The 71,746-nt window shown below is 46.2% G+C and overlaps 4 protein-coding genes and 1 pseudogene across 11 annotated transcripts; 3 read left to right on the plus strand and 2 right to left on the minus strand.

The window, feature by feature from the left end:
- Positions 1-24,146: 24,146 nt before the first annotated feature.
- On the plus strand, positions 24,147-44,662 carry LOC125512468 (Pentatricopeptide repeat (PPR) superfamily protein). Of its 8 annotated transcripts, none has more exons than XM_048677565.2 (7): positions 24,147-27,228; positions 27,300-27,490; positions 41,999-42,513; positions 42,923-42,994; positions 43,110-43,185; positions 43,482-43,586; positions 43,938-44,662. In XM_048677565.2, exon 1 carries the CDS (start codon positions 24,338-24,340, stop codon positions 26,918-26,920), a length of 2,583 nt encoding a protein of 860 aa, XP_048533522.2. In that variant the 5' UTR covers positions 24,147-24,337; the 3' UTR covers positions 26,921-27,228; positions 27,300-27,490; positions 41,999-42,513; positions 42,923-42,994; positions 43,110-43,185; positions 43,482-43,586; positions 43,938-44,662. The 8 variants fall into 8 exon arrangements, with proteins under 8 accessions (XP_048533522.2, XP_048533564.2, XP_087377733.1 ...); XM_048677607.2 differs by lacking the exon at positions 43,482-43,586 and having other exon boundaries at positions 24,147-26,908; positions 26,988-27,228; XM_087521607.1 differs by lacking the exon at positions 43,482-43,586.
- LOC147991281 (uncharacterized) lies at positions 34,300-35,452 on the minus strand. The gene is made up of 2 exons (XM_087538606.1): positions 34,455-35,452; positions 34,300-34,372 (listed from the first exon to the last, which is right to left on the minus strand). The coding sequence occupies exons 1-2, from the start codon at positions 35,450-35,452 to the stop codon at positions 34,300-34,302; spliced, it is 1,071 nt and encodes a 356-aa protein (XP_087394732.1).
- On the minus strand, positions 38,386-39,494 carry LOC147991282 (uncharacterized). The gene has a single exon (XM_087521652.1). It carries the CDS (start codon positions 39,492-39,494, stop codon positions 38,505-38,507), a length of 990 nt encoding a protein of 329 aa, XP_087377778.1. The 3' UTR covers positions 38,386-38,504.
- Positions 40,024-40,921, plus strand: LOC147991283 (uncharacterized; annotated as a pseudogene).
- A 3,035-nt stretch (positions 44,663-47,697) lies between the features above and the next one.
- Positions 47,698-49,005, plus strand: LOC125512525 (expansin-like A2). Its single transcript, XM_048677624.2, has 2 exons — positions 47,698-48,093; positions 48,180-49,005. Exons 1-2 carry the CDS (start codon positions 47,940-47,942, stop codon positions 48,872-48,874), a joined length of 849 nt encoding a protein of 282 aa, XP_048533581.1. The 5' UTR covers positions 47,698-47,939; the 3' UTR covers positions 48,875-49,005.
- Positions 49,006-71,746: the final 22,741 nt, after the last annotated feature.

Raw genomic sequence — 71,746 nt, forward strand, 5'->3', positions numbered from 1 at the left:
AGCGGTAGAGGAGCGGGTCTTGTCTTTGGACATCACGTCTGAAGCGCCCTTGCGGCGAGGGCCACTCCGGACCCCCTTGGCCTTCTTCTCTGGTGCCTTATAGGGTGCTGGCTCCAGCATCTTCACTAAACGCGGGATGACTGGTTCTTCAGGCAGCGGAGCCGGACACTGGATCTGCTTCGCCCTCTACATCTAGTTCTGAAGAAGCAATGACAATAAAAGCTTAGATATCATCCTTGAAACAAGAAAGTAGGGGATGTGTTAAAGATAACATACCTCGTTGGCGAGGTGGTTAATGTCATGCCCGCGGTCTGAATCTGTGGCTGGCGGTGTCTCATTGCCTTTGAAGAGCAACTTCCAGGCGTCTTCGTGAGTGGTTTTGAAGAGCCTCTTCAGGGTATGGTGCTTCTTCGGATTGAAATCCCATAGAGGGCGGCTTCGGCTTTGGCATGGGAGAATCCGGCGAACTAGCATCACCTGGATTACATCGACAAGTTTGATATCTTTATCCACCATGCTTTGAACGCACGTCTGCAGCGCTATCAGCTCATCTGGCGAACACCAGTTCGGGCTCTTCTCGACCCAGGAGGTGAGTCGCATGGGGGCACCGGAGTTGAATTCGGCAGCTGCGGCCCAGGTGGCGCCGCAGGGTTCTATGATGTAGAACCACTGTTTCTGCCATTCCTTTACAGTCTCCACGAAAGTGCCTTTTGGCCAGGAGACATTGGTCAGCTTTCTCACCATAGCGCCTCCGCACTCCGCGTGTTGGCCATCCACCACCTTCGGCTTCATGTTGAAGACCTTGAGCCACAACCCGAAGTGCGGTTGGATGCGGAGGAAGGCCTCACACACGAGATGAATGCCGAGATATTGAGGAAGGAGTTCGGGGATAGATCATGGAAGTCTAGCCCGTAATAGAACATCAGCCCGCGAACGAAGGGGTGGAGTGGAAACCCTAGCCCGCGGAGGAACTGGGGGATGAATACCACCCTCTCGCTGGGCTTCGGTGTGGGGACGACTTGCCCCTGGGCTGGAAGACGGTGGGCGATTTCCTTCGCCAGGTACCCGGCCGCCCGAAGCTCGGCAATGTCCTTCTCCTTGACGGAGGAGGCCATCCACTTGCCTTGACCTCCGGATCCGGACATGGTTGAGTGCTTGCTCGAGTGGGAAAAAGATGAGAACTTGGGCGCTGGAGCTCAAGAATGGAAGGGCATAGGAAGAGAGAAGGTGTTGGAGAAGAAAGGGTATTCTTATCTCCTTATAAGGGCAGTGAATACTGAACGCCTCCCCACTCACCTTAAAACTCGCCTACTCCTAAGGGCTGTGTAAACGGCACGGTTGGGTTACCACGCTCGTATTGATGAGAATCCCGCAATAAGGGGACACGATCTCTGCTTCGACAAGACGTGCCAATGGCAACCACATCTCGAAACATGGAGCGGCAGACGAAAAACGGTTCGAAATTATGACCGGGCAGACGTGATGTCATGTTGTAAAAAGTTGTCAGCGGATTGGACTCGTGGAATATTATATTCTCTCTGCGGTTGTGTGTGGTGCGTGTGTTACAGGTCCGGACACGTTCAATATGTCTGAAGACTATCTTGGAGTTCAGAAGGAGGAACCCGTCTTGCAATGCCGAAGACAGATCTACGCGCTGGATACCTTGTCATTGAAGCCAGGTTCAGGGGCTACAAAGGGAGTCCTGGACTAAGGGGTCCTCGGGCGTCCGGCCTGTTAGCCATGGGCCGGACTGATGGGTTGTGAGGATACGAAGACCGAAGATTGCACCATGTCCGGATGGGACTCTCCTTGGCATGGAGGGCAAGCTTGGTGACCAAATATGTAGATTCCTTTCTTTGTAACCGACCTTGTGTAACCCTAGATCCTCCCGGTGTCTATATAAACCGGAGGACTTAGTCCGGAGGGGAGAGATATTCATTACCATAGCCATACAAGCTAGACCTCTAGGGTTTATCCATTACGATCTTGTGGTAGATCAACTCTTGAAATACTCATATTCATCAAGATCAATCAAGCAGGAAGTAGGGTATTACCTCCGTAGAGAGGGCCCGAACCTGGGTAAACATCGTGTCCCCTGTCTCCTGTTACCATCGACCTTAGACGCACAGTTCGGGACCCCCTACCCGAGATCCGCTGGTTTTGACATCGACAACCACCACTTTTCCACACTCGCTATACTAACTTTATTGCTTCTTTACCTAAAACAGCCCCTAGTTTTTATTTACATGCTGTTTATATTCTTGCAAACCTATCCCGTTACACCTACAAAGTGCTTCTAGTTTCATACTTGTTCTAGGTAAAGCGAACATTAAGCGTGCGTAGAGTTGTATCGGTGGTCGATAGAACTTGAGGGAATATTTGTTCTACCTTTAGATCCTCGTTGGGTTCGACACTCTTACTTATCGAAAGAGGATACAACTGATCCCCTATACTTGTGGGTTATCAAGACCTTTTTCTGGCGCCGTTGCGGGGGAGTTATAGCGTGGGTGAATATTCTCGTGTGTGCTTTTTTGCTTTATCACTAAGTAGTTTTTATTTTGTGCTCTTGTTTTCTATCTTTAGTTATGTGTAGGAAATGCAAAATACAAAAAAATTAGTTGTACCTACTACAGCAATGGTTGAAGAACCACTCAAAATCTATCACACTCCTAAAGCTTTTTACTTGGATCATCTTCGATCCCTATGTGCTCGTGCTGAAACCCCAACTAGCTTAGTTGAGGGCAAATCTTTAGATGAGCATGCTTGTTATGTGCGACACTGCTTATCTCAAAAAGGGAAACTTTTACTGGATCAAATTCATCATTTGAAATGCTATGCTTGGAATTTATGTGAAATATATGATTTTACTTGTTGTTCTGAAGACCCTAAGAAACACCTTCCCTACCAATGTGAGTTTAGTGATAATGGAATCGTATCTTCATATGCTAAGGGTGTTTATACTTACTATGATGTTCAACAAATTGAAGAATTTGTTGCTTTTAAGGGTGCTTATGAAATTGCTTCTTTGATTGGAAAGTATGATGCTACTCTTTATGAATCCGAAAATTTTGCCATACTTAAATATTGTTATGATAATTATGCTTCTAATGCCTATGTTAAACCATATATTATGGACTCCTCCGCGCTGTCCAAGAATAGACTAATATTTTGCAAGAGTCTATGGAGGAAGGAATTGATGAAACTGTGGGCTCATTGGATGAAAAACATGATGAGGAGAGCGAAGAACAAAAGGAGGAAGAGCGGATTAGCTACCCGTGCCCACCTTCTAATGAGAGTAACTCTTCAACTCATACATTGCTTAATTTCCCTTCGTGCTTACTGAAGGATGATTGCTATGATGATTGTTATGATCCCGATGATTCTTTTGAAATATCCCTTTTTGATGATGATTGCTATTCTTGTGGCCAAGATGCCAATATGAATTATGCTTATGGAGATGAACTTGATATGGTTACTTATGTTAAACATGAAATTCTTGCTATTGCACCCACGCATGATAGTCCTATTATCTTTTTGAATTCTCCCGACTACACTATATCGGAGAAGTTTGCCCTTATTAAGGATTATATTGATGGGTTGCGTTTTACTACTACACATGATGATTTTGATAGATATAATACACATGTGCTTGCTTCTCCTACTTGCAATTATTATGAGATAGGAACTACATCTCCGCCTCTCCATGTTTCCAATATGATAAAATTGCAAGAAACTGTTTATACTATGCATTGGCCTTTACTAGGTGTGCATGAATTGTTCTTTTATGACATGCCGATGCATAGGAAGAGAATTAGACTTCGTCATTACATGATATATGTTACCTTGTGCTCACTACTAAATCACAAAACATTGTTAATTAAAATTGGCTTTGATATACCTTGGGATCCGGGTGGATCCATTACTTGAGCACTATATGCCTAGCTTAATGGCTTTAAAGAAAGCGCTGCCAGGGAAATAACCTGGAAGTATTACAGAGTCATTTATTTTTGTTGTGTGCTTTTATGAAGTTAAAAAATAAAGATAATGTGCCAAGATTTGCCTTTAGGATGTTTACATTGCTTGTTGGTTTGTGCGGTGCAAAACAGAAACTTTGGCTGTAGTGCGCGATCTTACATTTTTTACTGGAACATCAAACGGTTCTAAAACTTTTTGCACTGTCTTTCTATACAAATTTTTTATTTTTGCTATTTTTCAGAATTTTTGGAGTAACAGAAGTATGGTGAATGTTCAGATTACTACAAATTGTCCTGTTTAAGACAGATTCTGTTTTTGATGCATAGTTTGCTTGTTTTGATGAAACTATCAATTTCTATCAATGGATTAAGCCATGGAAAAGTTATACTACAGTAGCTACAATGCAAAAAAATATTAATTGGTTTGCAACAGTACTTAGAGTAGTGATTTGCTTTATTATACTAACGAATCTTACCGAGCTTTCTGTTGAGTTTTGTGTGGATGAAGTGTTCGAAGATCGAGGATGTCTCGATGTGAGGAGAAGGAGGAGAGGCAAGAGCTCAAGCTCGGGGATGCCCAAGGCACCCCAAGTAAATATTCAAGGAGACTCAAGCGTTTAAGCTTGGGGATGCCCCGGAAGGCATCACATCTTTCCTCAACAAGTATCGGTATGTTTTTGGATTCGTTTCGTTCATGTGATATGTGCAAATCTTGGAGCGTCTTTTGCATTTAGTTTTCACTTTTCTTTTATGAGATAGTCCATGCTTGATTTATAGAATTCTCTTTGCACTTCACTTATATCTTTTGAGTATGGCTTTATAGAATGCTTCATGTGCTTCACTTATATCATTTGAAGTTTGGATTGCATGTTTCTCTTCACATAGAAAACCGCCATATGTAGAATGCTCTTTTGCTTCACGTATATTTGTTAGAGCATGGGCATATCTTTTGTAGAAATAATTAAACTCTCTTGCTTCACTTATATCTATTTAAAGAGATGACAGGAGTTGGTCATTCACATGGTTAGTCATAAAATCCTACATAAAACTTGTAGATCACTGAATATGATATGTTTGATTCCTTGCAATAGTTTTGCGATATAAAGGTGGTGATATTAGAGTCATGCTAGTTGAGTAATTGTGAAACTGAGAAATCCTTGTGTTGAGGTTTGCAAGTCCCGTAGCATGCACGTATGGTAACTGTTGTGTGACAAATTTGAAGCATGGGGTGTTTCTTTGATTGCCTTCCTTATGAGTGGCGGTCAGGGACGAGCGATGGTCTTTTCCTACCAATCTACCCCCCTAGGAGCATGTGCGTACGTAGTGCTTGGTTTTGATGACTTGTAGATTTTTGCAATAAGTATGTGAGTTCTTTATGACTAATGTTGAGTCCATGGATTATACGCACTCTCACCCTTCCATCATTGCTAGCCTCTTCGGTACCGTGCATTGCCCTTTCTCACCTCGAGAGTTGGTGCAAACTTAGCCGGTGCATCCAAACCCCGCGATATGATACACTCTATCACACATAAGCCTCCTTATATCTTCCTCAAAACAGCCACCATACCTACCTATTATGGCATTTCCATAGCCATTCTGAGATATATTGCCATGCAACTTCCATCATCATCATATACATGACTTGAGCATTCATTGTAATATTGCTTTGCATGATCGTAAGATAGCTAGCATGATGTTTTCATGGCTTGTCCATTTTTTTATGCCATTGCTACGCTAGATCATTGCACATCCCGGTACACCGCCGGAGGCATTCATATAGAGTCATACTTTGTTCTAGACATTGAGTTGTAATATTGAGTTGTAAGTAAATAAAAGTGTGATGATCATCATTATTAGAGCATTGCCCCAGTGAGGAAAGGATGATGGAGACTATGATTCCCCCACAAGCCGGGATGAGACTCCAGACTTTAAAATAAAATAAGAGGCCAAAGAAGCCCAAATAAAAAAAGAGGCCAAAGAAATGAAAGAAATATGCCCTAGAGGCAATAATAAGTTGTTATTTATATTTCCTTATATCATGATAAATGTTTATTATTCATGCTAGAATTGTATTAACCAGAAACTTAGTACATGTGTGAATACATAGACAAACAGAGAGTCACTAGTATGCCTCTACTTGACTAGCTCGTTGAATCAAAGATGGTTAAGTTTCCTAGCCATAGACATGACTTGTCATTTGATTAATGGGATCACATGATTAGAGAATGATGTGATTGACTTGACCCATTCCGTTAGCTTAGCATTTGATTGTTTAGTATATTGCTATTGCTTTCTTCATGACTTATACATGTTCCTATGACTATGAGATTATGCAACTCCCAAATACCGAAGGAACACTTTGTGTGCTACCAAACGTCACAACGTAACTGGGTGATTATAAAGGTGCTCTACAGGTGTCTCCGATGGTACTTGTTGAGTTGGCATAGATCGAGATTAGGATTTGTCACTCTGATTGTCGGAGAGGTATCTCTGGGCCCTCTTGGTAATGCACATCACTATAAGCCTTGCAAGCAATGTAACTAATGAGTTAGTTGCGGGATGATGCATTACGGAACGAGTAAAGAGACTTGCCGGTAACGAGATTGAACTAGGTATTGAGATACCGACGATCGAATCTCGGGTAAGTAACATACCAATGAGAAAGGGAACAACATATATTATTATGCGGTTCGTCCGATAAAGATCTTCGTAGAATATGTAGGAGCCAATATGGGCATCCAGGTTCCGCTGTTGGTTATTGACCAAAGAAGTGTCTCGGTCATGTCTACATAGTTCTCGAACCCATAGGGTCCGCACGCTTAACGTTCGTTGATGATATAGTATTTATGAGTTATGTATGTTGGTAACCGAATGTTGTTCGGAGTTCTAGATAAGATCACGGACATGACGAGGAACTCCGGAATGGTCCGGAGATAAAGTTTGATATATGGGATAATAGTGTTTGGTCTCCGGAAGGGGTTCCAGATGTTTCCCGAAATGTTTGGGTACGAGACTTTATTTGGGCCAAAGGGGAAAGCCCACAAGGTTTTTGGAAAGTGCAAAAGGAAGTTTTGCAGAGTCCAGGGGCCAAACGCCAGGCTCCCTGGCGTATGGGTCCAGACGCCGGGAACCCTGGCGTCTGGCCCTGGAGTCCGAGAAGGACTCTTGCCTTTCGGGTGAAACCGACTTTGTGGAGGCTTTTACTCCAAGCCCCAAGGCTCAACATATAAATAGAGGGGTAGGGCTAGCACCCAAGACAGATCAAGAAATACCAAGCCGTGTGCCGGCAACCCCGTCCCCTCTAGTTTATCCTCCGTAATAGTTTTCGTAGTGCTTAGGGGAAGCCCTGCGGAGATTGTTCTTCACCAACACCGTCACCACGCCGTCGTGCTGCCGAAACTCATCTACTACTTCGGCCCTCTTGCTAGATCAAGAAGGCGAGGACGTCATCGAGCTGAACGTGTGCTGAACGCGGAGGTGTCGTACGTTCGGTACTTGATCGGGACGGATCATGAAGGTGTACGACTACATTAACCGCGTTTATAAACACTTCCGCTTTCGGTCTACAAGGGTACGTAGACATACTATCCCCTCTCCTTGCTATGCATCACCATGATCTTGCGTGTGCGTAGGATTTTTTTTTAAATTACTACGTTCCCCAATAGTGGCATCCGAGCCAGGTTTATGCGTAGATGTCATATGCACGAGTAGAACACAAAGGAGTTGTGGGCGTGGGTATATACATATTGCTTGCCGTCACTAGTTGATTCTTGATTCAGCGGCATTGTTGGATTAAGTAGCCCAGACCGACATTACACGTACGCTTACGCGAGACTGGTTCTACCAACGTGCTTTGCACATAGGTGGCTAGTGGGTGTCTGTTTCTCCAGGTTTAGATGAATCGGGTTCAATGAACAGGGTTCTTTCTAAAGATCAAAAAGCAATCACTATATCGCGTTGTGGTTTTTGATGCGTAGGTAATAAGGGTTCTTGCTCAGCCCGTAGCAGCCACGTAAAACTTGCAACAACAAAGTAGAGGACGTCTAACTTGTTTTTGCAGGGCATGTTGTGATGTGATATGGTCAAGACGTGATGAGGTATAAGTTGTTGTATGAGATGATCATGCTTTTGTTGAAGTTATCGGCAACTGGCAGAAGCCTTATGGTTGTCTCTTTATTGCATAAGATGCACGCACCAAATAATTGCTTTACATTATCGCTATGCGATAGCAATAGTTGCAAGAGCAATAGTTGGCGAGACAACCATGTGATGACACGTTGATAGAGATCAAGATGATGGAGATCATGGTGTCATGCCGGTGACGATAGAGATCATGACGGTACTTTGGAGATGGAGATCAAAGGCGCAAGATGATCATGGCCATATCATGTCACATATTATGATTGCATGTGATATTTATCCTTTATGCATCTTATTTTGCTTAGTTCAGCGGTAGCATTATAAGATGATCTCTCACTAAATTTCAAGGTATAAGTGTTCTCCCTGAGTATGCACCGTTGCGACAGTTCGTCGTGCCGAGACACCACGTGATGATCGGGTGTGATAAGCTCTACATTCACATACAACGGGTGCAAGCCAGTTTTACACATGCGGAATACTCGAGTTAAACTTGACAAGCCTAGCATATGCAGATATGGCCTCGGAACACTGGAGACCGAAAGGTCAAGCGTGAATCATATAGTAGATATGATCAACATAGTGATGTTCACCAATGAAAACTACTCCATCTCACGTGATGATCGGACATGGTTTAGTTGATTTGGATCACGTGATCATTTAGATGACTAGAGGGATGTCTATCTAAGTGGGAGTTCTTAAGTAATATGATTGATTGAACTTTAATTTATCATGAACTTAGTCATGATAGTATTTGCATATCTATGTTGTAGATCAATAGCTTACGATGTAGCTCCCCGTTTATTTTTGATATGTTCCTAGAGAAAAAAAGTTGAAAGATGTTAGTAGCAATGATGCAGACTAGCTCCGTAATCTGAGGGTTATCCTCATTGCTACACAGAAGTATTATGTCCTTGATGCACCGCTAGGTGACGGACCTATTGCAGGAGCAGATACAGACATTATGAACGTTTGACAAAGCTCAGTATGATGACTACTTGATAGTTTAGTGCACCATGCTTTACGGCTTAGAACCGGGACATCAAAAACGTTTTGAATGCCATGGAGCATATAAGATGTTCCAAGAGCTGAAATTGGTATTTCAGACTCATCCCCGAGTCGAGAGGTATGAGACCTCTGACAAGTACTTTGCCTACAAGATGGAGGAGAATAGCTCAACCAGTGAGCATGTGCTCAGATTGTCTGAGTACTACAATCACTTGAATCAAGTGGGAGTTAATCTTCCAGATAAGATAGTGATTGACAGAGTTCTATAGTCACTATCACTAAGTTACTAGAACTTCATGATGAACTATAATATGCAAGGGATAACGGAAACGATTCCCAAGCTCTTCGTGATGCTGAAATCGACGAAGGTAGAAATCAAGAAAAGCATCAACTGTTGATGGTTGAGAAGACCACTAGTTTCAAGTAAAAGGGCAAGGGAAAGAAAGGGAACTTCAAGAATAATGGCAAGCAAGTTGCCACTCCCATGAAGAAGCCCAAAGCTAGACCCAAGCCTAAAACTGAGTGCTTCTACTGCAAAGGAAATGGTCACTGAAAGTGGAACTGTCCTAGATACTTGGCGGATAAGAAGGATGGCAAAGTGAACAAAGGTATATATGATATACATGTTATTGATGTATACTTTACTAGTGTTTATAGAAACCCCCTCGGTATTTGATACTGGTGCAATTGCTAAAAGTAGTAACTTGAAACGGGAGTTGCAAAATAAACAAAGACTAGTTGAGGGCGAGGTGACGATGTGTGTTGGAAGTAATTCCAAGGTTGATAAGATCACCATCGCACACTCCCTTTACCTTCGGGATTAGTGTTGAACTGAAAATAAATGTTATTTGGTGTTTGCGTTGAGCATAATATGATTGGATCGTGTTTATTGCAATACGGTTATTCATTTAAGTCAAAGAATAATTGTTATTCTGTTTACATGAATAAAACCTTCTATGGTCATACACCCAAGGTGAATGGTTTATTGAATCTCGATCGTAGTGATACACATATTTATAATATTGAAGCCAAAAGATGCAAAGTTAATAATGATAGTGCAACTTAATTGTGGCACTGTCGTTTAGGTCATATTGGTGTAGAGCGCATGAAGAAACTCCATGCTGATGGACTTTTGGAATCACTTGATTATGAATCACTTGGTACTTGCGAACCGTGCCTCATGGGCAAGATGACTAAAACGCCGTTCTCCGTAACTATGGAGCGAGCAACAGATTTGTTGGAAATCATACATATTGATGTATGTGGTCCGATGAATATTGAGGCTCGCGGCGGGTATCATTATTTTCTCACCTTCACAGATGATTTGAGCAGATATGGGTATATCTACTTGATGAAACATAAGTCTGAAACATTTGAAAAGTTCAAATAATTTCAGAGTGAAGTGGAAAATCATCGTAATAAGAAAATAAAGTTTCTACGATCTGATCATGGAGGAGAATATTTGAGTTACGAGTTTGGTCTTCATTTGAAACAATGCGGAATAGTTTCGCAACTCACGCCACCCGGAACACCATGGCGTAATGGTGTGTCCGAATGTCGTAATCGTACTTTACTAGATATGGTGCGATCTATGATGTCTCTTACTGATTTACCGCTATCGTTTTGGGGTTACGCTTTAGAGATAGCTGCATTCATGTTAAATAGGGCACCATCTAAATCCGTTGAGACGACGCCTTATGAACTATGGTTTGGCAAGAAACCAAAGTTGTTGTTTCTTAAAGTTTGGGGCTGCGATGCTTATGTGAAAAAACTTCAACCTGATAAGCTCGAACCCAAAACGGAGAAATGTGTCTTCATAGGATACCCAAAGGAGATTGTTGGGTACACCTTCTATCACAGATCTGAAGGCAAGACATTTGTTGCTAAGAATGGATCCTTTCTAGAGAGGGAGTTTCTCTCGAAAGAAGTGAGTGGGAGGAAAGTAGAACTTGATGAGGTAACTATACCTGCTCCCTTATTGGAAAGTAGTCAATCACTGAAATTGGTTCTTGTGACACCTACACCAATTAGTGAGGAAGCCAATGATGATGGTCATGAAACTTCAGATCAAGTTACTACCAAACCTCGTAGGTCAACCAGAGTAAGATCCGCACCAGAGTGGTATGGTAATCCTGTTCTGGAGGTCATGTTACTTGACCATGACAAACCTATGAACTATGAGGAAGCGATAATGAGTCCAGATTCCGCAAAATGGCTTGAGGCATGATATCTGAGATGGGATCCATGTATGAGAACAAAGTATGGACTTTGGTTGACTTGCCCGATGATCGGCAAGCCATCGAGAATAAATGGATCTTCAAGAAGAAGACTGACGCTGATGGTAACATTATTGTCTACAGAGCTCGACTTGTTGCGAAAGGTTTTAGACAAGTTCAAGGAGTTGACTACGATGAGATTTTCTCACTCGTATCGATGCTTAAAAGTCTGTCCGAATCATGTTAGCAGTTGCCGCATTTTATGAAATCTGGCAAATGGATGTCAAAACTGCATTCCTTAATGGATTTCTCAAAGAATAGTTGTATATGATGCAATGCAACCAAAAGGTTTTGCCAATCCTAAAGGTGCTAACAAAGTGAGCAAGCTCCAGCGATCCATCTATGGACTGGTGCAAGCATCTTGGAGTTGGAATATATGCTTTGATAAAGTGATCAAAGCATACGGTTTTATACATACTTGCGGTGAAGCCTGTATTTACAAGAAAGTGAGTGTGAGAACTACAACATTTCTGCTAAGTATATGTGAATGACATATTGTTGATCAGAAATAATGTAGAATTTTCTAGAAAGCATAAATGAGTGTTTGAAAGGAGTTTTTCAAAGAAAGACCTCGGTGAAGCTACTTACATATTGAGCATCAAGATCTATAGAGATAGATCAAGACACTTGATATATTTTCAATGAGTACATACTTTGACAAGATTTTGAAGTAGTTCGAAATGGAACAGTCAAAGAAGGAGTTCATGCCTGTGTTGCAAGGTGTGAAGTAGAGTAAAGACTCAAAACCCGACCACGGCTGAAAATAGAAAGAGAATGGAAAGTCATTCCCTATGCCTCAGTCATAGGTTCTATAAAGTATGCCATGCTGTGTACCAGACCTATTGTGTACCTCACCATAAGTTTGGCAAGAGGGTACAATAGTGATCCAGGAGTGGATCACTGGACAGCGGTCAAAAATATCCTTAGTAGAATAAGGAAATGTTTCTTGATTATAAGGTGACAAAGAGTTCATCGTAAAGAGTTACGTCGATGCAAGCTTTGGCACTGATCTGGATGACTCTAAGTCTCGATCTAGATACATATTGAAAGTGGGAGCAATTAGCTAGAGTAGCTTCGTGCAAAGCATTGTACATGGAAAATTTGCAAAATACATATGGCTCTGAATGTGGCAGACCCGTTGACTAAATTTCTCTCACAAGCAAAACATGATCACTCTTTGGGTGTTAATCACATAGCAATGTGAACTAGATTATTGACTCTAGTAAACCCTTTGGGTGTTAGTCACATGGAGATGTGAACTAATCACATAAAGATGTGAACTATTGGTGTTAAATCACATAACGATGTGAACTAGATTATTGACTCTAGTGCAAGTGCGAGACTGAAGGAAATATGCCCTAGAGGCAATAATAAAGTTGTTATTTATATTTCCTTATATCATGATAAATGTTTATTATTCATGCTAGAATTGTATTAACCGGAAACTTAGTACATGTGTGAATACATAGACAAACAGAGTGTCACTAGTATGCCTCTACTTGACTAGCTCGTTGAATCAAAGATGGTTAAGTTTCCTAGCCATAGACATGAGTTGTCATTTGATTAACGGTTCACATGATTAGAGAATGATGTGATTGACTTGACCCATTACGTTAGCTTAGCATTTGATCGTTTAGTATATTGCTATTGCTTTCTTCATGACTTATACATGTTCCTATGACTATGAGATTATGCAACTCCCGAATACCGGAGGAACACTTTGTGGGCTACCAAACGTCACAACATAACTGGGTGATTCTAAAGGTGCTCTACATGTGTCTCCGATGGTACTTGTTGAGTTGGCATAGATCGAGATTAGGATTTATCACTCCGATTGTCAGAGAGGTATCTCTGGGCCCTCTCAGTAATGCACATCACTATAAGTCTTGCAAGCAATGTAACTAATGAGTTAGTTGCGGGATGATGTATTACAGAACGAGTAAAGAGACTTGCCGGTAACGAGAATGGACTAGGTATTGAGATACCGGCGATTGAATCTCGGGCAAGTAACATACCGATGACAAAGGGAACAACGTATATTATTATGCGGTTTGACCGATAAAGATCTTCGTAGAATATGTAGGAGCCAATATGGGCATCCAGGTTCCACTATTGGCTATTGACCAGAGAAGTGTCTCGGTCATGTCTACATAGTTCTCGAACCCGTAGGGTCCGCACGCTTAACGTTCGTTGACGATATAGTATTTATGAGTTATGTATGTTGGTAACCGAATGTTGTTCGGAGTTCCGGATAAGATTACAGACATGACGAGGAACTCCGGAATAGTCCAGAGATAAAGTTTGATATACGGGATAATAGTGTTTGGTCTCCGAAAGGGTTCCGGAATTCATCGGAAGGGGTTTCGGATGTTTCCCGAAATGTTTGGGTACGAGAACACTTTATTTGGGCCAAAGGGGAAAGCCCACAAGGTTTTTGGAAAGCACAAAGGAAGTTTTGCGGAGTCCAGGGGCCAGACGCCAGGGTCCCTAGCGTCTGGGTCCAGACGCCGGGAACCCTGGCGTCTGGCCGTGGAGTCCGAGAAGGAGTCTTGCCTTTCGGGTGAAACCGACTTTGTGGAGGCTTTTACTCCAATTTCGACCCCAAGGCTCAACATATAAATAGAGGGGTAGGGCTGGCACCCAAGACAGATCAAGAAACACCAAGCTGTGTGCCGGCAACCCCGTACCCTCTAGTTTAGCCTCCATAATAGTTTTCGTAGTGCTTAGGCGAAGCCCTGCGGAGATTGTTCTTCACCAACACCGTCACCACGCCCTCGTGCTGCCGGAACTCATCTATTACTTCGCCCCTCTTGCTGGATCAAGAAGGCGAGGACGTCATCGAGCTGAACGTGTGCTGAATGTGGAGGTGCCGTATGTTCGGTACTTGATCGGGACGGATCTTGAAGGTGTACGACTACATCAACCGCGTTGATAAACGCTTCCGCTTTCGGTCTATAAGGGTACGTAGATATACTCTCCCCTCTCGTTGCTATGCATCACCATGATCTTGCGCAAGGGCGAAGCCAGCATAAGAGTGTTGGGTTCAGCTGAATCCAACGGTTTTTTCTGGCCAAGTATCGCTATACACGTACGTATGTGCATGAACCAAATAAAAAATATGTGTTGAACCCATCTACTTGGTACGCAAGGCTTAGTGAGAAGCCCAAAAGCCCACTAACGAATCACCTCCATGCTAGCCTGCTAGGCCTGTTCGTGTCTTCCTTCCCCTATTCCTCTCATTATCATGTACATCTTCTGTTTCCTACTAGTATATGGTAGCCGGCAGCCGCAACCCACAGATCTTTCCGTTTGCTTCCTTGACTCTGTGATCTACCTTGTCCTGTTCGCATCCAGCGACGAGCCGACAAGGGTAGGTCGGCAGACCAAATTCATGGTATTGAGTCCCATCATCATATCTCCTTTCTATTGTGGATGCCCTAATTTTCTAATTATTTATTTCATGTATTTTGATTGAACTAGCCTATGGATCAGTATTTATGGAAGAGAAATTGATCAGTAGACAGATAATGATGCTAGTGCATCAAGATCACCCCTTCACGGAGAAATTATTTTAGACGAGTTCCCCATGATCCAACCGGTATGGCATGCACACTTCGTTAACAATATAGCACAACATTGGATAAGTGCTATCGTATCGAATATTGTTTAATGAAGCTTAGTATATTCAAAAAATAGTAAATAGATAAAATAAAAATCTGAAATTTCTGGACGTCAAAGATGGTCAAGTGTTCTATGTGGATACAAAATTTCCATCCAAGATGACTTTCCTTGTGCTCTATACACAAAATTTAATCAGTGCTCCATAGTGTATTTTTGAAGCTTTTTCAGGCGCCCTATTTTATTTATTTTGTCCACAGCTCCCGTGGTGTCAACTGCCATGAAATTTTACAAGTACTTAGAATTGTTGAGCATGTTTGATGCATATAATAGCATTTTTTTTCTAATATTGCTTCCTAATTTACTGTTCACACTAGGTAGATGAACTCGAGCTCCAAAACGTTGTCCTCGTGTCACATTTCAATTTGTTAGGTTGTTTTTAGTGTTATACTATTGTTGTAATTAGGTCTAAAATTAGAATTTACACTTAACTAATTCCTACCAAGTCCTTGTAACGAGTAAGTGAGTGAACCCAATGGCAAAGTTTTCTGGCTCCGCCCCTGATCTTACGTGTGCGTAGGATTTTTTAAAAAAAAATTACTACGTTCCCCAACAAAAAGCCCACCAAAAACAAAAAAAAATAAAAAAAATAAGAGAAAATGAGAGAAGGGGCAATGCTACCATCCTTTTACCACACTTGTGCTTTAGAGTAGCACCATGTTCTTCATATAGAGAGTCTCTTGAGTTATCACTTTCATATACTAGTGAGAATTTTCATTATAGAACTTGGCTTGTATATTTCGATGATGGGCTTACTCAAATGCCCGAGGTCTTCATGATCAAGCAAGTTGGATGCACACCCACTTAGTTTCCAGTTTGAGCTTCCATACACTTATAGCTCTTAGTGCATCCGTTGCATGGCAATCCCTACTCCTCGCATTGACATCAATTGATGGGCATCTCCATAGCCCGTTGATTAGCCGCGTCAATGTGAGACTTTCTCCTTTTTTGTGTTCTCCAGACAACCTCCATCATCATATTCTATTCCACCTATAGTGCTATGTCCATGGCTCGCGCTCATATATTGCGTGAAGGTTGAAAAAGTTTGAAAATACTAAAGTATGAAACAATTGCTTGGCTTGTCATCGGGGTTGTGCATGATGGGAGCATTTTGTGTGACGAAGATGAAGCATAGCCAAACTATATTATTTTGTAGGGATGAGCTTTCTTTGGCTATGTTATTTTGAGAAGACATAATTGCTTGGTTGGTATGCTTGAAGTATTATTGTCTTAATGTCAAATGATAGACTATTTCTTTGGATCACTCGTGTCTTAATATTCCTGCCATGATTAGATTATATGATCAAGATTATACTAGGTAGCATTCCACATCAAAAATTATCTTTTTTTATCATTTACCTACTCAAGGACGAACATGAATTAAGCTTAGGAATGCTGATAGGTCTCCGTCGTATCTATAATTTTTGATTGTTCCATGTCAATATTATACAACTTTCATATACTTTTGGCAACTTTTTATACTATTTTGGGACTAACATATTGATCCAGTGCCTAGTGCCAGTTCCTGTTTGTTGCATGTTTTTTGTTTCGCAGAAAATCCATATCAAACGGAGTCCAAACGGGATAAAAACTGACGGAGATTTTTGAAATATATGTGAATTTTGGGAAGTGGAATCAACGTGAGACGATGCCCGAGGGGCCCATGAGGGTAAGGGGCGCGCCCCAGGGGGTCAGGCGCGCCCTGGGCCCTCGTGGCCACTCCGTAAGGCGTTTGGTGCCCTTCTTTCGCCGCAAGAAAGCCAATATCTGGGTACAAATTGTGTTAACATTTCAGCCCAATCGGAGTTACGGATCTCTGAGAATATACGAAACAGTGAAAGGGCAGAATCAGAGAACGCAGAAATAGAGAGAGACAGATCCAATATCAGAGGGGCTCTCGCCCCTCCGCCGCCATGGAAGCCATGGACCAGAGGGGAAACCCTTCTCCCATCTAGGGAGAAGGTCAAGAAGAAGAAGAAGAAGGGGGGCCCTCTCCCCCTCTCTCCCGGTGGCGCCGGAACGCCGCTGGGGCCATCATCGTGTGACGACGATCTACACCAACACCTCCGTCATCTTCACCAACATCTTCATCACCTCCCCCCATCTATCTACAGCAGTCCACTCTCCCGCAACCCGTTGTACCGTCTACTTGAACATGGTGCTTTATGCTTCATATTATCATCCAATGATGTGTTGCCATCCTATGATGTATGAGTAGATTTTTGTTGTCCTATCGGTAATTGGTGAATTGCTATGATTGGTTTAAATTGCTTGTGGTTATGTTGCTGTCCTTTGGTGCCCATCGTATGAGCGCGCGCGTGGATCACACCATAGGGTTAGTTGTATGTTGATAGGACTATGTATTGGAGGGCAAGAGTGATAGAAGTTTCAACCTAGCATAGAAATTGATGCATACGGGATTGAAGGGGGACCAATATATCTTAATGTTATGGTTGGGTTTTACCTTAATGAACGTTAGTAGTTGCGGATGCTTACTAATAGTTCCAATCATAAGTGCATAGAATTCCAAGTCAGGGATGACATGCTAGCAGTGGCCTCTCCCACATAAAACTTGCTATCGATCTAGTAAAGTAGTCAATTGCTTAGGGACAATTTCGCAACTCCTACCACCACTTTTCCACACTCGCTATACTAACTTTATTGATTCTTTACCTGAAACAGGCCCTAGTTTTTATTTACGTGCTCTTTATATTCTTGCAAACCTATCCCGTTACACCTACAATGTGCTTCTAGTTTCATACTTGTTCTAAGTAAAGCGAACGTTAAGAGTGCGTAGAGTTGTATCGGTGGTCGATAGAACTTGAGGGAATATTTGTTCTACCTTTAGCTCCTCGTTGGGTTCGACACTCTTACTTATCGAAAGAGGCTACAACCAATCCCCTATACTTGTGTGTTATCACCCACTCCTGGCGAGGAATGGGGGTACTGACGGGGACGTGTACCCAGCTGCGACGCCATGTCGACAGCAGGCAAGCGCCGATGGATCCGCTGTTGTTGTGCGGTGCGCCGCGCATCTCGCTCTGCAGCGCACCACCGGTCTCGCCGTGCGGCGAGCCACAGCCTATCGGCGCAGACGTGCCTAGCTTGCTCTGCGGCGCGCTGTCGATCATGTTGTGCGGCGAGCTGTAGCCTGTCGGCGCTGACATGCCTATCTTGATCTGCGGTGCTCAAGCGCCATGCGCCAAAGGTCTGCTCAACCCTGGCGATGATGCGCATCACGGCGCCGTCCATCGCGTTGCCGGGGAGCGCCTCGGCCTCGACGGGTCGTGGTGCCCGCTCGTTTTCCTCGTCGACGAGGTTGATGGCAGAGGAGGCGCTTTGGTGGGTTGGCATGCTTGGAAAAGGTGGATGTGCTACAGGCTACGCTTGTCGCCTCCGTGCGCCGCGCGCCCCCTATGCGCAATATAGCAAGTTGGCAGGAAACAGGTGAGGAAATGGCGGGAAACAGTGGCGTGTTCATAAAAAGCCATCAATTAATGGAAACTTAGCATCAAGCTAGCACAAGTCGTAGATGATGATCATATGAACACGGACCACATTAGGGAACCCGTCGGTGATGAATTCATCAATCCCAAACGATTGAATACTAGCAAGCGTTTTCCCACAACACACACGGCCTATTCCATCACAAATAGGTCGGATGGATGAACTGTATGTCACGTATCGCACATTGTCAAAAAGTAATGTGGTAGACCTTCTTTAATTAACATGTGTTAAAAAATTAAAAAACAAGGACCTCCAGCCCGAGCACACTTAACTTGACAGTTTTCTTACATGAGCTACTGGTGGAACAGCTAGTCCTTGCTGATAGGAATGCCTCTTCACATCCTTATGGCGTATCTGGATGACTGCCTGTCCCACAATGGCCAATAGGTGTTGTATTGACAGAGCATATCACATACGTCTTATTAGAAGCAATCATCTGCGTTATTATCGGTCTTCACACATATTTCTGATTACAGACCTCTTTGCCGCGTATCACAGACATCTTGTTATATTGAACCGTTTCTGTTCTCTTGCCTAATCACAAACAGTTCATACGAGTGAATCGTATGTTGTATATCGCACACACCTTCATTTGGCCGCCCGTTTCTTTTGTGTTGCCTAATCACAAACAGTTCATCCGAGTGAACCGTATGTTGTGTATAGCACAGGCCTTCATCTGGTTGCCCGTTTCTTTTGTTGTTCCTCACCGCAAATAGTTAATTGAACTGGACCGTATGCCCTTCATCGCACACGCAACTAAAATCTGAACCATGTTTGATGCGCCCTCCATTGCAAATGTTTTACACATTTCTGACAGTTTTCATACAGCACCGTTTGCGATTATGGCATCACACACAGTTTCTCGAAGGGTCTCTGATTGTAGTGTCGCGTTAGCAGCATCCTACAGTAGTGCTGGTTTGTGAGAAGCTTATACCCGAACCTGCCCCAAATGGGACAAATTTTTTACCACGGCATATTGATGTCACTCCATGATAGCATGCCAAGTTTCATGAATTTTATACGAGTTTTGGATTTACTAGTATTTAAAAACTAGGCATATCAACGTTTTTCCGTCAATCAACAGTGCCCTGGTGTTTGAATTTCATTACCATCTCTTGCATGGGACCTAGAAATTCACCCAAGGACACACATGTGATTTTTCAACCAACTTTAGTGCATTGGAGCATGTGCTTGTAGTTCAAATTTGAATTATACACATAAAATGCCTAGAAAACCCAATTAATGTATAAAAAGGTCAAACGAATCCCGAAAAATTTTAAGATTGAACACACCACTCCTGTTGTTCTACGTTGACACTAGAATTTTTTTTGAAAGCAATAAGAGGCAACAAATATCGTCCCGTCACCAAAGGTAGTACGTTCTCTTTCGAAACCATCATGCTTGTTGTGAGAAGCTCTGGTTTGTGAGAAGCTTATACCCGAACCTACCCCAAATGGGACAAATTTTTTACCACGACATGTTGATGCCGCTCCATGATAGCATGCCAAGTTTCATGAATTTCAGACGAGTTTTGGATTTACTATAATTTAAAAACCAGGCATCTCAACGTTTTGCCGGCAGTCAACAGTACCATGGTGTTTGAATTTAATTCCCATCTCTTGCATGGGACCTAGAAATTCACCCAAGGACACACCTGTGATTTTTCAACCAACTTTGGTGCATTGGAGCATGTGATTGTAGTTCAAATTTGAATTATGCACATAAAATGCCTAGAAAACCCAATTAATGTATAAAAAAGGCCAAACGAACCCCGAAAATTCTAAGATTGAACACACCACTCTTGTTGTTCTATGTTGACACTAGAAAATTTTTGAAAGCAATAAGAGGCAATGGATATCGTCCCGTCCCCAAAGGTGGTACGTTCCCTATCGAAACAATCATGCTTGTTGGGAGAAGCTCTGGTTTGTGAGAAGCTTATATCCAAACCTGCCTTAAATGGGACAAAATTTTCATCACGACATGTTGATGCCGCTCCATGATAGCATGCCAAGTTTCCTGAATTTCAGACGAGTTTTGGATTTACTTTTGGTCACCATAATTTATTTTACCCTTAGCTAACCCTTGTGAATTTCTCACCAAACAACCAAACAAAGAACAACTCTATCATATTTTCATACATTCTTCTTCTTGGATACCAATCAAAGGATTAACTAAAATGATATACCTCAGATCTAACCATTCTACAACCCCCTTCTTGAAATTTTTGTCTCATTTTCCAATAGTTACTAAACTTAATTCCTCGAAACCTGCTCCAAAAACCTAACTCCCAATAAATTCAACTATCAGGAGAAAGATTTCTATTTCTCAAAAAAGGGAGAAAGATATCTAATCATTCCCCAAATTTAACTCCCTAGATTTTTTCCTTTGTGATTGTGTCATCCTATGAAATATGTAAACCTCATTTTGTTTTTTCACAACATGCAACAATATAAAAGCAAAGTCCATCAAGAAGAAACGGAGGCAACATTGAGCATAGACCAAGCACCCAACATTGCAGCTCTCACTTCTTGGATACATCGAGGATCAGGGGTAGCGTCAGAAATGGGTCGGGCCCCGGGCCAGCCTCAGTCCAAACATGATGAACAGTGTCAAGTACTCCCTCCGTCCGAAAAAACTTGTCTCTCAAATGGATGTATCTAGCATCAAGCTTGCTACTCAAATGGATGTATCTAGCATCAAGCTTGCTACTCAAATGGATGTATCTAGCATCAAGTTAGTGTTAGATACATCCGTTTGAGGGCAAACTTTTTTGGACGAAGGAAGTAGTGGGAAGTTGTGCTTCGTGTGGAGCCCGCCGACCCGGGGATGCCGCATGTTAAATCATCTGTGTGTGCATATGTGGAATAGATTTTTATGATATTATTTTGCCATGCCTTTCGATTGTGGTAAGATAAGAGCACGATATACGGACAATCACATTTGGCTCTCGGTGCATATACACCCTATATAAAAAAGAGTAGATACTATTAAAAGGTAATTTTTTTAAATAGACTCACTTTCTGTTGTACTCATATTAAAAGTTTGGCCAAGAAATGACTTTCATGGCATCCTCCATGAAAAAAAATCAACACTATACAAGTTACTATTCACACCTATTGTCCTTGAATATTTGTTCTTTTTTGCCGTGAAGTCGATGGGAGTTTTTTCTTCACGAAACTTTTTATAGAGTACTCCCTCTGTACGAAAAGGCTTGTCCCTCAAATTAATATATCTAACACCAAGTTAGTGCTAAATACATCCATTTCAGAGACAAACTTGGGACAAACTTTTTTAGAGAGAGGGAGTACAACAGAAGGTCAAGTTTATTTTTTTAAAATAGGAACCTTTTGACAGTTTTTTTATCTATTTTTTCATATCACATGTATATACAAGCAAAGGGTATTTTCCCATCCGGCCTTTTTTCCACTGGTTCCTTGTATAGAGAAATCTTCAAATCCTTGACTCCTTGTGACTTATCTGGAATATGGAAGGCAGGGCTTCCGGCCAAAATAAAAATCTTTTTGTGGCAAGTGGCTCATAACAGAATCACAAGTGGGAACCAGGTACATAAAAGGAAGGGCCCGGGCGATGGCAAATGCATTTGGTGTGGTGAATGGGAAGATCGTGATCACATCCTTTTTTGATGCATCATGACCCAATTCATGTGGAGCGTTGTACGATTGGTGACGGGCTCCTCGTGGAATCCGAGTGGGTTCTCGGAGTTTTATTGGTTGGTTTCATCCACCACCGAGAGGGATAGGCGGATTGCATAGTTAGGTTTGGTGCAATTGCTTGGTCACTATGGACCACGAAAAACAAAGCCTTGATAGAGGGACAGTTCATCAAGCATTCGGCTGATATACTATATAAATTGATGTCTTTCTTGCAGCTATGAAAGCTTCCGGCAAAGGCACAAGATAGAGGACGAGTGCAAGAACTCGTCTCAAGGGTGTGAGCAAGGTGCACCGAGATGCGACGGTCAACATAGGGGACATCACCGGCACGGTGCCGCCCCTTGCTACCTCGATAGCCTTTACTGTTTCGCCATAGTATGGCTAGCGTTGCGCCACTATGTATCCGCCTACGGGTATGTATCGCTTCGTTCGTTCGTTTTATGTTGCTGCTTGCTGGACATGTTAGTGTTGTATAAGGGCCTTAGTCTAAAGCGCCTTTGTTCTTAAAAAAAGTATTTCATGTACTTACTCTGATAAAATCCGAATATTTTCATGTTGCAGCATACACTCACATTTTCACTTAAAAAAAGCATATACTCACATTTTTTTTTCATATGCAAAAGAGTGAATTCCGGTTTTCACCCCTTATTTTGACATTTTTGACACTAATTACCCCATTTAGCAAGATTTCATCCATTTTACCCCATTTAGCAAAAATGTTGCCACAGTTTATCCCGTTTAATTTTTTTGAGCATTCTGACTGGTGGGTCACAATTGTCGGGTCCAGCTGGCATGCCACGTCAGTGGTTTTTCCTGGCTATTTTTTTCACTGCTGAACTGGGCAGCGCCGCTTCTTCTGACTGGCTCAGCCGATGGAGGTCGCTCGCGGCACGTCCAACGTCCAAGTCGGTCGCGCGCCACGCTCACCTCCCATGGCTTCTCGTTTGTGTTGCTCTCCCCCAATTAATATTCAAACTGATTTTCTTATAAGCATCAAGTTCCTCTAGCATGTTCACCATGCCTGCATCATCTGTTAACTCAATCATGGAGTTCCCGTTGGCCTCCTTCTTCTGATAATTAGCGCTATCCAAGGGTTGGAACCCAATTCCTTCATCTTCTCCTTTATATCAAAATAAATAATGAAATACCTCTCAATCATCTCTGGCTCTGGATTCTTGTATCCACGAACATGTAAAATATGCCTAACACTCTATATCTCCGTTTCCATCCGCTTTGTGCAAGAAAAAGAAAAATGAATTAGTGGCTGCAATCATAATATACTCTAATACGGTGAACGAACACGTTTCAGCATGCATCATAAGATACAAAGATCCAAACTTCCTTTACAGCTAGCAAGTAACAACACATACTCTTCAGTCAACATATTTGCTACCTAGATATTTAGATATGTAGGTGCATCAGAGTTTGTAAAGTAGTATATTTACACCACTTTAATCTAATCTACAGAACCATCCATACTTAAGGCCATATATGATAACTGAAGAAAAGCATACATGATTTTAGATTATATTGATAACAATTTCTCCTATAATTTATTCAATGGTAATATGACATGCTGATCAAGTACAATCGTCCCATCAGAATACTTCAAACCGGAAATGAGTTTAGTAGGGAGAAAAATAGACAGAAAAAACCCGTTGACGTGGCATGCCAGCTAGACCTGACAAATTGTGACCCGTAGGTCAGAACGCACGCAAAATTTAAAAGAGGGTAAATTGTGGCAGCACTTGTGCTAAATGGGGTAAAACGGATGAAATCTCGCTAAATGAGGTAATTAGTGTCAAAAAAGTCAAAATAGGGGGTAAAAACCGAAATTCACTCTATGCAAAATGTAGAACCTCGAGGTAAGATAAGAGCACGTGCTTAGATAAAAGAGCGTTCCGGGGAGGTTGAGCGGGAGCGGGTAAATCGGACAAGACCAGCCTCTTTCTCCGCGTTCGTGCTAATGGCGCAGCGCGGCAATGGCCGCTTCCACGGTTCCACCACTCCTCCACCCGACGCCTCCCTTCCAGCCATTAGCACATGAGCTCCACCTCTCGCACCGCGCTCTCCCCGAGTCCCGATGTCACGGGCGCCTCCCGCGTTGGCGGCTCCGGCCAACTCTACGTTCTCCCACCTCTTCCAGTTCTGCGCCCGCGGCGGCCGCGCTGCCCTCGACGCCGGGCGCGCCGCGCACGCGCGCATGCTAGTGTCCGGGTTCCTCCCGACATCCTTCGTCTCGAACTGCCTCCTGCAGATGTACGCCCGCTGCGCGGACGCCTCGTACGCTCGCAGGGTGTTCGACGCGATGCCCCACAGGGACACCGTGTCGTGGAACACCATGCTCACCGCGTATTCGCACTCCGGGGACATAGCGACCGCTGTATCACTGTTCGATGCAATGCCGAATCCGGATGTCGTGTCATGGAACACGCTGGTCTCAAGCTATTGCCAGCATGGCATGCATAGCGAGTCGGTGGCCCTGTTTCTGGAGATGGCTCGCTCTGGTGTTGCCTCCGACCGGACAACGTTTGCTGTCCTTCTGAAGTCGTGCGGTGCTCTCGATGACTTGGCACTCGGTGTTCAAATCCACGCGCTGGCGGTGAAGGCAGGATTGGATATTGATGTCCGGACTGGGAGTGCTCTCGTGGACATGTATGGCAAGTGCAGCAGTTTGGATAACGCATTGTTCTTCTTTTATGGAATGCCCGAGAGGAACTGGGTCTCGTGGGGCGCAGCCCTTGCTGGGTGCGTTCACAATGAGCAGTACACTCGTGGGTTGGAGCTGTTCATGGAGATGCAGAGGTCAGGGATGGGGGTGAGCCAGCCGGCTTATGCCAGTGTCTTTAGATCTTGCGCAGCAAAATCATGTCTGAGCACTGGTAAGCAGTTACACGCACATGCCATAAAGCATAACTTCAATACTGACCGTATTGTTGGGACAGCTATTGTGGATGTTTATGCTAAGGCTAATAGCTTGGTGGATGCTAAAAGGGCATTCTTTGGGTTGCCCAGCCATACAGTACAAACATGCAATGCCATGATGGTTGGGCTTGTGCGCGCAGGGCTTGCAAATGAGGCCTTGGAACTGTTTCAGTTCATGACCAGGTCAGGCATTGGTTTTGATGCAGTCAGTTTATCGGGTGTCTTCAGTGCTTGTGCAGAGATTAAGGGGTATTTAAAAGGCCTACAAGTCCACTGCTTAGCAATGAAATCAGGTTTTGAGACGGACATCTGTGTCAGAAATGCAATTCTTGATCTGTATGGGAAGTGCAAAGCATTGGTAGAAGCGTACTTTATCTTCCAGGATATGGAGGAACGAGATTCAATCTCTTGGAATGCTATTATTGCTGCTCTTGAGCAAAATGGGCGCTATGAGGACACCGTAGTTCATTTTAATGAGATGCTGCGCTTTGGTATGGAACCCGATGATTTCACATATGGTAGTGTCCTTAAGGCTTGTGCAACTTTACAATCTTTGGAGTTTGGATTGATGGTACATGACAAGGTTATCAAGTCAGGACTTGGTTCAGATGCTTTTGTAGCTAGCACTGTTGTTGACATGTACTGCAAATGTGGTATGATGACAGATGCTCAGAAACTCCATGACAGAATTGGGAAGCAAGAACTTGTTTCATGGAATGCCATCATGTCAGGATTTTCACTGAACAAACAGAGTGAGGATGCCCAGAAAATCTTCTCACAGATGTTAGATATTGGACTTAAGCCTGATCATTTCACCTATGCTACAGTTCTTGACACTTGTGCTAACCTAGCTACCATTGAGATCGGGAAGCAGATCCATGGTCAGATAATTAAGCAAGAAATGCTGGTAGATGAATATATATCCAGCACCCTTATAGACATGTACGCCAAGTGTGGGTACATGCAAGACTCACTGCTAATGTTTGAGAAGGCACAGAAACGGGATTTTGTGTCATGGAATGCTATGATATGCGGCTATGCGCTGCATGGTCAAGGAGCAGAAGCACTCAAGATGTTTGATAGGATGCAAAGGGAGGATGTGGTTCCGAACCATGCAACTTTCATTGCTGTGCTCCGGGCTTGCAGCCATGTTGGTCTGCTGGATGATGGATGTTGTTACTTCCATCAGATGACCACCCGCTACAAACTGGAACCACAACTGGAGCACTTTGCTTGCATGGTAGATATACTAGGACGGTCAAAGGGACCACAGGAAGCTCTGAAGCTTATTGGCACCATGCCTTTTGAAGCGGATGCAGTCATCTGGAAGACTCTCCTAAGCGTTTGCAAGATCCATCGGGATGTTGAGTTGGCTGAACTTGCTGCCGGCAATGTTCTACTACTGGATCCTGAGGATTCTTCAGTTTATATTCTTCTGTCAAATGTATATGCAGAATCAGGGAAATGGGCTGATGTTTCTAGGACAAGAAGGTTAATGAAGCACGGAAGGCTTAAGAAGGAACCTGGCTGTAGCTGGATTGAGGTGCAAAATGAGATGCATGGATTCCTTGTAGGAGATAACGTCCATCCGAGATCGAGGGAGCTGTATGACATGCTGCATGATTTGATTGATGAGATGAAACTGTCTGGATATGACCCTGATTCATCTTCTTTTGCTGAGGTTGACGAAGAGGGCAGTGCATCCGAGCAAGATGATTTACTTGGAATGGTTGGTGGCTAGTCAGTCCTGTATTGAGGTTCCAATCTACTATTTTATTACAAAGCTCTAAACTTAATCTCCCCTGCAGCTGAGACAGTGATACTGCAAAAGATGCTCAGGCAGAACTCTGAGGCTGTTTTCCCTGGCATGTCACTGTACCGTAAAATGGTTTTGTTGATCTCATGAGTGTATGAAATTCACCAACGTTGGAAGACAAACTGGTGCACATATTTTGCTATATATATGACAGACTTGGCAATTGTGATTGTTTCCGCCATTTATGCTGGTACAGGCTTGTATAAAGGCACTTGACCAAATGCAGCAGAAGAGTAAGTGCAAATGCAGCCCTGTTTTCCTTTCTGCACAATTATAATTTGCTGCTGCTGATGCCATGTTTCAGCTTTCTGATTAGGTTGAGCGAGGTTATTTGTCATACAGTTTCTCTAAAGCAGAATCCGAGGATAGTATTTGACATGCTTGTGCACCAGACGCTTTGACAAGAAGCTTGGGATTATAACAAGGGAAGTCAAACTTTCCAGAAGATGCAAAGGTCTTGCAAGCATTGTCCAGTGCTAAATGTACTGAAGAGAGGTAATTTTATCCGGTTTAGTGCGTCTGTATTTCCTATCATTGCTGAGTGTTCATACAAATTGAAGTACTACATTGGTTACTAAAACGAGTTTGGTTCTTGCTGTTCAGTATGGTATCATTGGTATTTCCGTTGTGTGGTAGTGCTGGACTGCCAGTAGCATACTATAGTGAACTCTTGCCGCAACCCTTCTGTCATATCCCAAATTTCATATTATATCATAGCTCATAGGTATTTCCATAGTAGTCTCCAAATTTCATATTATATTTGTTACATTCTAGCTTTCTAGGTACTCTTAGCACAAGATGTGCATGTTTACTCCAAAAGTAGACGTGTAAAACATGAAGTTACCAAAACCTTCATGGAGATGTCCCACCTTCCTGAGAGTTGTTTTACCATGAATGCTCTAATTGGGAATTTGCAGAAGTTACACGAGAAAAATATGACTAAATGAGTTGACACTCACAGTACCAATATAGAGTTTCATGGAGCGTAGAAGTTTCATCAATCTAAATGAAGTTAAACAGAGTAGCTTACATTCATATATTGGTTGTCAGATACATGCAAGCCCGCACCATGAAAACCAATCTGTTTGGCAGTTTGTAAAAGAAACTGAATAATAAGAATCCTATATACCTAAGAGATTCATCCCGACTATCCTATTTATCTCGACATGCAGCCTATCCACATCAGCAATCCGCCACGTCAGCATATCTTAATGTGCAGCGTTCCATTTGTATAAAGTAAAAGTGATTGCAAGAACTAATTGATTCTTATTGGTTCCAAACTATTTATACAAGGCAGTTACAATATTGTGAGAGGAAATCTAACCGCAAGAAGCGGTTGCTAGTGTGAGATAAAATGGCAACTGCAATTAGCAGTTGCTAATATGTGAGAGAGATTACAACTGCTAATGGCAGTTAAGGATTACTATGTCAGTTCCTAATCAACACCTGTTAATTAGTAATTTAGCACGTGATCTAGCCCTATTCCTAACACCCCCCTTGGATCGCACATCTTCTAGAAGTATCCATCATCTAGAGCTTGTTGTATATTTCATCATATAGAGCTTCTTGTATATTTTTCATCTAGCTTGAGAATCATTTGTACAATTTTAGAATGCCCCCCAAAAGCCCCGTGGGAAAAATATGAGTAATAGATACACCATAGAAAACTCCTTTAAAACCCAATGGGAAAAACATAAGGAGAAAACGATATGGTATAGTTTATATTGCCTCATTGAAAACCTTTTATGAGAAACCTGATGGAAAAACTCATAAAGAAAAAGAGCACAATATTTATTATCTGATGATAATTAATGGGTTATAGTTCTATGAGTTTTCTCCCCCTGAAATTTGCAAATCTTGAAAACGTCTCATACCAATTTCGTGAATACACTTCTGGAATGTTGAATTTCGTAAAGACTTTGTGAACAAATCTGCTAGATTGTCACATGATTTGGTTTGCAAAATATCAATTTCTCCATCTTTCTGTAATTCATGAGGAAAGAACACCTTGGGAGAAATGTGTTTTGTGATATTACTATTTATATAACCCATTTGCATTTGAGCAATGCAAGCTGCATTGTCTTCATAGATAATAGTTGGTGATCCTAATGAACCAACACCACATGAAGTTTGAATGTGGTTAATCATCCTGTGAAGCCATACACATTCTCATGATGCTTCAAATAATGCGATAATTTCAGAATGATTAGTGGAAGTTGCTACGAGAGTGTTTTGTTGACTTCCATGAAAAAGCAGTTCCACCATGTAAGAATACGAAACCTGTCTGTGACTTGACGTTGTGAGGATTAGATAGATAACCAGTGTCTGTATAACCTACCATAGTCATATCTTGTTTCTTCTGATAGAATAAGCCAAGATCTTTTGTGCCATGTAAATATCTAAGGATATTTTTCACCCCTGTCCAATGATGTTTTGTTGGAGCAGCACTATGTCTAGCTAGTAAATTTACCGCAAATGCAGTATCAGGCCTGGTGCAATTTGCAAGGTACATTAGCGCACAAGTGGTACTGAGATACGGGAACTCAGGTCCTAATATCTCTTCGTCATCATCCCGGGGTCTAAAAGGATCTTTATTCATATCAAGGGATCTGACAACCATGGGTGTTTTGGATGGATATGATTTATCCATATTGAATTTTCCAAAGCCTTTTGAGTATAAGCATGTTGGTATACTAATATTCCTGAGGGAAGGTGCTCAAGCTGTAAGCCTAAGCAGAATCTGGTCTTTCCCAAATCCTTCATCTCAAATTCCGTCATTAGATGATTGCGTTCTTTGTCTATATCAGGTGTACTTCCAATGATATTAAGGTCATCAATGTACACAGAGATGGTACAAAATCCATGTGAGGACTTCTTTATAAATACACAAGGGCAATCATCATTATTTGAGTAACCTTTATGAATAAGGAACTCACTCAATCGGTTATACCACATTCTACCCATATAAGTACGCAGTCATTACGTCCATTAACTGCATAGAGAAATTCATTTGTACCGCCAAAGGTATTAAGTATCAAACGTTATTCCACTCATGACAGGAGAGTATGTATCATTGTCATCGATTTCGGGTCTCTGCGTGAACCCTTGTGCTACAAGTCTCGCTTTGTATCTCACCACCTCATTGTTTCCATTCCTTTTTTCGAACAAAAACCTATTTTGCTTCCACGGGGAAGACATTCTGAGGAGTAGGTATTACTGAGGAAAATACTTTTCTTTGTTGAGCAAGTGCAGTTCTGCCTCAATTGCTTCCTTCCATTTAGGCCAATCAGGGCGCTTGAGGCATTCCTTTACGGACTTTGGTTCTGGATCCAGTTGAAGGGTTTCAGCAATTTTAGAGGCGAAGTATATGTCGACAATTGTAGTCTCTCTGTTGTATGATTCTCATGAGTGTATATAGTTTATGGAAATTTCCTTTATACCTTCAGACTCTATGTGATTTCCCACAACAATAGAGTCATGGTGTTCCGATGTCCCAACAGTTATGTTTTTGGGGTTTTATCATTTATACCTTCAGACTCTATGCGCATTTGTGCTAGTTTCTAGATGTTGAGCATCTAGTTGGTGTCCTTCGACTTGGGGTTGAATTGCATTTACTGGTAGAGGATTTGATTTCCTATGTTTTCGCGGAGGCTTTTGAGAAGCTATATTCCGGTTAACCAGATTTCTCCCCCTCTTACTCTCATTTGGGGTTTGAGTGGTTTTACTTGGTAGCTCCACTCGTTCTGGTGCATTAACAGCGGGAATATGTGATTTAGTGTCACCTTTATGGCCAGTAAATGCATCTGGCAGGTTATTTGCAATGTGTTGCAAATCTATAATCCTCTGAACTTCAGTTTCAGATTCTTTAGTATGTGGATCTAAGGACTGAATGCCTGTTACATTCCTGACATTCTTTGTGCTTTGATTCTCCCCCTAATGCCGGGAAATTATCCTCATCAAAAATAGAATCAGCGTAACAGGCAGTAAACAGGTCCTGTAAGAGGCTCAAGATATTTTTATAATCAACGGAAAATTATAACCCACATAGATCCCTAGTATTCTGTGAAGGGCCCATGGATGTGCACTGCGGTGGTGATATCGGTACGTATGCTGCGCAACTGAATTTTTGCAGATGGGAAAAATTGGCTGAGTACCATGTACTGGTTGTAGTGGGGAGGTTGTGTGATATGCAGTTGGGCCGATTTGTATCTGATTTGTGGCGTGCAACACCGCATGTGCCCAACAAGATGTTGATAAATTACAATTCCGTAATAGTGGTCGAGCAATTAATTTTACTCTTTTGATGAGAGATTTAGCCAATCCATTTTGAGTATGAGCATAAGGCACATAATGCTCTAAATGAATGCCCATAGTCGTGCAATAGTCATTGAGTGCACGTGAAGAAAATTCAGCGGCATTATCCATTCGAATTGTTTTTATCCTATTTTCAGGATGATTTGCTCTAATTTAACAATTGAGCAATTAACTTGGCAAAGGCATGATTTTGTGTGGATAATAGACACACGTGTGACCATTAGTAGATGCATCTATGACTACCATGAAATACCTAAAAGGTCCTGATAGTATATATCTCCTTCAATGCGTTCAAGGAAATTAAGTGACTCATTTTTTACTTTAAGATAAGATGGTTTTATAATTATTTTTTCAGTTGTACATGCGGTGCACACAAAATCTGATGATTTTGGGAATCTTTTAGTTGGAAGGCTGTGACCAATAGAATTGTCAATAATTTTTCTCATCATCCCTATGCCAGGATGACCAAGGAGATCATGCCAAGTCTTGAATTTATCAAGGTCTTTTTTGAGGAAACACAGAAGACTTTTGCGTTTCATTGTATTGAAAAGGAAGAGAGTTTGTTACAACCTCCTAAGAGGTAGGGTTACAGGCAAAATGAGAGAGAAATCAATGGACGTCCCACGTTGGTGAGAGGATGTCACGCAATCCTCGTGCGCCCGCGGTCGCCCAAAGCGCAGCTTCGTCCTTGATCCTCACGCTCAGGGTGTTTGCCGATGGGGTTGCTGCGTCAAAGACGCATTCGTTGCGATGCTTCCAGGTCATCCAAGGGATCAGCAAGGTCGCGGTGGAGAGGCCTTTTTGCATCGGTTTGGGCGTGGCCTGTCGTGCGGGGCGCCACCATTCGACCAGGGAGTCCTCGCCATCCGGCGCGTTGCATGTAAGACGCAACTAGGAAAGGATTTCGTGCCACAACAACTTGGAGAAGGGGCATGCCAGGAGCATGTGATGAATCAATTCGGGCACTTGATCGCAAAGCGGGCAGCGGGCTGGGTGCGGCAGCCCACGGCGAGCAAGGCGGTCGGCTGTCCAGCAACGTCCCAGGTTAGTGAGCCAGTGAAAGAACTTCACGCGTGGGGGGCCCAGCTCTTCCATGTGAGCTTCCATGCGGGGCAGTGGGTCGAGCCTTGGAAAGTGGCAAGGTAGGCAGACTGCGCTGTGTATGTTCCTGACGCGTTCCACGTCCATTGCAGGCGGTCTAGCTCGGAAGAGAGGGTGATGGACTCGATTGCACGCCAAGTTAGCAAGTACTGACTAATCTCTTGGATGCTAAGGATGCCCTGGATGTCTGAAGCCCATATGTGCGCCTGTAGGCCGTCCGCCACCGTTTTGCTTTTGCGGCGGTGTTTGGGGATGGTGGCGTACAGTTGGGGCGCGATCTCCGGGATGGAGCGCCCATTGAGCCAATGGTCCTCCCAGAACAGCGCGCGCTGGCCATTGCCAATGATCATGGTGGTGGATGCGAAGAAGGCGCGTTCCTCGCTAGTGAACTGCAGATCTAGACCAGTCCAAGCTCTGTTGTCATCAGTGCGGGCAAGCCAAAGCCATCTGGTGCGCAAGGCCAAGCCAGTGCGCTCCAGGTCATGTATGCCGAGACCACCAAGGCGGGTGGGGCGGCAGACTCGTCGCCAATTAACATGGCAGTTGCCACCGTGTGCTTCAGTGCGGCCAGTCCAAAGGAATCCTCGCTGAATTTTCTCCAGGAGCTTGATGATCTTCTTTGGGGGCGCGAGCACCAGGAGCTGGTGTATGGGGATCGTGCTTAGCACGGCTTTGACAAAGGCGAGGCGTCCGGCTTTGTTCATGAGGTGGGCTTTCCAGGTGGGCAGCTTCCCGACAGTTTTGTCGACGAGGGGTTGGAGTTGGGCGTCGAAGGGTGAGGGGGATTCCCAGGTAGGTGATGGGGAACTCTGCGAGCGGGCAACCTAGGGCCGCAACGGCCAGGCCGATCTCGTCCTCGCAGTGGATCGCAGTGGCGGTGCTCTTTTGGAAATTAACCCATAGGCCTGACGCTCGGCCAAAGAGCTGCAGGATCTCACGGACAGCGAGCGTGTCGCCAGCCGAGGGGTGGCAGAAGAGGATGACATCATCCGTGTACAGGGAGATGATCGGGATCGCGCGGCGAGGGTGTAGCTGTTGCAGGACGTTGAGCTCGGCAACACGGTGAAAGAGGCGTCCCAGCGTGTCGACGGCAAGCACGAAGAGCTGCGGCAAGACAGGATCGCCTTGGCGCAGCCCACAGCGGTGCTAGATCGCCGGTCCTGGAATCCCATTCAGGAGGATCTTGGTGCTCGCGGAGGACAGGAGTATAGTGATCCAGCCAGGGAAGCGATCGCTAAACCCGTAGCGGCGCAGAGTCTCGAAGAGGAACGACCATGACATGGAGTCGAAGGCCCGTGCAAGGTCGAGCTTCAGGAGGATGCGCGGGGCGCCCAGATGGTGAAGTAGCTGTGCCGATTGCCGCACCAGCATGAAATTGTCGTGGAGGTTGCGTCCGGGGATGAATGCGTTCTGGATGGGGCTGACCAGGTCGTTCAACTTGGGCGCAAGGTGAAGGGACAACACCTTCGCAAAGATCTTGGCCACGAGGTGGATTAGGCTGATCGGCCTATAGTCGCCCAGGCTGGCCGCGTTGGCGCGCTTGGGGATCAGCGTAAGCAGCGCCTGGTTTAGGCAGCTGAATCCGCGTCCCCGAAGCACGTAGAGCTGCTGGAAGACGCAGACGAGGTCGTGTTTGACGACAGGCCAGCAGGAGCGCAGGAACTCCGCGGTGAAGCCATCCGGTCCGGGTGCCTTGCGCGCTGGCAAGCGCTTCACCGCTTGCCAAATCTCGTCTTCGGTGAAGAGAGCATCAAGGTTGGCAGGCTCGATGAGGTGCTGAAGGTCGAGGGCGCAATCACGGGTTCTATCAGTCCCAAGAAGGGAGTCGAAGTGCGCGAAGGTCGCCGCGGCCATGTCGTCGGGATCAGTCAGCACGGCGCCATCAACCATCAGGGTGTGAATCCGGTTCTTCTGCTTGCGGTAGGTGCATTGGCGATGGAAGGACGTGTTCGCATCGCCGTCCTTGAGGGCCGCAATACGCACGCGCTGTCGAGCCAGGGTGCGTTCCAGCGAAGCGAGGCTGAGGTAGGAGAGCTTGATCTGCCTGCGGAGCCAGTCCTCGTGGGGCGTCAGCTGCTGGAGCTCCTGGGCAGAGTCGAAGCGTAGCAGCAGCTCGCGAGAGATCGCTAACTGGTCTCGGATGTTACCCACAATGTGTGCGCTCCAGCTCGTGAGTCTGCGCGCTGTGGCCTGCATGCGCCGCACGATGCGGCGGAAGGGGTCGACGTCGTCAACCGAGTTCCAGGCGGCCGCAACTACGTCTTGGAAGCCGGCGATGCGTGCCCAATAGTCCTCGAAGCGGAAGCGCCGTTGCGCGGAGGGTAGGGGTGAGCAGTCAAGGTAGAGAGGGCTATGATCAGAGACGACCGAGGCCAAGCATCGGAGGTGGCATTCGCCGTGTTGCTCTTCCCAATCAGTAGTGCGGAGGACGCGATCGAGGTGAACCAAGGTCAGGGGGGTCTGCTCATTCGACCAGGTGTATCGTCGACCGTTGAGGTAGACTTCCTTGAGAGCAAGGTCGTTGATGACACGGTGGAAGCGCCCCATCATGTGTCGGTTGAGGTTCCCATTGTTCTTATCCTCGTCGCGATAGATAAGGTTGAAATCTCCGCATAGCATCCAAGGGCCATCACAGCTGGCGTGGACATCGCGGATTTCCTGGAGGAACGTGATCTTGTCGTGGTCATGTTGCGGACTGTAGACGATGGTGAGCCACCAAGGGATGGGCACGCCGGAGGGGCACGAAACCTGGGCGGACAGCGTGTTCGTGGTGAACTCAGGGTTGGTGATGGTCACCTCGTGTCGCTTCCAAGCCAGCAAGATGCCGCCGCGGGTGCCGATCGCAGGCAGGTAGGTATAGTCATCAAAGTCCAAGCCCAGGGTCTCGAGGACAGTAGACAAGTAGATAAACTCCATCTTAGTTTCCTGGAGGCAGACGATAGACGCGTCCGTGGATACAATCAGCGAAGGGACGGCGGTACGCCTAGCACGAGCGTTTAAACCGCGCACGTTCCAAATGATGATTTTTGGGCCGTGATCCATAAAGAAATGATTGACGCGGGAGGAGCAGGCGCGTGGTTAAGCCTCGATCGGGCTGCCAGCGATCACAGTGGTGATAGGCGCTTTGGAAAGATCGGCAGGGAGCTCTCGTCCGACGAGCGCCGCGATGGCCGCAAGGACGGTGTTGGGGATCGGTGCGGCGAACACGGCATCATAAGCACGCATCGCTTCTGGTGTGATCGCCTGGTCGATTCCGATGATGCCCAATGTGCGCAGCATCTGAACCTGCGTGCGGCGTTCGGCGGTGGGCGGCGCGGCGTTCTTGGCCTTGGCCGTGGAGGCAGAGCGCCCGTGCCGAGCTGGCGCGAAGTTAAGTGGCTGCCTGTGGCTGGCTGCTTGCGGCCGGGGGTGAAAAATTATTTTTTACGCAACATGTGGTATGGGTTTTATATAACTGTAATACAATCCAGATGAAAGTGAGGAGAATTTCTGAAGAATTGGTTTTTCAGACCCATTGCTTTTTGTTAAAAGCAAATATTTAGTATTATTCCCAGAGATTGTTGCCAGATGGAAATTATTTGATCGGATGTCTTTGAAACTTAGAAGGGTACGTGTAGATTCAGGATACAAGAGTGCATCCTCAATAAAAATGATAGTACCCATAGGTAGAATGAGTGTGGCTCGTCCTGAACCAATAATTGATGCATTGCGAGTTTGCGACCGGTGATGGTCATAATATTTCCTATTCTCTTAGTTAGAGTTTGGAAATATTTTGTTTCCCTTAGTATTGTGTTAGTGATACAACTGTCCAACGAACGTAGTTCTTCCATTGGATTGTCTTCCCATAAAGTCTATAAAGAGTGAGAGAATATTTTAGGATGAAATTTTATTCATATTACTCACATATAATACATACAAAGTATTCATATTACAGTTACAAATATAAATACGACATTATGTCTGAATTACATAATATGATTGGTCCGTAGGACTTTATTCTACTTAGAGTTATATATATTAGAACATCCATCATTACAATATAAAATAGCTAATAATATCAAATAAGTGATGTGGAGATTATATTAGATCTTCATATGTGTCTTGGGTGTATTCCACCATCATGTTGCCGACATCAAGAAAATTTTCATCCTTCTGCCTTGTTTCCCGAGGAGCGCTTTGAGAAGTGCTAGTTTCAAGGTTCTCTTCTTGTTGTAAAGCGTTGAAGTGAGCTTCAACTTTTCCATGGACTTGTTTGCCTTTCCCGGTGAATTTGAGGTATAAATCCGCTAGATGCTTGGGAGTACGGCAATTGCTAGTACGATGGTTAGCACATCCACACCTTCGACAAATCTCGGAGTTGGTATTTTGTTCATCTTTCTTGAACTGACCTTTACCTTTAGATTGACCAAAGATTTTATGCTTGTTGTTCCTTTCCCACTTTCTGTTGAATTTCTTGAAATTCTTTTAGTTGCCCCCATACATTTTGGTAAACTAAGTGTTAGCGAGCCCCGCTGGGTGTGGCTGATGATTCTTCTTGAGAAGCTCATCATGTTTCTTGGCCTGAAGTAAAGTGTATATGAGCTCAGAATACTTTTTGTATTTTTGTTCACAGTACTACCGTTGTAGCACTCATCGAGGGGTGGAAAGTGCAGAAGGTCTTCTCAATAAGATCTGGTTTGGAAATTGCTTGATTGCAAAACCTTAGTTTAGAGTTAACCTTTTGAACTGCAGAGTTATAACTGCCATGGATTTGAAATCTTGGAGCCTTATGAGGGATCATTCTCTTTGGACTTCTCGCAGCATAACTGCTCTTTGTTGGTCATATCTCTCCTTGAGAGAGTTCCATAAAGCAAGTGGTCTTCCTCCATTAAATATTTTGTTTTAAAATTTCGATGGAGTTAACGCCTTATAAAACTTGATGCTGCATATTTGGCTGCTTGTGGTATTTCCTCAGTGCCTTCAGCAGGTGTGATAATTGTGGAACCAAGTTTACGACATTCTAATGTTATCTTGGTATCCATAGCCCATGATAAATAATTACTACCATCTAGCTTAAGTTCATGAAATTCTCTATTCATGACGCCAACCATTTCCTGCATGTTATGATCATGCATGAATTAGTTTTACTATGAGAGTAAAATATAAGTAACTATAAATTCTTTGGAGGAGCAAAGTTTTGAAGTATAGCTGATGCTTTTATACTTATATGTGCAGACCTCTTTTTTTTAATGTAGATGACACTTTGAATATAGTCGCCGTTACGGTGTAGATCTCACAACAATAGAGAACATAATCTGGCTTTTACCAGTAGATGTTCATATTTCTATTACCTTGTGTCACTATATTTTAGAAAATCACTTTGAAGATAATCATTTGTCAAATGACTAGATGTAGACCTCAGAGCAATAGTGGATAGTCTGCAATTTGATGCAGTAGATCACATTGTTAGTAAAATATTTGAGGTAGTCACATCAATTCGCAAGTTAGGGAGAGCACTCGAAGATAGTCATTTTGCCAAAACAAAAGAAAAAGGCAAAATGTAAATCTTTCAGCAATGAGAACAATCTGCAAAGTGCAGTAGATGCCTCACTTACCTTATGATAGCACACTTTGAATTGTAAATAAAAATTGTTGTTCTTAAGAATTACATATTCTAAAAAGATGTTGAAGCAATCATATAGAATATGTTATACATAGTCTGAAACTTATTCTAGACAATACATGGTCTAAAAATATCAACTTACAATACTATACATGACTGAATATAATTTACAGATAAACAGAGGTTCTAAATACAATAAAATATCACTCTGAAATAAATAGACCGGTCTACTCTGCAATGTACGGATACCATGGGCTCATTCTGATGAAAAGCCACAACACCAACAACCTTTTATTTTTTTGGTTATTGGCCTGTAGGCCAGTTTGGGTGAGAGAGGTGCGAGTTGGATTGGCCCAACACTGACAGAAGGAGGGATAGGGAGGGCACGGGCGAGGGTTTCCCCTGGTTGCCACCACTCCCGGTCCCCTCTATGTTCGGCCGTGTGCCAAGCACTGCTGCTCGTCGGCCCTCCCTGCCTATGTCATGCCATCTTCAAGGGGGGCGGGGCGGGCCCCGCGCTGCACCACAGCCTCCTCCACTGTTGCTCGCCTTGGGGGCGCCGGTGAGGTCGAGGGCGTCCAATGACCACGCGCCCCGGACGGCTACGCGTTGCTGCTCCCTGGTCGCGACGAAGCGGCGCAAGATCTGTCGGGCTTCTAGCGGTGGCGTAGGAGGTAGAGGCGGCGCTGAAGGAGGTAGTGTTGCCGGTGTTGGAGGTGGTGGCGTCGTCGACGAGCCCTCGTCTTCCACCTCCATGTCTTCAACCTTGATGGCCATGTTCAGGTAGGAGATGATGGTGTAGCCGCTGGTTTTCGTTGCTGCCGGCGTCGGGGACGAAAGATCCAGGACGGGCCCGTATCCAGGAGGGAGGAAGTGCTCTGACAGTTCGTCCGTTGGCGTCAGCGACGGCAGCCGTGGAGGCGGTTGTTGAGTGCCGGCACACTTTGGGCATGGTCCAAAACCGTGCTCCAGGCAGTACGGGGGCAGATGCGGTGGCGCAAGGTCGTAGTTGAAGTTCTCCTCTTCTCCCAGAAACGGTGCTGACGGACCTGCAAGCAGCCAATCCATCAGATGGATGGCAAAAGCAGATGGAGTTGCTGATACGACGTGGTCGACGGCGATGGCCAGAGACGAAGGCCTGGCATTGCACAATGCAGGTACGTCGTGGTTGACAGCCGCGGCCGGAGCGGAAGGACCAGCCTGCTGCACCCTTGGTTCATGCCCATGAAGGGGGTGGGTTGCCGTGGCGTGCATACCCATGCACGGCGACGGTTCTGGCGAAAATGCGGCGACGAGAGCCACTGCTTGGACCAGGAGCATGATGGCGACGTGCAACATTACGGTGGCGCTGGATGCGAGGAATGTGACGACTTTCTTCTGGATGAAGCGGGCAAAAGCAAAAGCCAGTGACGACAGGTCCTTTCCTGCCATGGTTCTCACCTTTTTCCTCTCTTTCCCGTGATTGCTCTTTGGACAGAGCATTTACTGATAACGTGTAGAAAGTAAAAGTGATTGCTACAAGTAATTGATTCTCATTGATTCCAAACTATTTATACCCGAGCCGGTTACAATATTGTGAGAGGAAATCTAACCGCAAGAATCGGTTGCTAGAGTGTGAGACAAAATGACAATTGCAGTTGCTAATATGTGAGAGAGATTACAACTGCTAATGACAGTTAGGGATTACAATGTCAGTTCCTAATTAGCACATGTTAATACCTGTTACGAATAGGGATTACTATGTCAGTTCCTAATTAGCACATGGTATTAGTAGTTGTAATCTCTCTCACATATTACCAACTTCTAATTGCAGCCATTTTGTCTCACACTTTAGCAACCACTACTTTCGGTTAGAATTACTTTGACAAACTTGTAATTGTCTCTTGTATAAATAGTTTGGAGTCAATAAAGAATCACAAGAGTTCAATCATTCACTTTTACTTTTCACACGTTATCACACTATCTTTGCCGAGACTGACATCACGGGGAAGAAAGGAGAAAGGTAAGAATCATGTCAGGAAAGGACCTGCCGTCACTAGCTTTTGCTTTTGCCCCTTCATCTAGAAAGAAAGTCGTCGCTTTCTTCGCACCCAGCGCCACCGCAATGCTGCATGTCGCCGTCATGCTCCTGGTCCAAGCAGTGGCACTCGTCGCCAGAACCGTCGCCGTGCGTGGGTATGCACGCCACGGCAACCCACCCACTCCGTGGGCATGAACCAATGGTGCACCAGGTTGGTCCTTCTGCTCCGGTTGTGGCTGTCAACCACGACGTACTTGCACTGCACCATGCCGGGCCATTGGCTCCGGCTATCGCCGTCAACCACGTCATACCGGCAACTCCACCATCGTCTTTTCCCATCCATCCGATGGATTGGCTGCTTGCAGGTTCGTCAGCACTGTTTCTGGGAGAAGAGGAGAATTTCAACTGCGACCTTGCGCCGCTGCCTCTGTCCTCGTGAGCACGGTTTTAGACCATGCCGAAAGTGTGTGGGCGCTCCACCGCCGCCTCCACGGCTGCCGTCGCTGACGCCGACAGACGAACTGCCGGAGCACTTCCTCCTGGATACGGCCCCGTCCCGGATCTTCCGTTCCCGACGCTGGCAGCAGCGGAAACCGGTGGCTACACTGTCATCCCCGACTTGAAGATGGCCATCAAGGTTGAAGACGTCGAAGTGGAAGGCGAGGGCTCGTCGACGACGGCACCACCTCCATCACCGGCGACACCACCTCCTCCGGCGCCGCCTCTACCTCCCACGCCACCACCGGAAGCCCGCTAGATCTTGCGCCACCTCGGCACGGCCATGGAGCAGCACCGTGCAACCCTTCGGGGCACGTGGTCGCTGGACGCCCTTGGCCTCACCGGCGCCCTTGGGGCGAGCAGCAGCGGAGGAGGCCGTGGTGCAGCGTAGGGCCCACCCTGGCCCCTTTGAAGACGACACGACACCGGCAGGGGAGGGTTGGTGAGCGGCAGTGCATGGCACCCGGTCGAACAGAGAGGGGATCAGGAGTGGCAGCGAGAAGGGGAAACCCTCGCCCGTGCCCTTCTTCTGTCGGTGTTGGGCCAGCCCAACTCGCCCCTCCTCTCACCCGAACAGACATGTGGGCCGAATGGCCTAAAGGGCCTCAGCCCAGGTTACTTCGGCCTGCAGGTCAATAACCGAAAAAAAGGAGGCTGCTGGTGCTTGTGGCGTTTCATCAGAAAAGAGCCCATATTACCCGTATATTGCAGAGTAGCCCGTTCTATTTATTTCAGAGGTGTTATTTTATTGTGTTTAGAACCTCTGGTTTGTCTTTAAATTATGTTCAGCTGTGTACTGTATTGTAAGTTCATATTTTAGACCATGTATTGTCTAGAATAAAGTTTCAGACCATGTATACATATTCTATATGATTGCTCAACATCTTTTTAGAACATGTAATTCTTAAGTACAACAATATTATTATTTTACAATTCAAAGTTTGGGACCACAAGGTAATTGAGGCATCCTCTGCATTTTGCAGATTATCCTCATTGCTGAAAGATCTACATTTTGCCTTTTTATTTTCTTTTGGTAAAATGACTATCTTCGAGTGCTCTCCCAAACTTGCGAATCGATGTGACCACCTCAAATATTTTATTAGCAATCAAAAGGTAACAGTGTGATCTACTACATCAAATCGCCGACTATCCACTATTGCCGTGAGGTCTACATCTAGTCATTTGACAGATGACTACCTTCAAAGTGATTTTCTAAAATGTGATGTGACACAAGGTAATAGGAATATGAACATCTACTGGTAAAAGCCAGATTATGTTCCCTATTGCTGTGAGATCTACACCGTAATGGTGACTATCTTCAAAGTGTCATCTACATAAAATGAGATCTGCACATATAAGTATAAAGCATCAGCTATACTTCAAAAAACTTTGCTCCCCCGAAGCATTTGTTGTTACTTACATTTTACTCTCATAGTAAAACTAATTCTTGCATGATCATAACATGCAGGAAATGGCTGGCGTTATGAACAAAGAATTTCATGGGCTATGGATACCAAGATAGCATTAGAATGTCGTAAACTTGGTTCACAATTATCACACCTGATGAAGGCGCTGAGGAAATACCGCAAGCAGCCAAGACTTAATTTTGTTTTGTTCACAATTAGACCTTTCCACTTTATTGCCTTTGCTGCCAATTATTTTGCGTTATATTGACTGATGTGCCGTTCCCTTCCTCCGACTTTAGAACTATGATGTTTCTAATAGTATACAAGTTTGCAAATTGCTCCATTGAACAAGCTTTGTGTAATGGCAAGATGCCTACCAAGACTTAATTTTGTCTCGTTCACAATTAGACCTTTCCACTTTACTGCCTTTGTTGCCAGTTATTTTGCGTTATATTGACTGATGTGCCGTTCCCTTCCTCTGACTTTAGAACTATGATGTTTCTAATAGTATACATGTTTGGAAATTGCTCCATTGAACAAGCTTAGGACACAAGTGCTCTTCCCAACAGGTTATTATGTAAGTGCCACAACTTCAATCCGTCGATTGTTATGCCTTTGCAAAGTTTATGATAGATATAGAAGCATCATAATTGAACATCTGCATATCTTAAATATTTTAGAATTTACCTGCTATTTCATGAATACGTTATTCATGCAGTACATATATGTGCTTCCTTTTCTCTATTAATAGTTTGACATATTGTTGTTAATTGCCCTAAGAGATCTTGGTTTTGCATTTGTATACATTTCTTCTTGTATGCTGCATCCTGCCCATATGGAGAAGGCATAATAAATTATTTTGCGCCCATCTATTTTGTGATCATTCATGTATGCGATATTGTTTTTCTTTGTTCCCTTCATCTACTAGCAAAATGCACGCTATTTTCCATTAGGCGACTTTTCTTACACTTATTTATTCTTTGCAGAGTGTGGCAATAGAAATCAATATATACACTCAGTTGTTTGCTTATCCAAGAAGAACCAGTTACGAAGCCGAGGTTAGCTTTGAATTTTAGTGATTTGTTTGTTGTCCGCACCATGTTCACACCCTATAATTTCTTGATCTACTATTGGTTTCACAACTAAATTTATGATTGGTTTGTATCCATGCAGAGGGAACACTTCCCAAGCACTTCAGATGCAATTAACACTGATGGTCAAGGATAGTTATCTGTCTGATATGACAAAGGTAACTCATCCATCATTTGTTAGTGAGACGCCATAACTAAATTGATGATTTTTTCCACTAATTTGTTGGAGATGCTCTGTGAAAATTTAGTGTTTAGCACAGTTGTTCCCATGCTTTGCGATACGTCATGTTTCACAGCCGAAACAAGATTCAGTTAGTTTGACTAAAAAAACATTTCACTTAGTTTTGTTATAATATTTCCATCAGATACATATGATTGCAGTTATTAAGTCCATTCCACATTTTTTGTCATACATAGTTGCAATTTAAAGATGGCCATTTTGCCATTAATGCAGGTTCAAATTAATCATGGAGGTTATTTGTATCGATTCCAAGTTCCTGACGGAACATAGCTCCCTTTCATAGACAACTTCTATAGATAATGTGTTACTTCAACATTGGTGAGGATGATTCTTCATATATGCAGTGCTAAGACAACTGAATATCATTGAAATATATTGCAACCCTTTCCAGTAACAACGCACAGGGTATCATCTAGTAGTAGATATCAGGCGCCTCATACTTATGCCGGGGTAGATATTTCAGTGATTGAAATTTAGTTGCATGCCTGCATTCAGTGTCTCAAACATCACTCTAGAGTCTAGATACTTAGTCTGCTATAATTACTACTAATCCTGATGTTTGACAAACAATCATGCACTTTGCCTTTCGAATGACTTGGCCTTCACTTGCCCTTCTCGCCGGTGTAGCTTACATGGCCCAGGGCCACATGTTTTCCACCTTTCTTTCAGGTTTCCCCCTTTTTGTGACAGAACTTCAAGATGGAGAGTAGCAGTGATTTTGAAGGTTCTGCCGATGCAGGTAAAGTGGAGGAAAATGTTGATGCGTGTTGCGGACTATTGAAATGCACCCGCCGAGCAATGATCAGTCAGGCGGTTACAACTAACAAGAAACGAGCAGGAAAGCTACAAGGACGCTCACTAACAGTGGCACATAAGCTCTGGCAAGGTCTACCAAGCTGAATGTTGATTCTGCTTTCCATTTGTGATCAGCTGAGAGGTAGGGGGCAAACAGGAGCAGTTCCTGGCTACAGGATCCACCAGATTTTCTTGTAGTACCAGTCTTGGTTCATGACGCAACCCTGCTTGCTAGTTAATGAAGTCCATTTGCTGCCAAAAAGGATAAAAAGAAACTGCTGCACAGAAAGCTCGCTAGATTCACTACTGAATCAACTGGAGAACGACCGTAATGCATGCTACTCCATCCGTCACATTTATTATGGAACTGAGGGAGTACCAATTACATGGTTTATGTTTTACTCCCTCCGTTCCTAAATATAATTCTTTTTATACATTTTAAATGGACTACAACAAACGGATGTATATAGACATATTTTAGAACGTAGATTCACTCATTTTGTTCCGAATGTAGTCACTTGTAGGAATTTCTAGAAAGACTTATATTTGAGAACGGAGTAATATATAGTTGAGAGCTCCCAGTAAAGCTTTGCTTGATCTGTCTCTGAAAGAGTTGATGCTTCACAGGGGTACCGCTTCCGAGAGCAGAGTACACTACGTGTCTCCGCACCTGTGTCGATGTCATCGGTGGCAGGGAGGGCAGGCTGCCTCCCTTGCAGACGAATGCAAGCAAGCGACCCACGGCCACGAAGTGGACATGCGAACCGCAGCGTCAACTGACCCGCCGCAGTCCACAGTGCCGCCAGCACAGGACGCCACGCTGCAGCGCATGCAGCAGGCCGATATGGGAGCCGAGGGAAAACGTGTCCTCCGCCGCCGTGCAAAGCTTGGAGCCCAAGGGAGAAGAAGCGAAACCTACTGCGTCCAGAGAAAAGAATGGGCAATGGAAAACTGGTGCCGGTGCCGGTGCCCGGTGGGCAGTGGCACCAAGTGATCAAGTTCGAGGGTAATCAACCTCCGCCAGGAAGCGGCAGGCCTCCACCCCCATGCATCCTCATTTGCAAAGTCAGAGCATGTTGAATGCACGGGAGATTCGGGATTCAGGTAGTGGCTTGGGCCTTAACTGCGCGTCGTGTCAACGGGCTTGTTTAAGGTTCGGTCGACTGACCAGGTCAGATCACACAGCCGGCCCGGGGCTCGTGGTACTGTCGCAAGTGCAAGTGCAACCACTGCCAGTCCAGAACCGGGCGCCGGTGGTGCCGCTGCGGTTGGAGGGAAGGCCGTTGGGATTCATCAGTGGCTGACGCGGGATTCCGCTGCCGTGTGCGCGATGTCGAGTCAGAACCGGAGGGATAAGTGCTAGCGCCGACCAAGTCAAGGTCAAATACTATTTATTGATATGTAGGTGCTGATAGTTATATTCTGACGGCCACAACCCACGGTGCTACTGCTACGCCACGTACTGCTTGCCGGCCGCGTTGCAATGCCAGTGCTGCGTCAAGAAGTTGTCTCGAGCAATCCCACTTCTCACCGGGTCAGTTGTCCTCAGATAGTTTACGCGCATCGGCATCTTATTGTGTGCTGTGCGCACAGGAACCAGTGAAACACAAGGTGCTGGTAGAAACTGCTTAAGCCGGTGACGTCTCAACGGAGAGACGAAACCAATTTAGCATTCGGGTGGGATATCAGAACTGTTAGAGTCGGGTCACTTTCGCGCCAATTTGTCTATTCTCGTTGAATCGGGGGACCCGTCGTCCAGAATCATGATAAGACATAAACCCATGGACCACGGCAATCATGATGGGATTAGCATGATTGGCTGGCATTAATGTGTCATCCATTTGACAAGACCGTAGGCGTAGGGCATGCAGTAGGAGGAGGGGCGCACGAAACCGCGAGCACCCATGCGAGTGCAACTCACCAGCGGTTTGCACCAGACAAAGAGAGTCGAGAGAATTTGTTCTCTCTCTCCGGACCAAAACCAGGCGTGTGAGCCGACCCTTGTTTGGTAAGCACATGCCTTTCGCGGCGTGGCCCTACCAAAGAACTATTGATTGAGCTGGGCCAGTCCATTCGTTGCGTACGTGCAAGGCACTGGTGGTTATCCGGAATGGCGATGGACGCGAGGCGCTTGACGTGTCCAGATCAGGACCGATGCGGACTAAATCAGTAAACAATCGGAGCACAATGGACCTGCCACGTAGGACGATTTGTGAAGGCCGCGTCGTGCCCGATGAGATGAGACGAGAACAGCAGTGGGCGGTGGCGCCGTCCACGGCCGTGGTTCGCGATAAGCCCCAAGGAAACGCTTTAAATCGGTCGTGATCTCGTCCCCTATTCAGACCGTGCAAGCCTAGCCGCCACTTCGATCCTTATCCCCTGGAACCCAAATCCCACTCGTTTCCCTGTCACCTTTGTTAGAGCATGGTTAAGAGTACAGTTAGTTAATGGCTATATAAAATTAACATCATCTATAGTCAAGTTTATAGTCAGCAAGTACAATACAGTTAAATGCAGAGATGTGCTACTTTATTACTTTATGGCTCATTTTTTATTCTCAATAGTGGCTAGAAGCACGTGCTGTAGCTGGCTCTTATATACTCCCTCCATTTTTATTTATTCCGCATATTAGCTTTGGTCAAAGTCAAACTTTATAAACTTTAACGAAGTTTGTAGACAAAAATATTAACATATACAATAAGAAATCAACACCATTAGATTCATTATCAAATGTACTTCCACATAGTATAAAATTGTTATGGTAAATATTTGTATTTTCTTCTATAAACTTGGTCAAACTTTAGAAAGTTTAACTTCAGTCAACTCTAATATGCGAAGTAAATAAAAACGGAAAAAGTACTATAGTCGGCTTTTCCTCTCTCTTCTCTTTCCTTCACTTCATGTCAACAAAAAAATAATATTTTGACTCTTATAGCCTGCTTATATTAATTTATTGTACTTGCTCTTAAACGCCTCCTCCTTGATCGGCAAAGGAGTTAATTGTTTCCACAGGAATTACTGCATTCCCTTTCGAGGTAACAGCAAGTGGAAACCCTCTCGAGGCAGTGTATATGAAAGTACAGAAACACACGCGTGTGCACAAAACAGCATTCACACATGCCGTTACCTCGCCACGTGGCAGGCTGCCCGGCGATGGGATCGCCGTGGTTAGGCTGGTTGTAATGGGAGTATCATAGATAGTATCATACATATCAATTAATTAAAATTGATGATGTGTCATAGAATTAAATGAAGAAAGAGAGAATTGAATATCATAATATGATACTGTATCATAATAAATGTTAGGCTAGTATGTATTTATCATGCATGATAATAAATAAAATACTACATGATACTAATATATGATACCACACATTAGAAAAGTAGTATCATACACTAGTATCATATGCATGATACTAGCATATCCCCGTTACAACCAGCCTTACCGGAGTTTATCCTAGTACAACTTCGAGCAGTTCAAAGAACCACTCGCTGGCGCACCCAGGTTGCGGCACGCGTCTCCAGGGTCGGTGGCCACCCCAAACTTTTTGCCGCAGCACTTCACCCCCATCCCTGGATCCACCTCACGGCCACGTGGCCAGCGCGCTTTCCTTCCTCCCTACTGCTCCCAACCGCGTCGGCATTCTGCTGCTGTGTCCCAGGTACGAGACCGCGGCCGTCCGGTTTCGAGGCTGGCGGCACCCAGGGCCAGCGCCGTTAACTCGTAAACCGCAACCGGCCAACCAGCGTGCGCGCCGCGTCGGGTATAAAGCTTGGCTCCAGCCCAGCTGCTCGCAAGAATCCATCCTACTCCGTTCTGTCCTGTCCTGTTCAATCTTCTATTCCGAGTAACGCCCCCGTCTTCAAGCTCGATCGATGGTGTCCGTCTGCCCCATGGCGAGCGCTCGATCGCGTTTCATCCTCCTGCTCGTCTTCCTCGCCGCTGCCTCGTCCCCGGCCTCGGCGTGCGACCGGTGCGTGCGCCGGTCCACGGCGGCGTACCGCGCCTCCTCGCCCGCCCTCGACAATGGTGCGTTTCGCTTCCGTTTGTTACGTTTTGTTGTTCGTGGTTTGGTTGATTGATGACTGATTCAGTTTCGCTCTGCGTGCGTGCAGCCGGCTCCTGCGGGTACGGCTCCCTGGCGGCGACCTTCAACGGCGGGCTCCTCGCCGCCGCGAGCCCCGCGCTGTACAGGGGGGGCGTCGGCTGCGGCGCGTGCTACCAGGTCCGGTGCACGGACGCCGCGCTCTGCAGCGCCTCGGGCGCCACGGTGGTCGTGACGGACCAGGCGCGCGGCACGGCCACGAACCGCACCGACCTCGTGCTGGGCAGCGCGGCGTACGCGGCCATGGCCTTGGGCGGCGGGGGCACGGCCGCCGCGCGGCGGCTGAGGGAGCGCCGCGCCGTGGGCGTGGAGTACAAGCGGGTGCCCTGCGAGTACGCGCGCCGCCGCAACCTGTCGGTGCGCGTGGAGGAGCGCGCGCCGCCGGGCGGCCTGACGATCCGGTTCCTGTACCAGGGCGGCCAGACGGACATCGTGGCGGTGGACGTGGCGGCGGCCGGGTCGTCGAGCTGGCGGTCCATGACGCGGGAGCGCGGCGGGCCGGCGTGGAGCACGGGCCAGGCGCCCGCGGGGCCGCTGCAGCTCCGGATGGTGGTCACCGGCGGGTACGACGGGAAGTGGGTGTGGGCCGAAGGGGAGGTCCTCCCGCGGCGGTGGGCCGCCGGCCGGGTGTACGACACCGGGGTGCAGATCGCCGACGTCGCGCTGGAGGGGTGCTCCCCCTGCGACGCCCGAGAGTGGAAGTGACGCCGCGATACACGAATCAACCTTGTACAGTAGAGTCTTTTGCTTTTGATCTTACTACTCGTGCTAATCCCCTCCCTCCTTTCTTCTTGGATAACGATTAACGAAGCGGAATGAATCGGGTGGAAGAGTCAGACGTGCGGGTGATTGCAACTGGGTCCGGTCCGGCCTTGCTGATTGATTGCTCTCCACTTGGACTTGGTGGTGGCGGGCAGCTAGCTGAGCTGAGCCTGCGGGAGCAGAGGGGGAGTAGTGTGCACGATGTGCGGCGCGTCTTCGGTCACCGGTGCGTGCCAACTTGCGATAGTGTGTGCACTGCACGACGACGGCCCTGGTCGTCAACGGCGGGTGCCGTGCTCCGCCTTTCGCGCGTGCAGGTTGCATTTCTGTACCGGGCAATGGTGACGGGACGGCCCCAAAGCTAGGCGCGTTTCGTGTGATTCCCGGCGTGATCCCTTGCCGTCGTAGGTTGGTTGGGCGATCTGCATGCTGCGCACTGCTCCAATATGCTCGTCGTTCCGGTAACTGGCATGAGGCAGGGGTAGAAGTGATAGGAGCTGTTGTGTCCATTGGTCGGACAAGGTGAGCCAAGTGATTTATTTTTGAAACCGCCGCAAAAGATTTGGTTCAGCTATTAATTAAGCAACAGGATTGTCCTGTTAATTAACAGAAAGCACGGTGAACACCATCACAAAACCGTTAAACGGCATACACATGATGTTCGAGAAAGAAGAACAAAACTGATAACGAGAATTTCAGTATAATGAGCATAATGGTGACTCAGGAGAATATCGATACATCCGAGGTTTTTTGAAGTATCACGAAGGAAAGGAAACATCACATGATAACCAAAGATTCACTCTAATATCATTCGTGTGCTTATCAGGATTGACATGGACGTCCACGGTCCCGTTGTCGGTCTCATAAGAATTGATATGGACGTTCACGGTCCCGCTGTCGGTTATTGAACGAACGGTTTCATACATATCTGTGAGTTACCGAACCTACGAGGTCACAAGATTAAGGCAATCATGATACGCTGAATTGCTGAATTTTAGTAGGACGGGAATCATGAGAATATGTTTGCGGAATTATTTCATTAATATTTGAAATAGTTTCGAGAGGGTCCGAAAGTGTTACGGGGTCACCGGAAAGGTCTCGGTGAATATCAGTAATACCGGGTATTATCAATATATTATATATTAAAGCTATCAATACTTGTAGACCATTATATATAACTTTGAAGTGCATGCCATCTCTGATATGTTCCACTTTAATTTAGACCGAGTAAATTCATAGCTACCTCATAAGTTTTGTTGCTAGGACTACTTGGATGATGATTTTATTCTTCTATTTTATTACATAATAGTATGCCTTCTGATGGCTTGTGTTTGTTTGTTGGTTTTTACAGCTAGAGCTATTAGGAATCTATGCGTTGGAGGAATTAATTATCTATTTAAAAGTAGAAGGTAGGCGAATAGTTTTTTAAAGATTGGGATGATTGAAGGTGTTAATCTTACATTCTTAAGAAGTTGGTCACAATTCTCTCGACGTGTAAACTGTCCAACTCAACGTCCCACTAAGCAATGCATTTGAATCTTCTTTCCCACTAAGCCATACAAAATCTGCCACATAAGCGAGTCATGCATTTAATTTATAAATTACTATTTTTGCATTAGTATGTCATCCTTCACATTTTTCTTCGAGGTGACATTTCTAACTATAATTCAAAAGTTATTATTTTATTTTTAGCCACTTTCTTTTATTGATTTTCAAGCTTATACTTTATTTTTATTTGTTAGTTATTTTTAGCAACTACTTATGCATTTTTAACAAAGTTACCATAGCAACATGCGGGGAAAGAGTCATCTTCACTACTCTATTTATCTTGACATGCACGCATGCCAACTCAGCTATCATGCCATTGTTGGAAAATGTTGCACGAAAAATGAAAAAAAATTCTACGCGCGCGCAAGATCTATTCATGGAGGTGCATAGCAACGAGAGAGGGAGAATGTGTCTACGTATCCTCGTAGACCGTAAGCGGAAGCATTTGTTAACGCGGTTGATGTAGTCGAACTTCTTCACGCTTCAACCGATCAAGTACCAAACGTACAATACCTCCGCGTTCTGCACACGTTCAGCTCGATGACATCCTTCGCCTTCTTAATCTAGCGAGACGGTGAGGTAGTGGATGAGTTCTGATAGCACGACGTCGTGGTGACGGTGATGGTGAAGTGATATCCGCAGAGTTTGTCTAAGCACTACAAAAATATGACCGGGGGTGTAAACGGTGAAGGAGGGCGCTGCACACGGCTAAGCAATTGTCTATTGTGTGCTAGGCGCCCCCCTCCCACATATATATAGGTGAGAGGGAGGGAGGAGCAGCCAAGGGGGCATCCTACTTGGGGTCTCTCCCAAGCCGCGCCCCCTTTCCTTATTTGGGGCGCGGGAGGAAGGAAGGAGGAGGTGGCGCCCCCCTTTCCTTTCTCTCTCGAGGAGGGAAAGGCAAGAGGGGGCACCCCTCCCCTTTCCTTCCTCTTAGGGCCGGCCAGCCAAGGGAGGGGCGCACCAGCCTCCTTGTGGGTTGGTATATCCCCTTCTTTGGCCCATAAGACCCATATCTTTTCAAGGGGTGCCCGGAACCCCTTCCGTTGACCCGATTTCTTTTCAATACGTCCCGGAACACTTCCGGCATCCAAATACCATCGTCCTATATATCAATCTTTACCTCTCGACTATTTTGAGACTCCTCGTCATGTCCGTGATCTCATCCAGGACTTCGAACATCATTCGGTCACCAAATCATACAACTCATATAACACTATATCGTCAACGAACGTTAAGCGTGCGGACCCTACGGGTTCGAGAACTATGTAGACATGACCGAGACACCTATCTGGTCAATAACCAATAGCGGAACTTGGATGCCCATATTGGCTCCTAGATATTCTACGAAGATCTTTATCATTCGAACCGTTATGACAACACACGTAATTCCCCTTGTCCATCGGTATGTTACTTGCCCGAGATTCGATCGTCGGTATCTTCATATCTAGTTCAATCTTGTTACCGAAAAGTCTCTTTACTCGTTCCGAAATACATCATCTCGTAACTAACTCCTTAATCATTTTCTTGCAAGCTTGTGATGTGTATTACCAAGAGGGCCCAGAGATACCTCTCCGATACTCAGAGTGACAAATCCTAATCTCGATCTGTGCCAACTCAACAAACACCTTCGAAGATACATGTAGAGCATCTTTGTGATCACCCAGTTACGTTGTGACGTTTGATAGCACACAAGGTATTCCTCCGGTATCCGGGAGTTGTATAATCTCATAGTCAGAGGAATATGTACTTGACATGAAGAAAGGAATAGTAATAAACTGAACGATCATTATGCTAAGCTAACGGATGGGCCTTGTTCATCACATCATTCTCTTAATGATGTGATCCCGTTATCAAATGACAACACATGTCCATGGTTAGGAGACCTTAACCATCTTTGATCAACGAGCTAGTCCAGTAGAGGCTTGCTAGGAACACGGTATTTGTTTATGTATTCACACATGTATTTAAGTTTCCGATCAATACAATTCTAGCATGAATAATAAACCTTTATCATGAATAAGGAAATATAAAATAACAACTTTATTATTGCCTCTAGGGCATATTTCCTTCAGTCTCCCACTTGCACTAGAGTCAATAATCTAGATTACATTATAATGAATCTAACACCCATGGTGTTTTGGTGTTGATCATGTTTTGCTCGTGGAAGAGGCTTAGTCAACGGGTCTGCTACATTCAGATCCGTATGTATTTTGCAAACTTCTATGTCTCCATCCCTGACCTTTTCACGAATGGAGTTGAAGCGTCTCTTGATGTGTTTGGTTCTCTTGTGAAACCTGGATTCCTTCGCAAGGTAATTGCTTCAGTGTTGTCACAAAAGATTTTCATTGGACCCGATGCACTGGGTATTACACCCAGATCGGATATGAACTCCTTCATCCAGACTCCTTCATGATCTACTTCCGAAACAGCTATGTACTCTGCTTCACACGTAGATCTCGCCACGATGCTCTGCTTGGAACTGCACCAACTAACACCTCCACCGTTCAATATAAAAATGTATCCGGTTTGTGACTTAGAGTCACTTGGATCAATGTCGAAGCTAGTATCGACGTAACCATTTACGACGAGCTCTTCGTCACCTCCATAAACGAGAAACATATCCTTTTTCCTTTTCAGGTACTTCAGGATGTTCTTGACCATTGTCCAGTGATCCACTCCTGGATTACTTTGGTACGTCCCTACCAAACTTATGGCAAGGCACACATCAGGTCTGGTACACAACATAACATACATGATAGGTGTCCTCTGCAGGAACCCCCTCGTCGCGGCCCTTCCTGTGTTGTGCCCCTGCGTTTCCTCTCCTCTAACACCTACTCCACATGTACCCGATCTTGCTTGCACGACCACCTTCCGCCGCTACGTTGCTGCATTGCCTCCTCTTCCTAACAACACCTTGCGCTGCTCTCCATGGACGCCACCCCGCCTTTTGCACGTCCACTGCTGCTACCTCTTGAGCATGCGTTGGTTTTCCCTTAAAGAGGAAATGGTGATGCAGCAATGTAGCGTAAGTATTTCCCTCAGTTTTTGAGAACCAAGGTATCAATCCAGTAGGAGACAGCGCACAACGCATAAGTCACCTACTACCTGATGAAGCTATGTACCTAGGGTAGGGTCATGGACCTGTCCTAACTGCCCTACCCAAGGACATCTCTAGAAGAAATCATCTTTCAATCGACTTGGAGGTGTTCCACTCGACAGACTCGAAGACACTCGACCAAGAAGCAATCACTCGACCAAGATCCAACCACTCGATGGCCAGGAGACCTAAAGTCACTCCGCACGCTAACGGTCGGTCATTAAGTAGCTTTATGGTCATCATAGCGCTTTATTACTAGCGTTACCAGTAACGCCCTGCCTTAATGTACATTGAACCCTTTGTAACGTGGGCTAGCCGGGGTCTTGGCGCACTCTATATAAGCCACCCCCCTCCTCCGAGACAAGGGTTCGCACGCCTGTAATTGATACTCTCATAATCCAGTCGACCGCCTCCGGGCTCCGAGACGTAGGGCTATTACTTCCTCCGAGAAGGGCTTGAACTCATAAACCTTGTGTTCTTACAACTTATCCATAGCTAAGATCTTGCCTCTCCATACTTACCCCCTACACTACTGTTAGACTTGGAACCGCGACAGTTGGCGCCCACCGTGGGGCCGGTGTTTTAGCGTTTGTTGGAGGAGTTGTGACCTTTTCCGACCCGAATCATCATGGTTTTTGGCGGAGTTTTGGTGGAGGGCCGCGAGATCCGTCTCGGTGCGCTCACGTTCATCGTCGACGACTCTGCTTGGCTCCAGGAGGCTCCGCTCGACGTGGACGCACTCCCTGTTCGCGGGGCAACGCACTTTAGCGCGTGCGTGCGCGGCGTTCTCCTGCGGCAACCGTCAACCCCCTACCGGTCGGCTCCTGTGTTGTCCTCCCTCCCCGTCTCCCGCCGGCGCAAGCGCTCCGGTCGGTCGAGACTTCAGCGGTGGGTGAGACACGCAGTGGCACGTCAGTCGGCCACCCCTCAAGTCGCGGCGATCGAGCCCGACGAATCCCTCTACGGCCTGTTCGACTGGCTCCGCAGAGACCGCATCCGAGTGCGACAGCAGCGATCTGGCGGCGGAGGTTCTGATGGTCGATGGACCGCCCAGTCCTCCCGGTTTTCCCCGCACCGACGGAGGCGCGGGTGGAGGCGACCCGTCGCGTCTCCATGAGGAGTATCTTCCCGAGCCTCTCACGTCGCTGCAGAGAGAAGAACTTCGCCGCCAGAACGTGGATGCACTGCACACTCCTATCGTTGGAGAAACCCCCGAGGCTCGCGCCTTAGAGGACGCGCACCTGGCAAACTTGGCCGAGCGCACTCGACTGGAGAACCTCCAGCGAGCACTCGACGAGCATGCGCGACAACGGGTTCCCGAATCCAGTCGACGACAGCTCTTCCCGCCCCCGCAGGTATATCGAACTCCGATTCAGAATTTAGCAGCTGCGGCCCGTATAGCGGAGTCGATTCAGCCTTCCCAGTCAGAGGCTGGCAGAGGCTTGCTGCAGATCAGAGCATTACTCCGGGCAGCAGGAGATCAGAATTCCGCTGTTTCTCAGTCGCAGAACAGGATTCACAGCAGATCTGTTGCCACGGACACAGTCCAGTCGGCTCATAGCCCGAGATCACCCCCGAGGCGTGAGGGACGTGGAGACCGGCGTGACCAGTATGGGAACCATGAGTAGTATGATCACCGAGTCGACCGTGACGGTCGACGTCGAGTGCCCACGCCTTCCCCGAGGAGCGGGTCGTATGTGCCTCGCCAGCAGGATGACAGACGCCCTCATAGTGGTGGGCGAAGGATTCCAGTCGACCCCAGAGGGCCAGGCTTTGACGCGAGATCCATTCTCGTCCAAGGTTTGGTCGACAGGAACAGGGCTCACCGAGAAGGTCACAACAGAGATGCACCTACCAGCAGCAGAGTACATGTTTCGGGGCCAGAGTGCTTTAGTAGAGCCATCAGGGCCGCTGTGATTCCTCCCAACTTCAGGTTGGCGACTGGAGTCAGTAAGTTCACTGGTGAGTCCAAGCCCGATACTTGGCTTGAGGACTACTGAGTGGCCGTCCAGATTGGCGGCGGCAATGATGAAGTGGCCATGAAGCACCCGCCTCTCATGTTGGAGGGCTCGGCCAGAGCGTGGCTGAACCAGTTAGCGCCTAGCAGCATTTACACTTGGGAAGATCTCTCCCGAGTGTTCATCACCACGTTTGAAGGCACATGCAAGCGACCGGCAGGGCTGACGGAACTGCGGTCTTGCGTGCAGAAGCCGAATGAAACTTTGAGGGATTACATCCAGAGGTGGATCACGTTACATCACTCGATGGAGAATGTACCTGACCACCAAGCAGTTTGTGCCTTCAAGGAAGGCGTCAAGTACAGAGAACTGAATTTGAAATTCGGTCGAACCGGAGATATGTCCCTGAATCGGATGATGGAGATTGCCACCAAGTACGCTAATGGTGAAGATGAGGATCGACTCAGGAGTGGCAAGCTCAAGTCAGTCGCCCAAGAAACCGGAGGAAATTCCAATCGGAAACAGAACCGGAAAGCCGAGCCAGCGGCTCCCGGGGAAGCCTTGGCTTTAACCCAAGGAAAGTTTAAAGGGAAACCTAAAGGACCTTGGAACCCCAAAAAGGTTAAAGACCAGGACGAAAATGATGTGTTGGACTTACCATGTCTCGTCCACACAAAGAAAGATGAAGAGGGTAATTTCATTTACCCGAAACATACCACTCGACAGTGTGGACTCTTGATCCAGCAGTTCCAGGGCAAGCAGCCCAAAGGTAAGGAAAAGGAGTCGGACAAGGTCGAAGACAAAGAAGACAGTGACGACGGATACCCTCAGGTCAATTCCACTCTGATGATTTTTGCCGATGTTGAAAGCAAAAGTCGACTGAAAGTTATTAACCGAGAGGTGAATATGGTCGCTCCGGCGACACCTAGTTACCTGAAATGGTCTCAGACTGCCATAACATTCGACCAGTCCGACCACCCAACGCACATCGCCACCCCTGGGAGGTAAGCTTTGATGGTCGACCCAGTTGTTGAAGGCACTCGACTGACCAAAGTCCTGATGGATGGTGGCAGTGGTTCGAACATATTGTATGCTGAGACGTTGAAAGGGATGGGCATTCCGATGTCCAGACTCAGTGCCAGCAACATGAGTTTCCATGGGGTCATTCCTGGGAAGAAGGCTAAATCACTCGGCCAGATTGCTCTTGATGTGGTTTTCGGTGATTCCAAGAATTACCGCAAAGAGAAGTTGACATTTGAAGTTGTAGACTTCCAGAGTGCCTACCACGCTATTTTGGGCAGGCCGGCTTATGCACGCTTCATGGCCCGACTGTGTTATGTGTATCTCAAATTGAAGATGCCTGGCCCCAAAGGTGTGATCACTATTACGGGCAATCGAAAGAAAGCGGAAGAATGTTTTCAGAAAGGTTCGAAGATCGCCGATGCTCAGATGGCAGTGGTGGAGTTGCAGGAATAGCAGAAGACTGCAGACCCGAGTGATTTGTTGCGAGCCAAGAAGCCCGCTACAGAGTCAGCTTTTCAGTCGACTGGCGATATAAAGACAGCTCACATCCACCCGACCGACCCCAGCGCTGCTCCAACTCATATCTCGACAACACTCGACTCCAAATAGGAAGAAGCGCTCATCCAGTTCCTCCGTGAAAACTGGGACATTTTCGCATGGAAGCCCTCTGACATGTCGGGTGTTCCCAGGGAGCTGGCTGAGCACCGCCTAAGAGTCGACTCAAAAGTAAAACCTGTCAAGGAACATCTCCGACGGTCCGCCGTCTAGAAGAGAAAGGCCATTGACGAAGAGGTGGCTCGGCTCTTAGCGGCGGAGTTCATCCGAGAAATCTACCACTCCGAGTGGCTCGCCAATGTTGTCATGGTCCCCAAGAAGGACAAGTCACTTCGCATGTGCATTGACTTTAAACATATCAATCGGGCCTGCCCGAAAGATCATTTTCCTCTCCCCCACATCGACCAGATAGTCGACTCGACTGCGGGATGTGAGCGATTGTCTTTTTTAGATGCCTATTACGGTACCATCAGATACGTCTGTATGGGCCTGGTGAGATCAAAACAGCTTTCATCACTCCATTCGGGTGCTTCTGTTATGTTACCATGCCATTCGGCCTCAAGAATGCCGGAGCCACATTCATGAGGATGATTCAGAAGTGTTTGCTCACCCAAATCAGTCGGAATGTGGAGGCGTACATGGATGATATTGTGGTCAAGTCACGGAAGGGTTCCGACCTGCTGACTGACCTTGCTGAAACCTTTGCCAACCTCAGAAGGTTTGATATCAAGCTTAACCCATCAAAATGCACATTCGGGGTTCCTGACGGAAAGTTACTCAGTTTTCTCGTTTCCGAATGGGGAATCGACGCCAATCCAGAAAAAGTCGGTACTATACTCTGAATGAAAAGTCCTGTGCGAGTGCACGATGTTCAGAAGCTTACTGGTTGCTTGGCCGCCCTAAGTCGATTCATATCTCGTCTCGGTGAAAAGGCATTGCCTCTTTACCGATTGATGAAGAAGTCTGACAAGTTCGAGTGGACTCCCGAAGCTGACGCAGCGTTCGCAGAGCTCAAAGCTCTGCTCTCCACCCAGCCGGTGCTTGCTGCCCCAATTAGCAAGGAGCCTTTGCTGCTTTACATTGCAGCCACAGGACAAGTCGTCAGTATGGTACTTACGGTCGAGCGGGAAGAAGAAGGGAAAACCTTCAAAGTTCAGCGCCCAGTGTATTATATTTCTGAAGTCTTGACCCCATCAAAGCAAAGATATCCTCATTATCAGAAGCTCGTATATGGGATTTATATGACCACAAAGAAAGTTGCCCACTACTTCTCTGATCATTCCATTACAGTCGTCAGCGACGCTCCGTTGTCAGAGATCTTGCATAACAGAGACGCAACTGGTCGAGTGGCAAAATGGGCGATTGAACTCCTTCCTCTAGATATCAAGTTTGAGGCAAAGAAAGCTATCAAGTCCGAGGCAATCGCGGATTTCGTCGCCGAGTGGATTGAACAGCAACTGCCGACTCAGGTTCACTCGGAGCATTGGACCATGTTCTTCGACGGTTCCAAGATGCTAAATGGCTCCGGCGCCGGAGTGGTGTTGGTCTCCCCCAGAGGAGATAAACTCAGATATGTTCTTCAAATCCATTTTGATTCCTCTAACAACGAGGCAGAATACGAAGCACTTTTATATGGGTTGCGCATGGCCATTTCACTCGGCGTCCGTCGCCTCATGGTCTATGGCGACTCAGATTTGGTGGTTAATCAAGTGATGAAAGAATGGGACGTCAGAAGTCCAGCCATGACTGGTTATTGCAATGCAGTGAGAAAGCTGGAGAAGAAATTCGAAGGGTTAGAGCTTCATCACATACCCCGACTGAAAAATCAAGCAGCTGATGATCTGGCAAAAATAGGTTCCAAAAGAGAAGCCATTCCCAGCAATGTGTTTTTGGAACACATCCACACACCATCAGTCCAGGAGGATCCCTTCACTAAAGAGGCCCCACAGCCAAAAAGCACCACGGATCCGACTGAAGTTGAAGTTCCAGCTGTGGTCGACCTGATCATGGAAGTCTTGGTTATCACTCCCGTCTGGACAGAACCATACATCGCGTACATCTTAAGGAAAGAACTCCCAGAAGACGAAGAAGAGGCTCGACAGATCGTCCATAGATCCAAGGCCTTTACAGTCATAAAGGGACAGTTATATAGAGAAAGCGCGACTGGGGTCGGCCAGAAGTGTATTACACCAGAAGAAGGTCAGATGATCCTTAACGATATCCACTCGGGGACCTGTGGTCATCATGCATCCTCTCGGACCATTGTGGCTAAAGCATACGGAGCGGGGTTCTACTGGCCAAGAGCCAATGAGATGGCAAAAGAGATAGTCGACAAATGTGAAGGATGTCAGTATTACTCCAATATGCCGCACAAGCCCGCGTCAGCCCTGAAAACCATTCCACTCGTCTGGCCCTTCACTGTTTGGGGGCTGGACATGGTTGGACCACTGAGAACAGGCAGGAGCAGCTTCACTCATGTGCTGGTAGTAGTCGACAAGTTCACCAAATGGATTGAAGCCAAGCCTCTCAAGAATCTCGATGCTTGCACTGCTATCAGTTTCATTAGAGAGTTGATATTCAGATATGGAGTTCCGCACGGCATCATCACGGACAATGGGTCAAACTTCGATTCCGACAAATTCAGGGCCTTTTGCGCCTCCCAGGGCACTTGGGTCGACTATGCTTTGGTCGCTCACCCCCAGTTGAATGGGCAAGCAGAAAGGGCAAACGGCCTAATTCTCAAAGGACTGAAACCCCGATTGATGCGCGATCTCAAGCACACAGCAGGTGCATGGGTCGACGAGCTTCCATCAGTCCTTTGGGGATTGAGGACAACCCCGAATCGATCGACCGGAAGAACCCCCTTCTTTCTGGTCTACGAAGCCGAGGCAGTCTTACCGAGTGACCTGCTTCACAACGCTCCCCGAGTCGAGCTCTACTCTGAAGATGAAGCAGAACAAGCCCGACAGGACGCAGTCGACCTCCTAGAAGAAGAAAGAGAAATGGCCTTGATTCAATCGACCATCTATCAGCAAGACTTGCATCGATTCCATGCCAGAAACGTGAAGAGCCGAGCCTTCCAAGAAGGAGACTTAGTCCTCCGAGTGGATCAGCAGAAACCACACAAGCTCGCTCCTACTTGGGAAGGCCCCTTCATAGTCACCAGAGTCCTCCACAATGGAGCATACCACCTCTACAATGTCGATCGCCAGATTGATGAGCCACGAGCCTAGAATGCGGAGCTACTCTGCCCCTTTTATACTTGAATTCTCACTCAGATGAGATGTAATAAGAAAAACTCATGTAGTTTATTTATCAAAGACAAGAGCGTTATAATTTTCCCAGTGATTATTATTGTTTTTATTTGCGTAAGAAATCCCCCAGTGGGTGGCTCAGCTACGAATCCGCTTTGCCTAAGTTTGTAAAAACAGTTTCCTACCGAGTGGCGAGCCAGCCTCCCACTCGGGGGCTTAGCTGTGAATCCGTTTCGCCTAAGTTTGAAAAAATCCTACCGAGCGGAGAGCAATCCTCCCACTCGGGGCTTAGCTGCAGTCCAGTACTCGCCTAAGTTCTCTCACTTGGAGACTTAGCTGCTGTCCGGCACTCGCCTAAGTTTGAAAAAATCCTACCGAGTGGAGAGCAATCCTCCCACTCGGGGGCTTAGCTGCAGTCCAGTACTCGCCTAAGTTCTCTCACTGGAGACTTAGCTACAGTCCGGCACTCGCCTAAGTTTGAAAAAAATCCTACCGAGTGGAGAGCAATCCTCCCACTCGGGGGCTTAGCTGCAGTCCAGTACTCGCCTAAGTTCTCTCACTTGGAGACTTAGCTGCAGTCTGGCACTCGCCTAAGTTTGAAAAAATCCTACCGAGTGGAGAGCAATCCTCCCACTCGGGGGCTTAGCTGCAGTCCAGTACTCGCCTAAGTTCTCTCACTTGGAGACTTAGCTGCAGTCCGGCACTCGCCTAAGTTTGAAAAAATCCTACCGAGTGGAGAGCAATCCTCCCACTCGGGGGCTTAGCTGCAGTCCAGTACTCGCCTAAGTTCTCTCACTTGGAGACTTAGCTGCAGTCCGGCACTCGCCTAAGTTTGAAAAAATCCTACCGAGTGGAGCGCCATCCTCCCACTCGGGGGCTTAGCTGCAGTCCAGTACTCGCCTAAGTTCTCTCACTTGGAGACTTAGCTGCAGTCCGGCACTCGCCTAAGTTTGAAAAAATCCTACCGAGTGGAGAGCAATCCTCCCACTTGGGGGCTTAGCTGCAGTCCAGTACTCGCCTAAGTTCTCTCACTGGAGACTTAGCTGCAGTCCGGCACTCGCCTAAGTTTGAAAAAATCCTACCGAGTGGAGCGCCATCCTCCCACTCGGGGGCTTAGCTGCAGTCCAGTACTCGCCTAAGTTCTCTCACTTGGAGACTTAGCTGCAGTCCGGCACTCGCCTAAGTTTGAAAAAATCCTACCGAGTGGAGAGAAATCCTCCCACTCGGGGGCTTAGCTGCAGTCCAGTACTCGCCTAAGTTCTCTCACTTGGAGACTTAGCTGCAGTCCGGCACTCGCCTAAGTTTGAAAAAATCCTACCGAGTGGAGAGCAATCCTCCCACTCGGGGGCTTAGCTGCAGTCCAGTACTCGCCTAAGTTCTCTCACTTGGAGACTTAGCTGCAGTCCGGCACTCGCCTAAGTTTGAAAAAATCCTACCGAGTGGAGAGCAATCCTCCCACTCGGGGGCTTAGCTGTAGTCCAGTACTCGCCTAAGTTCTCTCACTGGAGACTTAGCTGCAGTCCGGCACTCGCCTAAGTTTGAAAAAATCCTACCGAGTGGAGTGCCATCCTCCCACTCGGGGGCTTAGCTGCAGTCCAGTACTCGCCTAAGTTCTCTCACTTGGAGACTTATCTGCAGTCCGGCACTCGCCTAAGTTTGAAAAAAATCCTACCGAGTGGAGAGCAATCCTCCCACTCGGGGGGCTTAGCTGCAGTCTAGTACTCGCCTAAGTTCTCTCACTTAGAGACTTAGCTGCAGTCCAGCACTCGCCTAAGTTTGAAAAAATCCTACCGAGTGGAGAGCAATCCTCCCACTCGGGGGCTTAGCTGCAGTCCAGAACTCGCCTAAGTACGAAACACATCTCAATCCTCAAGGACGACGAGGGGCAGGTCGACTGTCGCCTTCCCCTGGAGAGCTTCGCCACAAATACGATGCGCACTCCGTCGCCAACCCGCAAGGGCGACAAGACATGGGTCGACTGCTTCCCTCTCCTCCGGAGCTGCGCTGCGAATACAAAAGTTTTCTCGAATGAAGAATGGGTTCACTCAGCAGGAGATTCATAAAGATATTCAATGATAAACCAAGTTCAGATAAATTCTAAAGGTTCCGGATCACAGATCGAAGTACTCGGGCATGCAGCCCGAAAAAGTTTAACGGTTACAAAAACCACTCGGCATTCCGAGGCAAATTTAAGGTGGGACATAAGAGTTTGTTCACTCCGCGGGAGGAGGGCTGGCAGGCTCGACGAACTCATCCAGGTCGACGCCGTCGGCTATCCGAGTGGCTGCAGCGATGAAAGTCTCCATAAAGGTTCGGAAGTCATGTTTCTGGGTGTTGGCGACCTTGATTGCTGCCAGTTTGTCTTGTCGCACCTCCTTGCGGTGGACACGAACCAAAGACAGAGCCACGTCAGCGCCACACCGAGAAGCAGACTTCTTCCACTCCTGCACTCGGTCTGGGATTTCATTTAGTCGAGTCATCAGGGACTCAAGATCATTTTGGAGCACAGCCTCTGGCCAAAGTGCCAGGTCAATTCGCGACATGGCGACCTTCAGTCAAGCCAAGTAGTCCACGGCACTGTCGATGCGAGATTCCAGACGGAGCAGATTCATGGCAGTTTCATCTTTCACGGGAGAGTTGATTGGATCCAAACCTGGTTCGATCCGCCCAGTCTCCTCTTCAAAGTTCTGGCAAAACTCTGCATTCACGATCCAAGGATAAGTCAATTTTCGTACACTGAGTCGACACAAAAAAATCAGTCGGAATAGAATGTGCACCTTCAAGCTTGATGAACAACTTCTTGGCAAGACTTCTCAGATAGCTCTCCAGATCATCCCTCCTGCGAGCAATGCCTTCCATTTTCTCGCCCTGGACGAGATTCGCCTTCTTCCAGCGCGAGCACTCCTTGTTGGAGTCATTCAGAGCGGTCTTCAGCCTGGTATTCTCTTCTTCCAACTGGCCGACCGAAGCCAGCTTCTGTTCGGCCAGAGCGGTCCTGTCGTCAGCCTCCTTACGAGCAGCAGCCAAATCCTGATCCTTCTTCGCTAGAGCTTCTCTCAGTTTTTCTGCAAAGAAATGACGATTGATTCAGAAATAGCAGAAGGGTACTCAAGCCTAAAACTGACCAGTCGACAAACTCGTATTACCAGCGGCGCCGTCTCTGACCTTTTGCAGCTCTGTCCTGGCCAGCTCCCAGTCAAGGTTCAGTTGAATCTGCTGCTTCTCCAAGTCAGCAAAGCGAGCTCCAAGATCACAAGATTTCTGAAATCAAAGGGGAGAAGTTATTTTTACAGCAAAAAACAACAAAGGCAATAAATACTAAGACTACGGTCGACTGCCGGCAGTCCACCATAGTCTCGGGGACTACACCCAGTGGGTGCACTTTGCGTGCCCCCACCGGTTCTGATCCCACTTGACCGGCCCGCCGAAGTCGAGTCCAAAAAAAGGCAGAAAGAGAGAAAGTAGAACTCAGACTACAGTCGACTGCCAGCAGTCCACCGTAGTCTCGGGGACTACACCCAGTGGGTGCACTTTGCGTGCCCCCACCGGTTCTGATCCCACTCAACCAGACCGAGTAGAAGAGACAAACTACCAGTTTGGTTTATACATTCGGCAAAATACAAAGACTACAGTCGACTGCCAGCAGTCCACCGTAGTCTCGGGGACTACACCTAGTGGGTGCACTCAGCGTGCCCCCACTAGTCCAAAAATTCAATCGGCGCACCCAGTAGGTGTACAGATGCAAAGATTTTCGGAAAGAATCTTCAGGTAGCATATCCTAACAGAACAAGCGGCGACCAACTAACCTGAACGTTGCTCTGGAGAGCTGGGCTAGCATCATAGGCGGCTTGCCTGGCGTCCCGCACCGTCTTCATCTTCTCCATCATAATGCCCGCCTGGCGTATGGCTTCCCTAGCAGCATTCACCTTGTCCTCTGGGACATGATGGGTCGCAAAAACTGAAGGCGGGTCGACAGGGGCCCGAGCAGTCAACGAAGAAGGCAAGGCACTCGACAGTGGCTCGGCGAAGGTAACAGAACCCCGATTGACGTCGCCAGTGTCCTGAACGACTGGTTCCGCCCTCGGCGTCGACTGTAGCGCCTCACTTACAGGAGCTCGCCTATTCTTCCTCGTCAAAGGCCTCTCGGGCTCTTCATCATCATCAGGGAGGTCAATAATGTTGGGAGCTGTGCAAAGTTCAATTGCCAAAATCACGTCACCCAATGATGCACATTGCAGTTGAATCGACCGAATAAAGATAGTATGGCAGAAATCATACCCAGATTAGAAGTGACCGCATCCTCCATCACCTCATCGTCATCCCTGTAAGCTGAGGTCCCGGAAGTGGCAGCACTGACAATTCCAAAGTTCGTCCAGTTAAAACAAGAAAAACAAACAGCGCGGAGCGTCGAGTGAATACAAAGAGAGACACTCACACGGAGGCGACGGGGATATCAATCTTGATCTTCGGCAATGCCTTCCGAGTCCTCGGCTCTGCAACTTTGGGGTGCTTTGGCGCCTTCTCAGTCGGGGTTGGTGAAGAGATCCGAGGACGCTTTGAAGACTGACCAGCCTAAGTAGTTGCCTTGTCGCGGGCACTCGGCCGTTCTTGGTCAAGCTTGGATCGCCTCTCCCTGCGAGGGGGCGACTCAACTTCTTCTCCATCACTTGAGTCGTCACTTCCTCCATCCCCTTCACCATCGGAAGTCCACTCGCCACTGTCGCCGCCACTCGCCTTGCCTTCCAGAGCTTGCTCTTGCTCCCCGTTGGGCATTGAATACATTTCAATAATGGCCTGAAAGAAAGCAGGGAGAACAAAGTCAGTCGACGCAATATAGGCAGCTGCGCGAGTGAATTCAGATTACAAGCAAAAACTCAGAATTAGACCTGCTCTGGCGCATGAGACTGGTCGAATGGGGGAACTCTCCTGGCTCCCCTGGGATTGTCCTTGTTCCCGGTAATGCCCGACAGCCACTTCTCCAGTGTGTCGTCGTCGACCTCCTCCTGATGGATCCGAGTGGAGTCTTCAAGACCCGAATACATCCACATCGGATGGTCTCGAGCTTGAAGAGGCTGGATGCGCCGCTGAAGGAAGACCTCCAAGAGATCCATACCAGTGACCCCGTCACGAATAAGCTGGACCACTCGATCGACCAACACCTTCACGTGCGCCTTCTCCTCCGGGAGCACCTTCAAAGGGGAGGGTTTCTCCACTCGGTCCATGGTAAAGGGAGGGAGGCCAGTCGATTGCCCTGGCGTCGACTGGTCTTTACAGTAAAGCCAGGTCGACTGCCATCCGCGAACTGAGTCAGGAAGAATCATGGCCGCAAAGGAGCTTTTCCCTCTCGTCTGGATGCCAAGACCCCCACACATTTGGATCACTTGGGTCCTCTCGTCACTCGGATTAGCCTTTTTCACTGTCTGGGAGTGACAAGTGAAAATATGCTTGAAAAGACCCAGTGAGGCCGGCAACCCAGGAAATTCTCACACAAAGAAATGAAAGCGGCGAGATAAACGATTGAGTTGGGGGTAAAATGGTGGAGTTGTGCCCCAAAGAAGTTCAAAAACCCTCGAAAGAAAGGGTGAGGAGGCAAGGAAAATCCACGGTCGATGTGGGTGGCAAGAAGAACACGCTCACCCTCCCGAGGTTGCGGCTCAGATTCCTTCCCCGGAAGCTGCGCCGAGTCATAGGGGATCAGCCCCCCTTCGTCCAGGTCATCGAGGTCTTCTTGGGTGATCCTCGAGTGGATCTAGTCACCCTGGATCCAGCCCTTCGGCAGGCCGGTCCGCGAGGAAGATCCGCCCCGGCTGGTCGCCTTCCCCTTCGACCTCACCGTCGCCTTCTTTGCCCGCTCCAGAGCCGCCGTCTTCTCCTTCCCCATTGTCGCCGGCGAGACACGTACGGAGCGGTGATGCTGGGGCAAGAACGAGCGCAGCGGAGGGGCGTGAAGAGGAGAAGAGGAAATGGGAACGCATTGTTTGGGAGACTCCGGTCCAACGCCTTATATGAGGCCGCTTCCGAGTGGCTGACGGGTAGGCCCAGGTGGCTCTGTCAAATCCCGTAACGATTGCGCGCGCGATACGTGGCGAAAAAGGTGGCGTGGGGATCGAGGCGGCTCCGCTCTATCCCATCCGACTACTGCGTCCTCCCCCGTCCCGCGCGCTTCCCAAAATTCGGACCCCACAAAATTTGCGGGCAGCAAACAACTTGTCAGACCAAAGATCTCATCCGCACCGTCACTCGGAGCCTTACAAGTAAAGAAACTCACTCGACAAAGAATTAAGAATGGATCAAGGCGACTGAAAAGGAAGTTGCTGTCATCACTCAGGTCCGTTGATCCGAAACAAGATATGCTCACGGCATGAAAAACGAGTCGGAGAAGTTCTCAACTCCTTCCACACTCAAACCTCGATCCATTCGGGGGCTAATGATGAAGCTATGTACCTAGGGTAGGGTCATGGACCTGTCCTAACTGCCCTACCCAAGGACATCTCTGGAAGAAATCACCTTTCAATCGACTTGGGGGTGTTCCACTCGACAGACTCGAAGACACTCGACCAAGAAGCAATCACTCGACCAAGATCCAACCACTCGACGGCCAGGAGACCTAAAGTCACTCCGCACGCTAACGGTCGGTCATTAAGTAGCTTTATGGCCATCATAGCGCTTTATTACTAGCGTTACCAGTAATGCCCTGCCTTAATGTACATTGAACCCTTTGTAACGTGGGCTGGCCGGGGTCCTGGCGCACTCTATATAAGCCACCCCCTCCTCCGAGACAAGGGTTCGCACACCTGTAATTGATACTCTCATAATCCAGTCGACCGCCTCTGGGCTCCGAGATGTACGGCTATTACTTCCTCCGAGAAGGGCCTGAACTCGTAAACCTTGCGTTCTTACAACTTCTCCATAGCTAAGATCTTGCCTCTCCATACTTACCCCCCTACACTACTGTCAGACTTGGAACCGCGACACTACCTGCACAAAAAATCAAGAACCTTGCAACCAACGGGATAAAGGGGTTGTCAATCCCTTCACGACCACTCGCAAAAGTGAGATCTGATAGAGATAGTAAAGTAAATATTTTTGGTATTTTTTGTTGTATAGATTGAAAGTAAAGATTACAAAATAGTAAACGAGATGCGATGTAAATAAAAGAGATGCAATATAATAAGGAAGAGACCCGGGGGGGCATAGGTTTCACTAGTGGCTTCTCTCAAGATAGCATGTATTATGGTGGGTGAACAAATTACTGCCGAGCAATTGATAGAAAAGCGCATAGTTATGAAGATATCTAAGGCAATGATCATGAATATAGGCATCACGTCTGTCTCAAGTAGATCAAAATGATTCTGCATCTACTACTATTACTCCACACATTGACCTCTATCCAGCATGCATCTAGAGTATTAAGTTCATAAGAACAGAGTAACACTATAAGCAAGATGACATGATGTAGAGGGATAAACTCAAGCAATATGATATAAACCCCATCTTTTTATCCTCGATGGCAACAATACAATACGTGCCTTGCTGCCCCTACTGTCACTGGGAAAGGACACCGCAAGATTGAACCCAAAGCTAAGCACTTCTCCCATTGCAAGAAAGATCAATCTAGTAGGCCGAACTAAACCGTAATTCAAAGAGACTTGCAAAGATATAAAATCATGCATATAAGAATTCAGAGAAGAATCAAATAATATTCATAGATAATATTGTTCATAAACCCACAATTCATCGGATCTCAGCAAACACACCGCAAAAGAGTATTACATCGAATAGATCTCCAGGAACATCGAGGAGAACTTTGTATTGAAAATCAAAGAGAGAGAAGAAGCCATCTAGCTAATAACTATGGACCTGAAGGTCTGTGGTAAACTACTCACGCTTCATTGGAGAGGCTATGGTGTTGATGTAGAAACCCTCCATGATCGATTCCCCCTCCGGCAGATCGCCAGAAAAGGCCCCCAGATGGGATCTCACGGGTACAAAAGGTTGTGGCGATGGAAAAGTGGTTTCGTGGCACTCTGTGATCGATCTAGGGTATAAGAGTATATATAGGCGGAAGAATTACGTCGGTGGAGCTACGTGGGGCCCACGAGGATGGGGGGCGCGCCTACCCCCTGGGCATGCCCTCCTGCCTCGTGGCCGCCTCATGAAGTTCCAGACTTCAACTCCAAGTCTTCTGGTTTGCTTTCGGTCCAAGAAAGATCATCGCGAAGGTTTCATTCCGTTTGGATTCCGTTTGGTATTCCTTTTCCGCGGAACTCTAAATTAGGCAAAAAAACAGAAACTGGCACTGGGCCTCCGTTAATAGGTTAGTCCCAAAAATAATATAAAAGAGCATATTAAAGCCCATTAAACATCCAAAATAGATAATATAATAGCATGGAGCAATCAAAAATTGTAGATACGTTGGAGATGTATCAGCTGCCGCCGGTAGCAGCAGCGCATCCACCTCTCCACAGTGGCTCCCACGGCGGCTCTGTCCCCTGCCGCCGTTCCCTACTTCGGTTCCGCGACCGCCTATTGCTACCTCTTGAGCACTGCGTTGGATTTCCGCGAAGAGGAAGGGATGATGCAGCAAAGTAGCGTAAGCATTTTCCTCAATTTTTGAGAACCAAGGTATCAATCCAGTAGGAGGTTCCGCACGCGTCCCCTAGTACCTGCACAAAGCAAATAACTCCTCGCAACCAACGCGATAAGGGGTTGTCAATCCCTTCACGGTCACTTACGAGAGTGAGATCTGATAGATGTGATAAGATAATATTTTTGGTATTTTTATGATAAAGATGCAAAGTAAAATAAAAGCAAAGTAAAAAGCAAAGGAAATAACTAAGTATTGGAAGATTAATATGATGAAGATAGACCCGGGGGCCATAGGTTTCACCAGTGGCTTCTCTCAAGAGCATAAGTATTCTACGGTGGGTGAACGAATTACTGTTGAGCAATTGACAGAATTGAGCATAGTTATGAAAATATCTAGGTATGATCATGTATATAGGCATCACGTCCGAGACAAGTAGACTGACTCCTGCTTGCATCTACTACTATTACTCCACTCATCGACCGACCGCTATCCAACATGCATCTAGAGTATTAAGTTAATGAAAACAGAGTAACACCTTAAGCAAGATGATATGATGTAGAGGGATAAATTCATGCAATATGATAAAAACCCCATCTTGTTATCCTTGATGGCAACAATACAATACGTGCCTTGCTGCCCCTACTATCACTGGGAAAGGACACCGCAAGATTGAACCCAAAGCTAAGCACTTCTCCCATTGCAAGAAAGATCAATCTAGTAGGCCAAACCAAAGTGATAATTCGAAGAGACTTGCAAAGTAACCAATCATACATAAAAGAATTCAGAGAAGATTCAAATATTGTTCATAGATAGGCTTGATCATAAACCCACAATTCATCGGTCTCAACAAACACACCGCAAAAAGAAGATTACATCGAATAGTTCTCCACAAGAGAGGGGGAGAACATTGTATTGAGATCCAAAAAGAGAGAAGAAGCCATCTAGCTAATAACTATGGACCCGAAGGTCTAAGGTAAACTACTCACACTTCATCGGAGAGGCTATGGTGTTGATGTAGAAGCCCTCCGTGATGGATACCCCCTCCGGCGGAGCTCCGGAACAGGCCCCAAGATGGGATCTCGTGGATACAGGAAGTTACGGCGGTGGAATTAGGGTTTTGGCTCCGTATCTGATCGTTTGGGGGTAGGTAGGTATATATAGGAGGAAGGAGTACGTCGGTGGAGCAACAGGGGGCCCACGAGGGTGGAGGGCGCGCCTGGGGGGTAGGCGCGCCCCCTACCTCATGGCCTCCTCCTTTGTTTCTTGACGTAGGGTCCAAGTCTCCTGGATCATGTTCGGTGAGAAAATCACGTTCCCGAAGGTTTCATTCCGTTTGGACTCCGTTTGATATTCCTTTTCTCCGAAACCCTAAAATAGGCAAAAAACAACAATTCTGGGATAATAAAGCCCCATAATGTCCAAAATAGTAGATAATATAGCATGGAGCAATCAAAAATTATAGATACGTTGGAGACGTATCAAGCATCCCCAATATTAATTCCTGCTCGTCCTCGAGTAGGTAAATGATAAAAACAGAATTTTTGATGTGGAATGCTACCTGGCATAATTTTAATGTAATTCTTCTTAATTGTGGTATGAATATTCAGATCCGAAAGATTCAAGATAAAAGTTCATATTGACATAAAAATAATAATACTTCAAGCAACTAACAAGGCAATCATGTCTTCTCAAAATAACATGGCCAAAGAAAGTTATCCCTACAAAATCATATAGTCTGGCTATGCTCTATCTTCACCACACAAAGTATTTAAATCATGCACAACCCCGATGACAAGCCAAGCAATTGTTTCATACTTTTGACATTCTCAAAACTTTTTCAATCTTCACGCAATACATGAGCGTGAGCCATGGATATAGCACTATAGGTGGAATAGAATGGTGGTTATGGAGAAGACAAAAAGGGAGAAGATAGTCTCACATCAACTAGGTGTATCAACGGGCTATGGAGATGCCCATCAATAGATATCAATGTGAGTGAGTAGGGATTGCCATGCAACAGATGCACTAGAGCTATAAGTATATGAAAGCTCAACAAAAAAACTAAGTGGGTGTGCATCCAACTTGCTTACTCACTACTAGGAAAAGGCATGCTAGTGGCGCACTACTGGTGCGCCACTAGTACCACGCCATTAGAATTAAATACCATTAGTATCTTGTATACTAATGGCGCACCATGCAGTGCGCCATTAGTATAGCCCATAGTGCGCCATTAGTATGCCTCCCAGGGGGCCATATTTACCCATGTGCTTTGGCATACTAATGGCGCACTGGTGGATGATGCGCCATTAGTGTGCTCTTGCTTACTAATGGCGCACTATGTGGTGGTGCGCCACTAGTATGAATATTAGGGATTTTTTTCTTTTCTGATATTTTCACAGGTTACAAAATATATTATTGGACAGAATATAGCTAGCACCACACAGCAACAGCAGATTCATCGAATACAATAGAAGATTAGTCTCCGAATACAATTCATCATATTAGTCTCCGAATTCAAAAGACCGAACAAAGATAGAACATTACAAGTCTCGAGAACGCGAGTAGCGAGTTTGTCGGAAGTAATACTAATCCGAACAAGTCCTACTAATCATCATCATACAACTTCTACTCGTTATTAATAATAAGTCATGCGATCATCATCTTGATAGTCATCGAACCAACCCTACTTAATTGTTCTTAGCACATGATCATTAGTATTAGGCAGGACCTAAATACCCTATTTAAAGTAAAATAGCATAAAACAATATAGACCCTGACTCTCCATTA

The sequence above is a fragment of the Triticum urartu genome, chromosome 1A (genome assembly GCF_056163025.1).
Source record: "Triticum urartu cultivar PI428250 chromosome 1A, HENAU_Tu73, whole genome shotgun sequence".
NCBI classification, from domain to species: domain Eukaryota; kingdom Viridiplantae; phylum Streptophyta; class Magnoliopsida; order Poales; family Poaceae; genus Triticum; species Triticum urartu.

Excerpts from the sequence above, each read along its gene's own strand:
- LOC125512468 (XM_048677565.2), top strand. The coding sequence starts at position 24,338 with ATGTCACGGGCGCCTCCCGCGTTGGCGGCTCCGGCCAACTCTACGTTC.
- LOC147991281 (XM_087538606.1), bottom strand. The coding sequence starts at position 35,452 with ATGGATCACGGCCCAAAAATCATCATTTGGAACGTGCGCGGTTTAAAC. Across the intron at positions 34,373-34,454 it reads CACGAGGACTGGCTCCGCAG|GACGGCGATGCGAACACGTC; the intron begins GCAGATCAAGCT and ends GCGGCCCTCAAG.
- LOC147991282 (XM_087521652.1), bottom strand. The coding sequence starts at position 39,494 with ATGCTCTGTCCAAAGAGCAATCACGGGAAAGAGAGGAAAAAGGTGAGA.
- LOC125512525 (XM_048677624.2), top strand. The coding sequence starts at position 47,940 with ATGGTGTCCGTCTGCCCCATGGCGAGCGCTCGATCGCGTTTCATCCTC. Across the intron at positions 48,094-48,179 it reads CTCGCCCGCCCTCGACAATG|CCGGCTCCTGCGGGTACGGC; the intron begins GTGCGTTTCGCT and ends GCGTGCGTGCAG.